The sequence below is a fragment of the Ammodytes marinus genome (genome assembly GCF_949987685.1).
Source record: "Ammodytes marinus genome assembly, chromosome: 7".
Taxonomy (NCBI): Eukaryota; Metazoa; Chordata; class Actinopteri; order Uranoscopiformes; family Ammodytidae; genus Ammodytes; species Ammodytes marinus.
The window spans coordinates 26,471,754-26,540,370 of NC_137211.1; the positions used below are offsets into that span (position 1 = coordinate 26,471,754).

Consider the following 68,617-nt stretch of genomic DNA (forward strand, 5'->3'; position numbering starts at 1 on the left):
TGAAATACAGTTAGGTCCTGACTCCTGACTTTGTTACAATATTGATAAGAAGTATAGCTTCAGATGTATCAAGTGAGGAAAACCTTCAGGGGGGCTTCTGGACAAGGACGGATTAACATGACCACGGGCCCTGGACACAAACCTGCCATGGACCCCTACCAACACGCAAATACACGCACTAGCACACCGTGCAATCCACAATCACACACATTATAATGCAGCGCGCAGCCGAGAGAGAGAGAGAGAGAGAGAGAGAGAGAGAGAGAGAGAGAGAGAGAGAGAGAGAGAGAGAGAGAGAGAGAGAGAGAGAGAGAGAGAGAGAGAGAGAGAGAGAGAGAGAGAGAGAGAGAGAGAGAGAAATACAATTCTATAAAAGCTCTCTGGTGCTGCGCAAGAGAAAGAGACTCTTTGCGCCTGAGCCTACTAGACAGTTAGATTAGGGCAGAGACACCGAAGATGCGAGCGCGCGCTAAGCGCGCGAGCAGAATTTTTTGCCATTGTAAGATCTCTGCGCCTGCTTTTTGGCCCACCCTTGCCCCCCTCGGAGCCTACACTCAATGTCTGAGCGAAGCAGCGCGTCACCCGGTGAAACGCTGTGTTGGTGTCGTTCACAGTGAGACCGTGCCAGTGTGAGCCGCCGTGCAGACACACTGTGGTTTAAGACTAATTGATCACAGGGTATTCCTGCACGTTAACGGGTGTCGAGGGGACAGGCGGGTGACAGGCTCCGCGATCCGATTGCATGTCCCGAGCCTGGATACCCCAATCCCCAATCTCACTGCCGACTAACTGTAAAGTGACACAGCCGACACAGTTAATATAATCACCACCTAACCATGGACATCGGTTAAAAAAAGCGATCTCATTCTTATTGTCCTAAGGGCTTTGATGCAATCTATAAAATCTGAACATTACGGAAGCAGTGTTGGTGCGTAAAAGCACGGCGCACTTGGCAAACTCTCCTCACTACAACTGCCACAGCAGAAAAGCCACTGTAGGTCGATCGCTGTGCCGATTCGTGCCCCTGACACGTTGACTCGCACCATAATGAGTCGAGGCTTTGATTTCAGTGCGGGGATGTGGAGCTCTTTGGCCATTTCCCGTGCCTTTTTTTCTCTAGACACATCATTCTCTCTCCAAGCGCGCACACGCTTGTCCCGGCCGAATATAAGACCCCGAATATAAGGGCGCACTCACACTAGTGCCGTTTGCCTGTTCCGTGCTCAGCACGATTCAGCACGATTCCCCCCCTCCCCCTCCCCACTCCCCCCGCAGGCCCGTGCTCACACTGCTCGTCAAATGTTTTTAATTACAAAAAAAAAAATCAAGGGCCCCCCTATTGGCCAGGGCCCTGGACATGTGCCCACTTTGCCCATGCGGTAATCCGTCATTGCTTCTGGAATAATGTTTACTGATTTAAAAACAATCATTGTTCCTACGTATTAACCAAGGAGAATGTGGAATGTTCCTTTGTTTGACCATATCCTTAATGGGATGGGGACAATCGGACACACATCCGGCTATGAGGGATAGATAACAAACTGTACTCTACATAACATGTGGAGCTACCTTATCACCTGAAAACTCTTATCTAATGTGACACTGTATGTGTTTGTCCAGGTTTATGAACCATCATGTCTTCGAAGGATCATATCACTTTTTAAATGCATGGCACTGTTTCTGGATCTCCAGATGGACTTACCCACAGTTCCAGGTCACCATTATAGATACAAGTCAGGTCTGGACAGATTTGTATTAATGTATTTCTAGATATAGATATAAAAACATTAATACATTGAAAGCAAAGTGTTCTTAGCTGCATGACCTATACTTACGGGTCTAATAAAATGTAAACCCTCGGTATGTGGCCTATTAAAACCATTTGACGTGAGTGCAGATGTATATAAAGTGTTCTTTCCATAACAAATTTGACAGCAAACACATATACATTCAAATCAATGTTACGAGACTTTGATGACAGCATCCTGATGATCCAATTCTTTTTTTTATCTCTATTGACGACAGTAGAATGAGATGCAAGGCTGTCCAGGTGTGACATGGCCTGATCTCACAGTGACTAAAGACAGTGAGGAAATGCTTGACAGTATGCATTGCTCACTGAACCGATCCTGTAGCATGTCTCAATTACATTTCATCAAAGTAGATGCCGTCTCGCCGATATGTCAAGGTTTGCAGGCATGAGGGTGTTGAGCAACCGATGACTTAGATCTGATGAGTCCTATGTGGCTGGCTAAAGAGAAATATTTGTTAATGCAGCTTCATTTTGCTGGACATAATTGGGATTGGGAGTTACTTCTCATAGAAATAAATGTAGTCTATGTTTAAGGCAATGGTGAAAGTTTGGGAAGGTCTCATTTTTCATTGCTACCCATTCACCCATATACAATATATCTTGTAAAGAACTTCATAAATGTTACATATTGGACGTTTATATCTATTGGGGAGTTGAAATAAAATGATAGAATATACTTATTGGATGAATACTGTTCTACCAGTATGGGCCAAGTATTATTTAGTATCAATCATGTATAAAAACTATGAACAGAACTCCAAGTTACTGAGTTCCATCCAGTCCTCAGAATGTACATCCAACTCAACTTGGGAGGTTCTGTGAAGGACAAAGGCACGCTGTGACGGCTGAGAGCAGTTCCTGCGGTTTAGGCCTCTGTGGAAAAGAGGGCGGTGACTCTTTTGGGTTGTAGGGGGGAGTGTTCTTTGGGAGGCGGACCTGAGGGCCCACAAGGTTTATATAGTTACACAGCTTCCCCTCTCCTCCTGCCTTCTGTCTGTGTGAGCTCTACCAATTCCTTGCCTGCCTGCCCAGCCTGTGCCTCTCTCTCTCTCTCACTCTCGTCTCTCTGAGTTATCACACTCCACCAGCAACAATGCACACCTCTAGGCAATCTTCGTACTCGGTGCGCTCCTCCACTAGTGGCAGGTCTCCAGCTATGTCCGTCACCCGGACCTCTGCTGCCCCCATCTACGGCAGGGCCCCGACCATCCACGGTGGGGCCGGTGGGAGCCGCATCAGCGTCTCTTCCGGCAGCAGACTGGGATCAGGCATGGGGATGGGGATGGGTATGGGGTCTGGATCTGGGGGCTTCTCCAGCAGCAGCAGTGTCCAGGTGAGCGGGAACAGCGCCGACATCATGGGCAACGAGAAGTTCGCCATGCAGGGCCTCAACGACCGTCTGGCCAACTACCTGGAGACAGTGAGGAACCTGGAGACAGCCAACCACACTCTGGAGATCAAGATCAAGGAGGCCCTGGAGAAGAGCGGACCCGACTTCAGAGACTACAGCAAGTACCAGGTCATCCTTGACGACCTGAGGAAGAAGGTGAGCGGGGGTTGATATGGGAAGTAATGGTTGGTTAGAGCGGGCCTGGGAAAATGTGCACGAGATGATTTGTTAAGTTTTTAGCAGTGGCATGTGAGTGGGGGAGTTGGATGGAGCTAAAGGGAGGGTGGGAATGTGGATGGATGAATTGAAAGATGAAGCCCAGGGTGAGTTATGGAGATGCTAAATGTATAGATAAGATGCTGTACAGTAAGTGTGACTTAAAGGTACAGTGTGTAGACTTTATTGGCATTCCGTCAGAACAGAAGTGGTAGAAATAGAATCTAATTTAGTATGTTTTAATTAGTGTATAATCACTTGAAAATGAAAGTTATTGTTTATTTATGGACCCTAGAATGAGGCTTTTAATATCTACATAGTAGATTGGTATTGCCAATATGGCTGCCTTGGCTGAGGCTTCCATGTTGCACCACCATATTTCAACAGTAAGACAGAATGGACAAACCTAACAGCTTTACACATTTCAATGTATTGGGCGTCCTGGAAAAATGCACCAAGAAGACGAATAAGAAGTACTATAGAATAAATAAATAACTATCTTCTCATTGTGGAAGTATTGTGAAAGACCTGAGGCAGTGGTGGATGATACCATTTTTAGTAACAAGCTGCTTGTCCTTGAAGGCAACTGTAGCTTTTGTAATTATTCAAAAGGGAGGGGTTAGCAAGGGAGCATTGACAAGCTCACCCCTAAATGCCATTAACTATTCCAATTACTGCACCAACAAAGACAACGGTATCTTGAAGGTATTTACACTGCAAATGGGTTGAAAGCAATTTATTTTGTACCTAAATGTAACTCCATCACTACTTAGGGTTACTGCTCCACTGTAGTTTTTATAACAGAGGGGGTTGATTGGGGGCTTCATAGGCACATAGGGGCCAGGGGCTGAGGGCTTAACCGGAAACAGTTTGGCTGAGGAATGTTGGAACATCAGTGGTCAGAGAGACAGGAAAGCAGAGAGACACAACAAAACAACAGGAACCTAACAGACCATTAAGGGTCAGCCTGCAGGGCCCACACATCACAGGCCCTTAACTACCTTTTCCCGCTGTGTTTAGTGTAACACAAACAGTGTGATGTTTGCTGCACAATGGGACTGAACATTGCGTACAGTCACTGCTACTGTGTATACATTACACATAGGCTGATAAGGTAGGGAAGGGGAAATAAGGAGAAAGTCAACTCACCTAATGGGATTCGGATCCCTTTTTGTAAGGTGGAGCATGTTAGTTTTGTATTTTATAAGTAATTAATCTGATAACCAACAAATATTTCACACTTACCTGGTACGCCCCACACAAGTACAAACAGTTCATTTATGGTTCAGAAACATTTAACAATTGAAAGTAAGTGAAGACATGACACAACCAGGAACATTTATAAATCGTTCATTCCAGCTTTCCCCCCTTTGAATGAGAATTGGTTAGTGTTACTGAGTAACCCACATCCTGCTGCAAATGTAAAACTATATTTAGTAGCAGTTTCCAAATGGAACATTCCAGTCGGGCCCAACTGGAGACACAAATACTGTGTGTTCAGCATTTTAAAACTGTACGTTTTTGCATTGCCACAAAGGGAAGGCCTTTTTTGAATCTTGAATTTTTTTCTCATGGGAGCAGCACAGAGAGCAGCCTCAGTGTCACGACATGAGGTTTTGTTTATTCTAGCCAAAGGCCTCAGTTTGTCCAAACAGCCCATGGTCAAAACAGCCTACTTTTTCTTTTGCTGTGATGCAAACTTTACTCAGATGGTGCCTTCCTCCTCCACCCCTGTCTTAGGAAAGACAGCCTCCCATGCCAACATTCACACATCCCTTTCCAGTACCTAGCCCACGCACAGTCAACCATCCATTTAAACACACACACACACACACACACACACACACACACACACAGACACACACACACACACACACACACACACACACACACACACACACACACATACATGCATTCACATGACCAAGCTTGCACAAACGCACAACCACCATCACCACCACCTTCCTCATGCAAATCACCTGAGATCCTGTTGCTCAGCAGCTACAGGACAGACGTTGCCTGGCAGCCTCTGATTGGCTCATGGACTTTGTCACCTTGATACCTGTCCTGCCATCCATCCCAGCTCTTATCTACCCAACCACGACTGCTAAAGCAAATAGTGTAACCATCTGTTTTACTGAAGGGGCCTGCTGGCTCTGAACTCACTTCACACATAGACAAGGCACTTCTTCTCTCAACACTAAACCTATTACTATTTACCTCCATCAAATTACATCCATGTGTTTGGTACACATTGATAAATAAATACCCCCAAAATTTGGCAATTAACCAGGACTACATTTTACGATTTTGTTCTTAAATGGCAAAAAGTCTTTATTACATTTTACAAAATGTCAAACAACAAAGATAATAAAACTAAAAAACCTCTTTGTCAGCTCTGTACATTCACCCAATTTTTGGTCGTATGTGAGTCCTCAGTTTGACATTTAAATAACTCTCTTTCTTTTCCAAACCTTTTCTAGGTGTTTGATGCCACCACTGATAATGCCCGCCTGGTTCTCAACATTGACAACGCTCGCCTGGCGGCCGATGACTTCAGAGTGAAGTAAGTCTTAGACAGCTGGTCCACTGCTGAAAGGAGTGTAGGATATATACACAGTGTCATGGTGTATGGAGATAGTTATTTGTCTTTTAGTCATCACCTTTGCATCATCGCTGATGAGAAAGACAGTTTACTGGGTTCAAACAATAAATGTCATAGCAAACAGAGTGGGCAAATAAATGGAAGAATAGGTCATGCTAACCAAATAAGGTTTAGGGTTCAACATTAGACTTGTAGTGCAAAATCAAAAAGATTCTAGTATAAAACATAGAACATATTTCAAGTTTTGTTTTTGTGTTTTTGACATCATAAAATGAAATGACCAACAACAACCAACCAATAAGGACCATGTATATTAAAACTTGTCATAAAAAATAGTGTTAGTGGCTATGTGAACAGTATGTCCATTCAGTATCATCAGTCAGTCAGTGAGTTGTTTAGTTAGTATAGGTTCTGATAAGTAGATTATTCACAAAGTTGGTATTTGAGCAGCTGTAGCCGTAGCTTTGAAGTTGTCCTCACCGCCCTGCTCTGTGTGCTGTGTAGATTTGAGTCAGAGCTTGCCATCCGCCAGTCGGTGGAGGCCGACATCGTGGGTCTGAGGAAGCTGATCGACGACACCAACCTGAGCCGCATGAACCTGGAGAGCGAGATCGAAACCCTGAAGGAGGAGCTCATTCACCTCAGGAAGAACCATGAAAATGTGAGTATGATGACATTCGTTAAGCACCAAAACACCAAGACAATTTACCTTAATGTAAAGTATTTCTCTATGATAAATATTCATGTCTAAATGAGTCATCTCCAAAGTTAAAGTTTGAAGCGGGAAAAATCATCTTGAGGCATATATTAATAGGATAACATGCTTAACTCTAATTTACAAAAACGCAGAATTCTCTCATCTGTAATAACCGCAACGGTTATAACAATAGTAGGATATTGTTTGTTGATGTAGGGCCCAATCACGTGTTGCAATTAGATGTTTTAGAAAAAAACGGATCTCAGGGCCTCACATTAGCTTGTAAATTTAGTTGATGAAAGGCAAAGTTTGGTCAAAGATTGTGTTAGCAGTGTTGACTTAAGTGCTCCTTTCAACAAAGTGTAATGAATTCCAAACAAAGGACACCTTTAAAAGAGCTGTGGATATTATTTTAGCGAACATGTTTACCTTCACAAGACCTGTATGAATATGTGCTTACCATTAGGTCTCAATAACGCCCTTTCAACATCATCACCACGTGTGGTTAAGCTACACAAATCACACTACGCCACGACTGCAGCCGTGCGTTCTTAAATTCAAGCTTGAGAAAATGAAATATCTGTATGTGAATTATGTGGGAAGTCTTGTCGTAAAAAATGGTTTACATCCATATTTGGAAAAAACACCAAAGAATTTAAATTACTATAATTGAAGTGGACGAGTCAAAACAGAACCATGTGTTTGCTGAAGGACTTGGGTGTTTACGAGAAGAAAGAGACAAGGAGTCAATGCTTGGTCACACAGCTCAATACAATCAAGTCTTTAGAAGTAGAACCAGTAACATCTTAGCTTTGCTCTATATGGTTGAAATCATTGAAATATTTCACATGGACCTTTTAAAATAAAAGTTTGTGATTCTGTCTATTCATTTCTCCATCCATTCTTATTATTTTAGGATGTTATGGAGCTTCGTAGCCAGATTTCCCAGTCGGGTGTCCACGTGGATGTTGACTCTCATAAAGGGCATGACCTGGCTGCGCTCATGGCAGAATTAAGGGCCAAGTACGAGAAGATGGCACAGCAGAACCAGGACGAACTCAAGACATGGCACGAATCCCAGGTAAACAGTTGATAACAAGAAACTATCTTTTGGAAACATGGACGTTCCTTTCACACACAAAAGTTCCTTGAATAATCTTTTACTTATTGTTTACTGTCAATCCCTGTTTCAGATCACAGAAGTGCAGACGCAGGTCAGCATGAACACAGAGGCCCTGAAGGGCGCCCAGACAGAGGTGAACGACCTGCGAAGACAACTGCAGACCCTGGAGATCGAACTGGAGTCACAGAGGAGCTTGGTGAGAAGAAAGCACACAGTCAGCAGACACACTTCATTTTGCCCAACACACACTTATCTTTACTCCCTGCAAATGCCTAACTCAGCACTCTCACTTCAAGTCTCTCACGTTTACTTTGTTGACACAGGCTTTACACTCTGGCAACCCCGTCTCTATGGAGCGGTAATCACGGCCTGGGCTTACTGTAAAATTTTTAACCCTAGATCTTCTCTTTCTCTTTGCTCACAGAAAGGCTCTCTGGAGGGCACACTGAGGGACACAGATATGCGCTACAACATGGAGATCGAGTCGCTTAACACAATCCTTCTGGGTCTGGAGGCGGAACTCACACAGCTGCGTAACAACATTGGCCAGCAGACGCAGGAGTACGAGGCCCTGCTCAACATGAAGATGAAGCTGGAGGCCGAGATCGCGACATACAGACGGCTGCTGGATGGAGAGGACTTCCTGTGAGTAGAGTATTCATTCTATGGTGACTAGAGTTGTCTAGAGAAAATTACAATTAAAGTAACTCAGAGGAACTTTTAAATATTTCTGAAACGGTTGAATCTTTCCTCTGATGTAACAGCAAACGAGAACATCACTGCAAATAATGCAATTTTTATATATATTTTGAATAACTTTGCCCGTGTACGCTCACCCAGGAACAACAGCTGGCGTAATGAAAACACTACCGCTTTTGTCCAAAGGGGTGCTAGAATGAACACAAACAGAAAGTTCCTCATAGCCACTTTTAATTTTAAAACATTTCATTCTTGAACCTACAGAGGCAAAGTTCGCCATGCTTTGTCAGTAGAAACTAGCTTACAATTCATTTATTTTTGATTTTTTTCCATTCAGGCTCCAGGATGCTCTGGAAGACAAGAAAACAATCAAGACCAAAGTGATGACCGTCACACAGACCCTGGTGGACGGCAAGGTGGTGTCCTCCAGCACAGAAACCAAGAACGTTTGAATGCCAGAAGCAACCGGCTGATCCTTCCCAACAAAGCACAGCATTATAACACTAACATACGATTGGCCATTAATTCTAACTCAATCTCCAATGGGTTCCATGTTCTTCTTTAGTGACACAGCACTAACTTTTAAGCGTCTCAGCCGACGCTGCGAATAGATTGACTTCCTGGGTATTACAGCTCTTCCATAGGCTGATAAAATAAAACTGGACAAGAGGAAAACAAAATCATCTTTTATTTATTTCATCATGATTTATTTATGTGTTTGTCTGTCGACCTGCAGATGTTTTTTTTAAAGAAAATCGGAATTGGAAAATTGTGAGATTTTTTGGAGAAAAATTAATATACTAAAGACAATGAATATTCAAAGTATTAAAGCAGTTTAATTAAACGCAAACCAATTTTTATAGTTCATCATCTTTGTGTTTTCTTTCTGTCCAGTTAAGTCTGCCTGTTGCCCTGTGTTGTTCAGACATTTAAATAAAGTCTATTCGAGAAATGTATCCTGGTGTGATCATTGTTTTGTTTGAATCTATAAAATGATCGTGTCAGATATTCCAGATTGTATTATTATGCCATGACAATGGAGGAATAAAATTAATGAATAAATAAATCAAGCAAAAGGACATATTATGAGAGAGTAAATTGACAGAGGAGTATATACTGCTTGCTTATGGAAATGCATGAATTATTTAAATAATAAACACACTTAGCTTAGCAATTAGCTTTGGGGAACTTTCAGTTTTTGTGGATTCTAGCGCCCCCTTTGGACAAAAGCATTAGTGTTTTTGTTTGATGAGGTCATGTATTTTGCTGTGTTCCATTCTCATTGGAAGTCGTAGGTCGGAACTCGGAGTGACGTCACATATCATGCTGCATTCCAGAAAAGTCGGATGTGGTAAATTGTCCAGTTGTGATTTCCGATTTCCGACCTCAAAGCTTCAGCTGTACGACGTTAAACCCTACATGTGACGACAGAAATCTGATTTTCAGTGAGGGCGGTGTAGATGGATTTGCTCCGAGTTCGCAAGTAACTACAACTTTAAGTGGTGTTCCAGCCGTATTTTTGTTAGGTCAGAAAAATTACGACTTCCCAGCTGTCTGGAACGCACCAGCATCGGTTGACCGCGTTCCAGTAGTACTAGCAGGACATCACATGATAGCATGAACGTTCGCCTTTAAGAATTACCTCGAGTTGGCCATAGTTAGCAATACCAATTGAAAACACCGCTCTATGTTTAAATTGTACATACAAATATCTTAGCAACATATCTACAGATAGGAAATGAGCAGTACCATGTGTACAGCTGATTAAATGTGACAGATATAATACATCATGAGATAAAATTGTATTTTATCAAAGTGTTCACTGCTGTCCATGCCATGAGCAGCCTCAATGTTGAATTAGGGGTTGGACAGGTTTCTCCGAGTTTCCAACTAGGAATTCTGACCTCAAGAGGCGTTTCCAGTTTAAATTTCCGACTGGAAACTAGAAAACTCCCACTTCCCAGTTAAACTGGAACACAGTATTTATATGTGACTATGACAGATTAATAATGGTTATATTACGATGGTAAAGCAAATTATTCTTTGATTTAGTACTGTTCAGGAAACACAGGATGTTCCAGTCTGCTTGTCGTAAATGGTTTGGTCTGAGTTGGCGGGGATTCAGACCAGAGCAAAGGCATTGATAATAACTATATAAAAAAGCCTTCTTTTCACTGATGGTCTTGTTTGCTGTTAAGGGCCATTTATGATAATCAGGGCAAAAATTAGACTGTTTCAGAAACATTTGAAAGTTCCTTGTGGGAGGTTTAACCCTGTTAATGAATTAGGACTAAGATATATGATGAATATTAGAACCTTTATTAAACTTAAATTGGCAACTTTAGCTTGCAGTCTCCTCTCCACTTTTGAAGGAGCACTGCTACCTTTACAATCACTGTACACTCTCAATAACTACTACAAAAATCTGAATAAAATCTGCCCTCTTTTTTATCTTAGTCAAACCACTGCTTTGTGGTCCAATGCGGGATCACTGTATAAATCAAATAATTTAATACAGGTCCTGAGGTCCACATTCCTGGTAGATTGTTTTGATATCTGCTGCTTACCTTGCAATCGTGGAGATGAAAGATAAAATGATTGTTGCCATGATTTTCCAAATCTTGCCTTATTGTATAATAAACTACATTGCAGTGCTTTGGCGACTAGTACTTCCTGAAACTGTGTGTGGTTCTGAGCCCCAAGGCTGTGGCAACAACACTTACATATTAAATAATGTCTAACTTCTTCACTTTAATTTTCAAATCGGGCTTATTTTTTTCCAAAAGAGCTGGGAACTATAGGTATTAGTAAACTTTATTTAAACATTAGTAAATAGTGTATTTGTTGGGGGCTATATTAAGCAACAGATGAGACGTGTGGTGCTCCGCTGATTAATAATTAAAGCCATGAATGTATTGAATAAAAATTGCAAAAGAAAAGAGTGCAGAATGTAAATAGGATCAGTCCTTTGTGGATGTTAGTCTTTTTTTTACGATTCTTATTTTGGCATTTTTTCTTTTTTAGACAGATTTGGAGAGACAGAGTTGAAATGGGGCAAAGAGGGAAAGACATGTAGAGAACTGTCCGCTATGAGGTCTGAGCCTCTAGGCAGACACTCTCACCACTGTGCCGCGAGCGCCCCCCCCCCTGATGTTAATCTTTTCACCAATGTATAGAACATAATCCTTTGAACTGTTGTTGATATCAGGGTAACCATAGATACAGCTCACACTATCAATTTGGAAATATCAGCATTATTGCCTTTGACGGATGGTATGCAGTGGGTGTGATGGGGACAAAGTCGAAGCAATAAGGCTAGGCTAAAGGTAAAAGTGTAATATAGATAAGAGAGGAGTGGCAGGAAGGAACCTTACCTTTCATAGGTGTATATATAAGACCCTGGGACTCTCCTGCGTCCTCCACTCTCAACTGCCAAACCCCTCTGTGCCAGCAACTCACCAGTTCTTCCTCTGATTGATCATCAGCAATACATTCCACAATGGAGCACATGATGAGACGCCAGAGTTCTCAGACTTTTCGGTCAGGAGACGGTCCCAGGACTCTGCAGATGGAGAACCCCTCCTATGCCTACAGCGTCAGCGGAGGAGCAGGTGGCTATGGGACCAGGATCTCAACCGCCACCTATGGCACACGGGTCGGCAGCAGCTTTGGGGGTGGCTATGACTTCCAATCCTCTGGGTCCGCTGGAGGCGTCTCCATCGGGAACGAGAAGGCCACCATGCAGCGCCTGAACGACCGCCTGGCCACCTACCTGGAGACGGTGAAGAATCTAGAGATGGCCAACGGCAAGCTGGAGATCAAAATCAGGGAGTTCCTGGAGAACCGAGGCCCCTCGGAGGGAAAGGACCACAGCAAGTTCCATGCCATTATCACGGACCTCAGGGCCAAGGTGAGTCAATGAGTCACCCCCTAATTATGATGTGTCTCGTTTATTCAAGTTACTTACTGGAAAAAAATAAAGTCTGAGCAGAAAATTGTGTTTATAGTATATATTTTACAACATAATGCAAAAGGAGCACATTATGGAAGATTGGATAGGGATACATCTGGGTCTCCTTTAGTGCATTAGCTCAAGTTAAAATATATGATCATAAAGCATGAAGGCTATTAATGTGTTTAAACGGTTTAATGTTCAAGTTTTTTCTACCATTGCATTGGGTGAAGTAGATAATTTCTCATGTCTGTTATAATGATTATCATAATCATTATATCCCATTTTTTCCCAACTCTTCATGCCTTCACTGCCTTTTTTGACCAAGATCACAATACTCTGTCCATTTTTCTTACAAAGTAACTGTGCCATCATGTTGGGGCAATAGTAATTCCAGGCAGAATCAATCATTTGTTTTATGATCATGACGTGCCTCCTGCACTCTTGGTATCTTTCTAACCCGTGGACCTTTATCTCCATGTCGAGCAATGACAGTATCAGGAAGATAACCTGTTTTGTTCTTTTATGACTTAAAGAGTTGTCAAAGGCGTGTTCTTTCAATTGCACAATTCATCAAAGTGAAATTGAGATTTTGGAATGACCACAGATTGACTTTGGGAGAATTTAAAATGAACACCAAGTCAAACTAAGTTCACAAGTTTTTTTTACCTCACACAATGTAGATAATAAAAATGTTTTTTCATTCTTTTCAGATATTCAATAGTATAAGAGACAACGCACATCTTGCTATCTCTGTTGACAACGCATCCCTTGCAGCAGATGACTTCAGAGTCAAGTGAGTGCTTAACTTTGTATAGAAAATGAAACAAGCTCTCCATCCTTCAGTGTGAACATGCGTATTAAACAGACTGTTTCCTTAGGATGGAGTACGAGTTGAATATGCGTCAGACAGTGGAGGCCGATGTGGCCAGACTGAGGAAGCTTCTGGATGACACCAACGTTGTCCGCCTGCATCTGGAGAGCGACATCGAGTCTCTGAAGGAAGAATTGATCAACCTAAAGAGGAACCATGCCACAGTAAGATAGTTTAGTCAGAAATGTAGTGTTTGAAGACAACTGTGTTCTTCTTGATCCAACTAAACGATGGAATAGTTATTAGAATAGAAAGACCTATTCAATAATCCAAATCTTTGGGGTGTAAATCGCCAGTTTCATCACAATACAATATAAGATCAATTCATTGGACAACCATATGATATTTGCCGATATCACAAAGTCTGCAGCAATGCGAACTTCGATCGGGGGCCTGCGATCGATATGAGACGATATCGTTAGCCCATTTAACCCAACATTGTACATTTATGTAAACTCACAAAAAGCTAACCAACTAAAATATAATTTTTAACTTTTTATTTCTGAGTTCCTCCGGATACTTAAATGAAACACAATCCATTATTTCAGTGGAAATAGTGTCCCACACAGATGGGCAGATATTTGGTCAAAATAAAAGCGCAACATTAAAGACGGAGTTATGTATCGATGTTTGGGCGTTGCTTCGATGCGATTCGATATTTCGCCAATTATTCGATATTTTAAACTACATAGACGTATCAGTACACCCCTGCCAAATACTAGTATAAATAGGACAAAAGTACATCATAATGGCAATCTGTTTGTTCCTTTAGCTCTTTGCACAGGATAACCCTACTCACCTTGTTCAGGAAGTCACTGCCTTACTCTTTCCGCCCTCCACAGGATGTTGCTGATTTGCGTGCCCAGATCACCCAAGTCGGTGTGCAAGTGGATGTTGATGCTCCTAAAGGACAGGACCTGGCCAGGATCATGGAGGAGATGAGGGCCAAGTATGAGAAGATAGCCCTGAAGAACCAGGAGGAGCTCAAAACATGGCATGAATCTCAGGTAATTCACTAATGCATATTGGTCACTTACATTTTGGGTTGATCTGCTGTGTTTGGTCAAGTCGAAACACAACAGAAGATATCCAATGACACATTTAGATCATCCTTTTTAATATACAGAGCCATTTTTTTTTTTTTTATCTTGTCTCCAGATCACAGAGGTGCAGGTCGAAGTGACTCATACCTCAACAGCACTGAAGGAATCCGCAAGTATTATGAGTGAAACCAGGAGGAGGTATCAGGCACTGGACATTGAGATGCAGGCTGCGCTAAGTATGGTAAGAACAGGCGGCAGTCACATTTAAATGTCTACGAAATGTTCTATTTTACTATTATATTATACTTTTTATTCAACTTCAATTATGAAATTAAGCGTTTTTCTTCCCCACAGAAAGCATCCCTGGAGGCCACCCTGCGTGACATTGACATGCGTTACAACATGGAAATGGAGAAGTACAATGTGGTCATCCTGAGGCTGCAGGAGGAGCTCACTCAGATCCGCAACAACATCCAGCAGAACACAAGGGAGTACGAGAACCTGCTTAACATCAAGGAGAAACTGGAGGCCGAGATCGCCGAGTACAGGAGGCTGCTGGACGGAGACTTTAAGTGAGTGTGAGGAGAGGAGGCAAAACGTCTAGGGTCGAAAATGGTAAAAACTGCTCATAAAAATGCAGTTCATACCTTTGCAGATATCCAAATATATAATGATCTGCAATGGGGTTAGGGAAGCTTTTTTGCAAATTTGATTTAAATGAGCTTCATGCAAACATGAATGTTAATTGATATGGAAAGTAAAGGCAATTCATCTACGTCAATACAATGCCCTTCCTATCCCTTGCATTTCAGCAGGTGGGAAGGAGATAATAGGTACTTGTGTGTTTGAACTATGAGTGTGTTTCGTTTTTTGGCAAAACAAAGATCTCCCTTGTACTGATCCTATATTTGTGTTCATTTTCTACAGACTACATGATGCAATCGATTCAAAGTTGGTCCAGACCAAAGTGGTGACAGTCACTCAAACTCTGGTGGATGGCAAAGTGGTGTCGGAGAGCAAGGATGTCCAGTCCAGTCAAAAGAGTGTTGAACAATAAAAACTAAGAAGAAAAACCCTCTGTAACTGAAATAAAATGAGTAAACAAAATGTGTACCATCATGCCTATGGGAGTTTTTTATATACCTTAGCTGATGCTGACACATATTGTCCCTGTGTTAAATCATGTATGAGATACCATTAATCAAAGTGAAGTGCTGATAATTCATGAAGCACAACATGAATGTATTTATGGATGTTCATTTATGATGAGTCATGTACCATTACCCAATATGTTTCCAACTGTTCCTTAAAGTCAAATATTAATGACAGAGTCAAACCCAAAAACTTCAATTTGCACGAACAGTTCCCCATCTCCATTGTTAGACCCTGGTGACTGTCTGGCCTCCCGCCATCATCCTCCCACACAACCAAGTCTGCTGTGAGAGCAGGAAATTCTTTCTGCTTCTGAGAAATTCACATTCTGACCCACAGTTCTTTAGCCTTGTCCCATATTAGGCAGACAGACCCTTATTCCCATGCCATGTCCAAGCAGTCCTGTGTCTCTGACTTCTGTTTATTTACATTCACATCAGTCACTCTAATTCCTTTGGGCTCTTTGATACAAACTGACAACGTTTGGCCTTACTTGAATCACTGTATAACTTAATGTTAATAGGCTGTTAACAGAGACGTGTGGAGAAACATGTTTTGGTAATTGGCTTGGACATTTTTTGGACATTTGGTGATGATTATACAGCTTGAACTCAACCTTACCAAATCGTTCCACTTTTGGAATTGTTCAATTGCAACATCCACAGGCAGCTCCATGATTTATTCTCTGACAGAGTCAAATCAAGACCGGTTTCCCAACTGCATCTTAAAGTAATTGTTTCCTAATTTGTGCCAGTTTCCAATAGAGATTTGTATTCCCTCCAGCTGTGAGTGTGTAAAAGTGTGTTGGACGGTGTGTGTGTGTGTCTGCTGTGGGTGTCTCTTCGTCACAGTCTCACTAGAATAATTTTAACTTTATTTATTTTTCAATGATACCTTTCTCTTTGCATGGAAATAAACAGCCCTCTGGGGATTCACTTCAATTAATCATAATTCATTAGGAAGAAGTAAAAAAAAAAGCAGAGGGGAAATGAAATAATATAGCTTTGTAAACCATTACCAAAGAAATGTAAGCTTTCTTACTTTTTACAAATACTAAGACACTAGCTCCATAGGCCAGGTCACACAAGAGAGTGCGACGGGGATTCTGGAAGTAACAAGAAGTTCTCACAGTGTATCCCAATTTGTTTCCAAAGACAATTTTTTTTATTGACATCTGTTTTATAACTATCCGCAAACCAGGCCTTCAACAGATGCCTCCGTTTATACTCTGACAGAGGAGCGTTTAACTAGCATCAGCTATTAAGATACAAAAGCTTTATCCACTTTGCTGCTCTCACATACTTTTCATATGTCAAAGTTTACCAATGTTGAACTCCATAGAAAATCCACTGTGCTCTTTTGTGCAGTCAGAGACTTATCAAGTGGATATCAAAATGCCATCTTTGGAAACTAAAACAGGGAATTGCACACTGAAATGACTAGCTTTGTAAGAAACTGATTTGATTTTGCTAACACAACCGCTTCAGGCTGTTAGCTACAGCTACACTTCACAATGTATATTTCCACAGAAGGATGAATGTATTTTGACCACCGTTGCCTACAGTTTAGTCATGTCAGCAATGGTACAAGGTTCAGAGCCACAATAGACAAATGAATGGCCACAGCAACCATAAGCATTTGAATGTTTGACATGTGACCAATTTATTTGGACAGACTTGAGCCTGTCCTTTAAATGTGATTAAAACTAAATATGTAACTGAGAAACATTTTCCCTGCAGCTAAGAAAGAAAACGGAAAAAAAAACACCAACATTATCATTCCAAGGTCTCGCCAGAAGACAAACAAAAAATAGAATATGAAATCAAACTGATTCAATAAAAAAAGGACTTTAATCTTATCATCTCTACAGTGACATTGGATTCTTAATGAACAGTTTTTGGCCCCAGTCTGCAGCCCAAATCTCAGATGAATGTTGCCATCACAAAGAAATGTGAATACATTTTTACATGTTAAAGAGGCAATCCACATACCAAGTGTTGCAAGCGCATTGCATCACCCGGTGTTTAGAAATTCACAAACTGCCTCCTTTTTTTTCATTTGGCAGGAATGAAGAACCCTTTATTGAATTATCCAATGTTATAAAACAGGCTTGTTAAGGGTTATCAGCAGCTATCATGGGTTAGGACAAACAGTTTAACTCTCCATTCTGACTGACAGGTCAGCACCCTGCGGTGGAAACCAACGCTGTTTCATCTCTCTCTCTCTCACTCTCTCTCTTTTTCCTTGTAAAAAAACAGTTAACATAGATAAACCATGAATCATCTTTCTTTTTCCCTGTCACACACACACACACACACACACGCCCACACACACACACACACACACACACACACACACACACACACACACACACACACACACACACACACACACACACACACACACACACACACGCACACACACATAATAAACACACATTCCTTATGTTTCCCTCTGCCCCACACATCTGGTGGGTGTGTAGAGCATAGCGTGAGTCAGTCAGACATCCAGGGCTCCAAGCTCTCTGGAGGGGGGCCGGTGGTGGGTGTGGAAGGGTGTGGTGTGTGTGTGTGTGTGTGTATTTGCGGGTGTAGGATAAGTATGGGACACATGAGGACAGCAGGACTGAATAAAGGCATGGGAAAAGCAAAGAGAAAGCAACTTGGGAAACATAAAAGCATTGATGGAAGAAAGGAAATACAACAGTGTATCAGTATCACAATTAAATAACTGACTAAATAGGCTCTGTAATCGGCCGAATAAACAATATATGCAAGTTACATATAACAGACTCCTCACTAGAATCAAAATAGCCTCTCACAATCGCACAGACATGCATTGTGAATTGTCACAGTTGCTGAAGGTCTTCCAATAGTTGGGGCTTTGAAGGTTAAAGGGATAGTTTGGTATTTTTATGAGGTACTTCTGCATAGTTTGTGTATTACCTTATCGAGATGGCGATAAGCATTGTCACTATAAGGCGTTCTGGGCAGACGTTGATGAAGAAGGAGTAAGAAAATAAGTATCCATTAAATTGGAAGCCAATTTTAGGATTTTCTCAACGCTTTAGTTTTCCACCAGACAGCCGTTTATTTTTGTACTTTTCTTCAAGCTCATTTCGGCCATGTATTACTTTGCCATTTCCTGTAGCTCTGAGTCATACAGCTGATTGGCGGAGTGATACGCTGCAAGGCACTAGCGTGAGTTGGCGTAGTAATAAATGGCCAGACAACACTTGAAAACAAAGTACAAAAATGAATGGCTCTCTGGCGGCAAACTAAAGCAGTGAAAGCAACCTACATTTAGCGTACAATTGACGGATATTTTTTTAAGTAAGCATATGATGGTGAAAAAAACTTTTTCGACTGGACATTTCTGCAACAGTACAACGCTGACTTCTGCTACAGCCACGTCTCCGCCCAAACTCCTTATAGCGACTGCACTGACAGCCGTCTCCATAATGTAACACACTTACTATGCCTATGTATGAACCCTATAAAATCACACTTCAAAAATATTGAACTATCCCTTTAATGGCCAGTGGTGAGTAGGCAGACAAAAGGTGCTAGGGACGGTGAGGGCAAGTGAAAGTGAGGGAGTTCAGGAAGAAAATTTAAAAAAGAAAGATGGATGAAAGAAGTGCGTAAAGAGTGTGTGAGTGTGGGAGAGCAGAGACGTGGAGGAGGCAGAAGAGGCCAGATTAAGTAAGAACAGAACCTGGCACAGTTTCACCATTCAGCCACCGTTTTTCTCTCCCCCTTTTTCATTTTCCAGTCCAGATGGGTGGGGGAAGAGAGAGAGAGAGAGAGAGAGAGAGAGAGAGAGAGAGAGAGAGAGAGAGAGAGAGAGAGAGAGAGAGAGAGAGAGAGGGAAAGAGAGAGAGAAAGTGCTGGAAATCCAAGCTTGGCCAACCGAACCGAAGAGCTGAATTGGCCGAACGTGTTGCGAGTGACTCATTGCGTCTGCTTTCCGTGGAAACTAAACCAAAAAGAACTTTGTGACCAAAAAGTTGGAAGATGTACACCCAGAGGAGTAGGATGATTACCGCCTGCGCTCGGCTAAAAATACAATGGTGTGCAGCTCTCTGCTGTGGCTGAATCCAGTCTAGAACAAGCTACAGTGGCAGAGCAGAGTTCAACAAGTTAAAAGCATCCAGCTTTGGCCCATGATAAAGCAAATGAGTTCCCCCCCCCCCCCCCCTCAGATATGTGACCTTCTTTGATTCACTATCACTATCTGAAGCAGTTTCATTAACCTTGGCGTGGTTTGAATGTGTAACTTAATCACATTCCAGAGCAAAGGCTAAAAGATTACAACTGAAAGTGGGACTGTGCTGCTCTGTTTTCTGGGACAAACATGTAGAAGATACACTACAATGAAAGCCTTCTGTTCACCTGCTGTCTCACATGAGCCTGTACCTCCAGTCCATCAATGATACCGTGAAGATGAGGTGAACTACAATTACACGTAACTGTGTACAAGACACAAACTGGCAAAAATAACGTATAAACTGTACTAAACTATATAATTTATTTAAAAAAAATCTCTTTATTGTATTTGAATTATGTGAACGCCTAAAGTATTTTGACCAAAGAAAGAATAGGCAAAAACTAGAGATTCTTACAAGTGGAAGGTGTTAATTCATCTTAACTGTAGTTTTTTGCAGTACTTAGTGGTCAGTTAGAACTCTAAACTTGTCCCCACAAAGGCCACAGACCCAGCTCCACCCTAACGTTTATCTCCAACCTTGTCCACACACCCTCCCTCCCTTCCACAAGCTCCAGAACGGCCCACACTTTGTAGAGTGTAAGTAATATAAATCTACCATAAATCCATTATACATTTGAATAACAACATGCTTAAGAAAAGCTAAGCTATTAGTTAACTCAGACTCTTCTTTGTAAATTAACATTTTGTCTTCAAACGCGTTATATATAGTAGGCTATATATACCCTTAAAGAGGACCTATTATACTTGTTCGACTTGTATGACGTATGAACAATGTTATAATGATTTATAGTCATGTTTAACCATACTAGCCTATCAAATAATGACGTGCATTTAGACGTACTCCCTGCTGACCCTCTGGGGTGGCTGTGCAGAGCACTAAACACTAGGGCAGCCGGTCGAGAATTCACTTGTTCAAATCGGTTAAAATTTCCTGCATTCGTGTCGTCACAAATACGGATTTTTCAATGTATGGAAATGCTGCAACTTGCTGAGGAGCGCTCCGGCCATGCCCCCGCCTTCCTGCTCAAATCTGCCCCCGTGCTGCTGAAAGTGTTCCGGAGTAGGGTTGGCAGTAGGGGGGGAGGGATGGCCGAAGCGCAGTGTTGACAGAGCATGCTGAATCGCCCAGATGAGAGGAAGCGTTTCCCGAAAATCTACATAGTTTTTTGTGATGTGATTCGTGTCAGGTTGCTCTATAGCAGTTTTTAAAGGCCTACTTCACCGGTTTGAATATGAAGGTGTATTGAATTCTGAGATCCTATGTAGTATAAATGTGCAAAAAAAATTGAAATTGGTTCATCCTAGCCTGAGAAAAGGCAGAAAGAGTGTTTTTTTTAACCCTATATTAATCTTACTGTGACATCACAGTAAGATAAATATAGGGTTAAAAAAAAACCTTACTTTGTAAATATTACTGTGATTTCTCCTACTGTGACATCACAGTAATATTTACAAAGTAATTTTTTTTTTAACCCTATATTTATCTTACTGTGATGTCACAGTAAGATTAATATAGGGTTAAAAAAAAACTCTTTCTGCCTTTTCTCAGGCTAGGATGAACCAATTTAAAAAAAATTTGCACATTTATACTACATAGGATCTCAGAATTCAATACACCTTCATATTCAAACCGGTGAAGTAGGCCTTTAACAAGAAATTAAGACCAGAAAAGTAGTATAATAGGAGATATTTAAGTATAATGGTATCACATTAAGTTTATTTATAGCATACTAACACAGTTATCACAAGCATGGGAACACTGGCCCTAAACATATGTGCACCGTGGAAAAAGCTGACCAAGGGTCTAGCTCAGAGATTCCAGCTAAAAAGTTGGGGAAAAGTGAATGAATGTTGGTGAATTGTATGCATAAGGGCAAACCCAAGTCACAATTTGACTTATTAATTGTCTTTATCCAACCCCACATAATCCACTCATGCTCTAATTATACGGAGTGTCTGGGAGAATCTTTTTTTGATGAGAGGAATTCCATCACAGGAAAGGGAGTGGATCTCTGAAGGTTGGAATGACCCTCTCTGTCATAACAGTGTGCTCAGGAAATGGCCTCACATCAACTCATACACGCAAACATACCCTGATTTCAAAAACACACACACGAACACAGCTTATGCACGCTACATTTCACTTGCACTTTGATGGCTATGAGCTCATCTTGACAACGTTTTGGCTTGTTTCCCCATGTCTAATCTAAATGGATGTAAATACAACAGACAAGGGGTGTGACTGTGGGAAGTAAACAACCAAACCTCTCTCTGGTGGTTAGTAGTACACACTGGGGGGATTTGATAGAGGAATGAGTTGAAAAACACCAGCATGAGATTCAGAATGAGTCATTGGGTTATATATAGTGGTTTCCTACATAATAAATATTTGTTATATTTAGTTTATTTACTAAACCAGCAGGCTGAATGGAAAAATGTTCAGGTTTAACCAGACAGAGTACACGGCACCAGCAGCACTTTGAACTAAATGTTAACGTCAATATACATTACCATAATGACAATATGACAATAACCATAAAGTTGTATTCAAATATTTTTGACCTCTTCTCCTGAAATGACTGTGATAATGTGATTTAGTCCTGATAGATAAAGTTTATATCTTCTCAAAACTTTATTGATCAATGTCTACAAACATAACACAGTGATAATTGTGAAAACTGTGTATTTTAAACAATATTGGGGCAAGCAAGCCATGGCATCTTCTACACCGCTTCTGCTTCAAGAAATGATCTGCACAACAGCTGACCTATGTGGTCATGCGTTGTCGTTTTGCAGCCTAAAGCTGTTTTTCCTCCATAATGAATACCGGCCCATATACCATCACTGAGACCCCACCTGCTTGAGTGGTTTCCTGGATGCAGTCATCACAGAGGTTCTCACCACTTAACCCCTGCACCCTTTTTTAATCTATACGGTTAAGGATATAGCTTCTCTCATCCATAAAGATAACATGGCGCCAGTGCTCAAGCTGCAATGCTTCTCGTTGGTTCTCGTTTTGCAGATATTTGGTCACAAAGTATTATGTGTATCATAAACGCGATCATAAATGCAGGCACGTAGATGTGAACATATATGAATATCTCTATGCTACTATATCTGTTTGAGACTGTTGCTAAGGTTGGGGTCTCTGTTTGTTGAACCTCAGTCTTCACCTAAAGCTCTTGCCCTGCACCTGGCGTAAACACAGGACGGATATGTGCACAGCTACCCAAAACACAAATAAGTCAGTTCCCATGACAGTGTGACAAAGCACACAGATAGGCCTCAGCACAGCAACATTATGGGGCTTTGCTGCTGCTGCTGTTGTGGGTTGAGATGGATCAGTGGGTATATTTGGGCCTCTTAACATGAAAAGCTCGTGGTTTCTTGTTCTTTTGTGAAAGTCCTTAGCATTCCTCTCATGACGAAGTGCTTCCCTTCAAAACGTTATTTGCTTGTGTATTTTTCATTTTGGAAAAGACAAAAAGGCCTTTCGGATGCTCACATGACATCATTGTTTACCCAAGGTGCTTTGGTTGGGGGGGGGGTTAGATGTCTACCGGGTGTGGACAAGTTCAAAGACACACCAATGGAGCAGCACTTCGTCATACTTGCTCGTGGTGTTAGGCTACAGATGAGGGGTCGAAGTTCATTAAGGGATCCTGTTGCATTGTGGTTGCTCTGTGTTTTCTCGGTTGCCGTGGTAACACACACAGTGACATGGGGGGGAAAAGGTCATATTGCATGATTAACCGTGCAGCAAATAATGACTTTTTGGGGGGGTTGTTTTGTTTTTGCGGAAAGACAAATGATGTGCCTGACATCTGGACAGCAGTATGGTAAGTGATAGTGGATTGATAGCAATGCTTTTAGAATTATGCAATGTCTTTCTTTGTTGTTTTTTCAAGACATCTTATCCAAAATGCATCCTATTGAAGTGCATGTGTGTGTCCTATCTTGTCCTTTTCTGTCACTATTTGCCTTTAATTGTGCATGACAGCCCCATCTACAGTGCTAACAGAGGCCAGCTAGTGTCTGTCATCACATGCGACAACCCCCAGTAACCTCACACAGTGTGGGGGGAGTGACAAAAGGCGTCACAGTGCTCTGCAAACGAGTCATGCAGGAGAGCTTCTTAACTCCTAGAAGTACACACACACACACACACACACACACACGCAGAGTCATGTTTTCATCACTTCCGAGGACATTACATAGATATACATTCACTTCCTGGAGACTTGCCCTAACCATAACCACTACTTGCATATCCCTTACCCTAACCTTAACCTAATCTTTTTTTTTTTTTTTAAGATTTTTTTTTGGCATTTTTATGCTTTATTGATAGTGTAGAGACAGAGTTGAAATGGGGCAGAGAGGGGAGTGACATGCAGAGAACGACCGCAGGCTGGAATCGAACCCGGGTCCGCTGCTGACCGAGGCCCATGGGGGGGACGCCTTACCGACTGAGCTAAAGGCGCCCCCAACCTTAACCTAATCTTAAGTCTACCCTTAAAGCAAGTCTTCACCCCAAAATGTAATTATTTATTTTATGGGGACTTCCATTTTGTCCCCAAAAGGAAGGCAAGTCCCCACAATATCACAGTGTAAAACATGTCCCCACAATACGAGTAATACACCCCCCACAAACACACACACACACACACAAACAACAGAGGACTGTCATTTCCATCTGTTCACACTGCTGTTAGGCATTAGTTCAAACACATTCTAAGATAGTTTCAAGAGATATACTGTATGTGAAAGCTTGATGTGGCATTCTTCTTTAAGTTTGTGAGTTCGACGTTGGACTACCTCAGCTGGGGCCAATATTAACATCTAAAACAGCATCTTGTGGTAAACGCCCACCCCCTTTCCTCTATTCTTTAACATCCTCTCCATTGGAAGTGTCCTTCCCAAGGGAGCCACTTTTAGCAAGGACTTACAGGAAGGGCCCCAGTCTGTTCATTCCTTATACAGGATGTGCTGCTGTATTTTTCAACAAGTGCTTAGCGGGCAGCACACCCTTCTCTGACAGGACTTTCGTTCTGGAGACGTATGATGGACGTCAAATAAGTGAATGATAAGATTCCTTGGTCAAAGGCCAGCTTTTATCATTTGCAAATATTAGCGCTTCACTCCCCCCTTGTGTCTGTGTATATTTCGCCGACAGAACCACAAAAGGTCTGATCATATCTACACTGGGAGAAATGCCTCTTCAAAAAGAAGTACAACTATGCCAATGGAACAAGTGAAAACTCTGTAAGTTATTTGAACATAAGATGCAATATTAAAGCCTTTCAAAATAGAAAGGACCTTGAAATCAGCTGGGAAAGCTTATTTTAAAGTATAGTTTACTAGTATTAGGAAGTGTTATCATAATAAGCCTGTAATGCTCAAAAGCAGTACATTTCTCTGTATAATTTATTGCAAGTTATACATTAGTGGCACTTTTCTAGATTCAAGACAGTCACCTACTTGAAATAGGACTATTTGGTGATATCTTAGCATTTTATTATTAGTTATATCTTGAAATTAGCTAGAGAAAACTCAAATTGAGCATTAATTACTAGTTTTAGGAAGAGCTTTTGTGTCATATTAAACCAGTCTTGTAATCCTCTTTTCAAGTCCCTATATCTCACTGACATGTTGCTTGTTAGGTCATTGTGTCTCTTATTATTATATTAAATGTCATAAGATATGTTAACTAGAAATTCGACCGATATAACTGTCAAGATTTTTAGTCTTTGCAGTTTATTTCTTTAGTATCTGCCAAACATGTTACACAAGACACAAGAAAGCAAACAACATTCTTGCAATGTCATGCCCTGGGGTGGGGGGTGGGGGGGGTCCACTGTTTAATAAATCCTAATTTAAATCAGCAGGATCAAAACTATTTCCTTGATCCAAATCTCCAACACAGCCTTTTTTTTACTCAGACAGAGAGAGTGCATGCCTATGATTTTTTGGCCAGTGCGCTAGGTCAAGCAGCAATAATACAGCTCAGTGCTGAATCTACAGAGTTCTTCCCTGCGGCTGGCTTATTTGGCCTCCCATTACGGAGATATGACCAAAAAAGGCTTTTCATTTTACTGCGTGCTGCAACTGGGAATCCTGCCTTTATCTATCACTAACACGGAGCTGGACTGTTTCACAATGCTACTGGAGGCCGACACAGGAGCTCTGGAAAAAGGAGGGTGACGAATGGGAGATGACGGGTCGGTTCGAAACAAAGCTGACGAAAGAGGTCCCATTTAAAGCTGGGGTGAATGTTTCGTAAAACAAAATCACTTTTTGTGAAAATCAGTGAATATCTCTTCACAATCTGCTTCCTGACTGTACTTTGAGTGCGCTGGAAAAAAAATCTATTGTTAATACACAGATTAGGCTCTATACACGGGCATGTGTACATGCCATGGTGGGCCCCCTTTGTTTACATTCCCTTTGTTTACATACCAGTTTACAGAGCCTAGGCTGTGTATTGACACCAGATTTTATTTTTCAGCGCACTCAAAGTACGGACAGGAAGAGGAGATATTCACGGATTTGACAAAAGAGTGATTTTGACAGCAGCAGACATTCTCCAGAATCGCCTACCCCACTTCTAAGGGCAAGGGACCTTTGAACGCAGGTATACGATTATGTCAATGATGAGACCTTGCTTGCAGACCACTTTAACACAGGTCCTGTAATTATTAACTGTTCCTCCTGATACATGCCAGGTATGTGGGAACAGAAAACACTGTTAATGACTTATTTTATCTGACCAGGTAAACATTTACAGCCCTGAAGATTATCTTCGACATGACAGCTTTACAGTAAATACAGCGGGGGACACATAAAGAGTTATGGGGTTGAAAGGTGCAGTCAAGGTTTCTGGGTATAATGCTCGTCGTCAAAACCACTTTAGTTTTGGTTTGTTAATACACAGCCCATAGGCTCTGTAAACTGGCATGTTGCTCCCTTTGTCTTTGTTCACATACCGGTTTACATAGCCACACCAGAATTGTTCTTCAGCACATGCACAGTACGGACAGGTAGCGGATGGCGAGGAGATATAAACGCATTTTGACAAAAAAGTGATTTTAACAACAAGCGTTCTCCATATTCACTGACTCCATCTTTAAATGAGGTCATAACAAAACCAAGCACTGATGTTATCCTGTGGTTACTGACCTCTCTAATCATGCTTTGCGAACAAGACTTATCCTGAATATAATGAGGGATGGGACAACCTCGAAAGAATGTGCACGGCTGATACAGAGTGGAGGGAAATGAATTGAAATTACAGCTTGATCACATCCTCTTTAGACATTTTTTTTTCAGACTTGGCCCGAATGTTGTATTCGTACGTAAGCAGGATAAACTGCGCTAGTGTCTTCGGGGGGCTAACTTTGGGCTTGTAGACAAGGGAAAAGGACAGAGGCTATGTAAGGGAGACTCCTGCAGTGATCTCATTAGAATGGCATGTTGGTCAAAAGCTCACTGAGTTGAACCAGTCAATGTTTTTTGTCATGACTTCACCTAATCTGGAACTACGCCTGTGAGGGAGTTGGTTCACCTCTGTGCACACACACACACACACACACAAACACACACACACACACACACACACACACACACACACACACACACACACACACACACACAAACACACACACACACACACACACACACACACACACTGCTCATCACATTCTCCCCTGTGTTCACTCCACAGGCTTCCTGACAACAAGCCTTCCTTATAAGAGCAGAGGGGAGAGCGCGGCGGCCTCCCACTGGGTTAATGGTGAAAGGAATCACCTGGTATTTAGTCGGCTACTGACGGCAAAATGTGACTCCAAATGGTGAAAGAGATATGACAGCATAAACATGTCAACATCTCAGCAACAGACGATCCCAGGCCTCAGAAACCCAAAACCAGAACTAGAAAGAAGCAGTTGACAAAAAATATATATTAATATATCGTGATGATGCCTTAGTCTGTTGGTCTACCTCTTTGGCCCTGACGGAAATATCTCAATAACTGTTAACATGACCAATTAGGGGGAAATTCATGGTCCCCAGAGGATGAATCCTGATTGTTCTTCACCTTTCATCTAGCGCCATCATGAGGTTGATTTAGTTTTAAGTGAAACACTTTATCTCCACAGTTGAAGACATTTACAGTGTTTAATAGTGATTAGCCAATGTTGGCATGCTAAGCTAAGATGGCCTTGGATGGTAAAGCTTTCTTTCATTAAATCGGTATATAAATATTGTCATTGTGAGCATGTTAGCATGCTGACTTTCGTTTATGTGCTCTTAGCGCCATTGTGCTAAAACCTTCAGTAGGCTCATTGATATTTGGCTTTCATTTCCTTGTTAAAGGTGAAGTCAACTATTATTGTTGTCAAAATCACTTCCAGGAAACATAGACACATAGTCTTGTGCAATCCTGACAAATGTACACTATACTATGATCTACAATCCTGAGAGAAATATCTGACTTAGGTATAAATTGTGAATTACCTTGCAGAGTTGAATTGTTTCGTTCAGTCCAGTGTAGCCCTGTGTGCTTAAACAGCAATGAAGACCTAGTTAAACCCTGTCTGGCTTCTTGCCACGGCATGTATTCTCTGTTGTTGGTTACATTAAAGGTAGCCTATTATCAACACGTCTAGCTTTTTTTCTCATTCATCTTCCTTACTCGGCATTTCATTCAAACCAGTCACTCCCACATGGAGGCCCCTTAAAATCCCAAAATTGTCAGTTGCAGTTTTTTCCCTGCTCTAATGAATTGTGGAGACAAAGGGACATGTGTCTGCTCCTAAAACAAACACAGTCTTATGGGACCTCACCCACCCAGTGTCAGAATAATCTAGAGTGGAAGACTGGGAGCTGGATAATGCCGACCCAACCTTAAAACTGAGATCACTTTCTGCTGTGTCCATGAAGAAGAAGGCTTAACCAAACCAAAGCCCGGGCATGTCAGACCACAACAAACAACATGTCAGATAACCCAGGAATATCAAACTAAATCAATAAGGCCTACTACTGTGTCTCGTGACAGCAACGTTAGGAAAGAAAACATGTATTATCTTGAGGGGTTTGATTATGTTTATCCAGTTAATAAATAAAAATGTCAAGTTTCAAATAGTTAGCTGGCTAAATTTAGGTATTTCTTTCACTGCTGATTTGCATACTGATACGCTACACAGCACTGTCAGAGAGCCATTTATTTTTGCACTTTTCTAAGCGTATTTTGACCATGTATTATTATGCCAACCTGTGCCGCTGCAGTGCAGATAATCCTACATATAATATACAATTGAACAGATATTTATTTAGAAGGTTAGCATTTATATATTTGCTGAAAAACAGTTTTTCTGCTGGCCCCCTCTGCAACAGTAAAATGCTGACTTCTGCTATAGCAACGTCTATTCCAAACTCCTTAAAATGACTGCACTGAACCCCATCTCCATAAGGTGTCAGACTAAGTACCAAATACACGCCCTATTCAGAAATGCTTAACTATCCCTTTAATCACATAATAGCAAGAATGTTTTGAAAACTTTCCAATATGATGATGATGATGTCAATTCATATTACTCAACACCCTCCTCCTTATGACATCACTGTATGATGATATAATCCCACAGGCTTTTCTTGTACTGAAAGGTTTGCACAGTGTGTGTGTGTGTGTGTGTGTGTGTGTGTGTGTGTGTGTGTGTGTGTGTGTGTGCGTGCGTGCGTGCGTGCATGCGTGTGTGTGTGTATGTCCACAGGTGATGTAATCCATAAACATGGTATTATTGAAATATCAGAAACCTTGGTATTAGTGTTAAATCAAGGATAACTAAATACGTGATAGGCCATGAATGGGAAATTTAATTCCCTCTTTCACTTCAAGCAGAAAATGAACCAAACTGACATTTCTCTGAGCCGGACTCTGGAAAACCTCATGAGATCTGTCCGCTTGCCAAGTTTACAGGGAAAAAAATCTCAGAGAAAGAGGTTGGGAGTGGTGAGACATAGAGGAGAGGAGGTGGGGGAAGAATGGAGTGAGAAAATGACAAAGTGTTGAGATAAGGGAAGATATCATTAAGTAGGTATAGCTTGTTAATTAAAAAGGGCTTAAGAGTGGCATTGTAAGCCTTTTTCACTAGGAAAAGTTTTAGTCAGATGGTGCTTAATGAAAAGGCCAAACAGGTTGTGTCTATGCAGGGAATCATTGTCAAACTAGTAAGCCACGTGGAAATGTTACGAGAGCATGTGAAAGTTCACTTCCTCTTGTCTGAGTTAACTAAGTCTTCGTCTTAATTCAAACACGATGAAATTACAGTATATAAGTGTGGGAACCTTTTCTTTCTCCAGGTGCAACAACTTCCAGCAATCTTGTTATTACTACCATTGCGTTTTTGCCATGGTTCTGGCATGTACCATTGTTTTGTAACATATTCAACATGTCAATTTGCTGACCTTTTAGAAGTGCCTTGAAGCACATTGAGCCTGGGGTGAGCCAGGCTGTCAAACAAACTTAGTGGGTCATCTGCCTGTCCCATTAAAAGACAAGAGAGCCATTCAATAGCATCCTCGCTCAAGTTTAACAATTGAGAGCAGATTAGCATTTTCCCCCAAAAGTCCAACTATTTATTTTAAAGGTGTACTATGTAACTTTGTGTGTGTCAGAGAAGTGAGCAGTTTCTAAGGTTTATTCTCAAGCCATAATAAACTAAATTCCCTCAAAAGAAAATTGGATCGCTGGAACACTGTTTGAAGTTAGAAAGCTATACCTGAAAAGTTACTGTTTCAACTGTGTTGTTAACAGCTGCAGGGTCCACAGTTTTTTTCTACAAACATATTGTAGTCCAACGTTTGGTTCCAGGTGCCTCAAAATAATTTTTTTCGATGTAATGATTATGTAAGTATTCAATACTAAAAATGTAATGTCGCTAAACTATGTTTTGTAAACTAACTGCAGGCTCTGCAAACTTTTTAAAAAATCCCCCTCTCCAAAAACTGCATAATGCACCTTTAATGAGAACTGATTAAAGGTGCACAAGTGAGATCACAAGTGAGATCGTCTCTTGCTCATTGTGCAGTAGCGAAGTCATTACACCTTAATCATTTTGTCAGAGCGCAGTGCCTCACATTCTGGCATTTATAGGCCTACACTTTACGACTTTTAAATGACTGTCATTTGAAAGCAGTGATAAATCAGCTGGGTTTGTTTACCCGTCCTGTACCCACTCACAACTCTTCTCTGACATGGGAACCTTCTATGGGGCCTCACCAGATGATGCTGGGGTTAATAAGGAATGTGGGACTCCTGCATGTAAAAACGTATTAATGTACACACACACACACACACACACAGACACACACACACACACACACACACACACACACACACACACACACACACACACACACACACACACACACACACACACACACACACACACACACACACACACACACACACACACACACACACACACACACACACACACACACACATAAAGTCATGTTTTCATCACTTCAGAGGACATTACATAGCAACATTAATTTCCTGGAGACTTGCCCTAAACATAACCATTACTTGCCTCACCCTTACCCTAGCCCTAACTTAAACCTAAATCTACCTTTACCTCAATGCAAGACTTCACCCTAAAATGTAATTATTTACATTATGGGGACGTCCATTTTGTCCCCAAAAGGAAGGCCCGTCCCCACAACATGAGTAATACACACACACACTCCTATGAATGCTACCATCCAACATGAAGGTGTCTCAGTGATTTACAAGCATGTCATAATGAGCCTTCTGGGGGCAAAATTAATAGTGTTTGCTTCAGTTTGACTCCCAAGAATCAAACAGCACAAAGCTCATACTGTTTTCTTCCAACCAAACTAGATATTCAACAAAACCATTTGAAACTATCTTTGCTGATTCATTTGATGTGAATGCACTGTACAATGTGGTTCTTTCACCGCTTGGCCACAGTGCAGCCCGGCTTGCCTAAAGGCGGTAATGCGGTTGGGTGAATATGAATTTCTAGAAAGCCATTCAGTTCAAAATCAGTGAGGAGTCTCTCTGAGCGTCTCTGTGCCGAAGAACCTAGGAGTGGATTCTTGTGCCAGGAACCACACGGCGATTTGACTCAAACCTTGAGGGATAATCGCATCGCCATCTGCAGCCACTACTGGGTGTATGGGGCAAAGATTATGAAAAGAAAATAGTATTGATGAGTAAGTAAGTAATTATATGCAAACATGAACTATGCAAAAAGGTACAGTTTGTAGAATTCATTGGCCGTCATTTATTCAGAACAGACTTTGTAGTAAAGGAATATGCTATTCATCAGTATGTTTTAATTAGTGTATATTCACTTAAAAATGAAAGTTGTTTCTAGGATGAGCCTTTTAAATCTACATAGGAGCTCGGCACTGAGGCCGTCGTGTTGCACTGTCGTGTTTCTACATTAGCACAGAATGGACAAACTTAACAGGCTTACGCGTTTTAGATATACAGGTGATACTCGTAATATTAGAATATAAAGGAAAATGAATTGGAATTGGGGCCCAAACCAAGTACATATGGATGATTATACTTTATAGAGGGCCGACATTTCTGTATTTAAAATCCCTTCTTTATTGATTTCATGTAATATTAAAATGTTCTGAGATTTTGAATTTGCTGTTAGCTATAATAACCAAAATAATAACAAATAAAGGCTTGAGATATCTCACTCTGCATGTAATTAGTCTATATATGTAATATATTATGTTCGCCTTTTAAGTTGAATTACTGAAATAAATGAACTTTTGCATGATATTCTAATTTTTCGAGTTTCACCTGTATAGTGGCCGTCCTGGGGAAATGCACAATTCTCGTGGAAGACGAAGAAAAAGCTCTTTAGAATAAATAACTAAATACATCTTACCTTCGGTTAAAGTTCAACTTTTTTGTTGACTGTGACCCCATTCTTCTCCTAACCTTAACCAGATGTGTAAGCTGCCTCTCCACACACATTAACCGTAGTTTACCAACTAGTGTTCTGGCCACCCTGCAAATGTAAATCCAATACCTTTTTCTAGTCACTAAGTCCTGTAGGAAAACACTTGTCTCTTGAGCTGCTAGATTTTCCACTATGTTCACCAGCTAGATTTGGCTAACTGTATTCGGTCGTTTAATGTCAGGCAGGTTGCACATCGTGGGTTTATCAGAACTATATTACTATAAACAGCTGGACACAGGGCTAACAAGAGTAAAGTAAAGTTGCGGGGCCTAATTGCCAAAACAATGAGCTGAAATTCACTCAAGCATTAAAAGGTGTGAACCACACAGACGGATGATAATTCTCTGTTGGTTTGACACTGGGTAGGGAGCCCTATCCTGTTGCCTGATCTAAAATAAAATGCAGATGGGTGCACCCTTTAAAAAAGAACTGCAACAACATAAGGTTCTGTATTAAACCATTGTGTTTACTAAGAGGACACATGACCACAGTGTGTGGGGACAGCAGGTGTTGCATTGACCCATAACATTGAACACATCAGCATATCTTTGTTTTATTATCATCACTAAGTATAATAGGTAGTGTAAGGGTCTAAATGCATACAAGCTGATGATAGAACCCTTCTATGTGAGCTGGCATTGAAAGTGTCAAAGTAGAATTTAATTAGGAGGTGATGACTGGAAGCATTGTCACCAACAGCACACCATTTATAAATCCTATATTACTCACTCAGAGAAGTGAGTTTATTCTAGGTTCATCTGAGTAAGGTTTCCGGGCCTGTGCGACTGACAGCCCTCTGCTGCAGTAAGTTCAGTTTGGGGGGAAAAAAAGAGCACAGGGGAAAAAATGACACAGGCACAACCACTCTGGGAAATGTTCCACCCATAAAGAGTACTGTAGACACATTGCCTTCATACACACACACACACACACACACACACACACACACACACACACACACACACACACACACACACACACACACACACACACACACACACACACACACACACACACACACACACACACACACACACACACACACACACACACACACACACACACAGTCTATTCATAGTACAATAATATATGTCCATCCATCTCCCTCCCAAGCCCCATGTGTGTTTAGTTAAACAGCTGGCAGATGAGAGATACAGTACATTTATTAAAATATTTAATAAACTCAATATAGTCCGGATCAAGAGCTATGCCATCAGCACAGTTATATAAGTATGTGTACATAGAGCTGAAATGCATTTGTCTCTTTAGTTTTGGTATAAAAGAAAATGGGCATCAACATCTGACCGTCATTTTAATTATTGCAGCGTTGAAAAAAAGTCTCTCTTTATTATTGGAGTTACTAACAGAGGCTTGTGACACGTTAGTCATCCAGAAGTGGTCATAGAAATTGGAGCAAATCAAGCGAAGACATATTTTCTGTATGTCTTCATTCACGGAAATGTCAAACCCAGGAATGAGGAGCCTATTTCCTGTCTGGAACTGGCACAAGTAATTCTGACGTGTGATTTGATTCAGCGTTGCCATGATGATAGAAAAAAAAAGAATGGGAAGCGTTGTATAAGAAACACATCAGATAACTGGGTGAACAAAAGATTTCTTTTTTCGTGAATGGAGTTACAATTTTTCGGCCAGCGTTAAAAAACCTTCCCCTTGGCCCGGGTTTGTTCTCTGCATGTAATTTTCCCTCCTCTGCCCCATTTCATCTCTGTCTCTCCCAAACGGTCTAATAAAAAAGCAAAAAATAGACCTACCAAAATAAATACTTAAAATAACCTTCCCTTGTTTGTCTTTTTTTTTGGGGGGGGGGGGGGGGGGTTGCTGGCCAATGTCACGGTGTATGACGAGCCAACTGTCCTATCCAGGAGTGACTATCAAACAAAGGCAGCTAAATGTTAAGCAACAAATTCAGCAAAATCATTAATGAAAACCTAAATGTCAGACAGACCAGTCAACAGTAGTCCAGGCCCAACGGCTACTGTTGGAATGTGTGGGGGAGCCACTGTTGTCAAAACAATGATTGAACTGTTTGGGAGTTACTAAGACTTTTTTGATGACCGGCAGGGAAAAATCTGTCAGCCTTAGCGGGTGTTCTTTTTCTTCTTCTCTCTCTCCCTCTCTCCTTCTTTCGCCGCCTCTTTCAGGTTTTTTCCCGCATTTTGAAAAAGAGATTTCGGGCCCCTATAAACACAACTATGGAGACTTCCCCTTTCAGGCAGGGATCATTTACAGGAGCACACACACGCACACATACACACACACTGGGGCACAATGTCTTTACATGTAAACATGACAGAATCTGTTGCACCAAGAGATAGGGTCAGGTTTTGGTCAAAACAAAGCCAAAGGCATTGAAGCGGTTGTATGTCGGGCAATGGATGAAAGACAGAGCGACAGGTGAAATAGTGGCGTGATGGATCCATCCAGTAAGTGAAGACAACCTGAATTTTTTTTGACACATTGACTGAACAGCTGGTATAATAATAATCTTTATTTATTTATTTGTATAGCGCCCTTCATACATAAAATGCAGCTCAGAGTGCTTTACATGCACAAAATAAAGAAAATATAAAACAAAACACATTCATCACAGGCAATAAACCAAAGAGCAGAAGACAAAATGCAATAATTTTTTTTTTTTAAATGAATAAAATGCTAGAGTCAGACCTTACATTATTGGAAATGTGCAATGCATAAAACGAAAGATAAAAGAAATAAATATATGGTGGAATTAATTAAAAGCAGCAGCATAAAGATGTGTTTTGAGCTGCTTCTTAAAACTAACAACGGACGTTGCTGTTCTTATATGCAGGGGCAGTTTGTTCCAGGCCGTTGGTGCATAAAAACTAAATGCTGCTTCCCCATACTGTTTCCCTTTAATCTGTGGTATATTAAGCAGGCCGGCTCCAGGGCTCCAGAGGACCTGAGAGGTCGAGTTGGGACATATTCAGACAAGCAGTCAGATAAATACAAGGGTGCTAAACTCTTGAACAGCTGGTATCACCTCAGTTCAGTGAGCTACAAAGTTACAGCACATTAAAACCAAAATAAGTTCCTTTTACCATACTTGCATACAAACAAACACATAAAGCATGATGTTATATTCAAAATAAAGATGACGTATTACAATAGAATATATGTGTGCCAATATAATGGTAAAAAAAGTAACTTTTAAAAAATCCAAGCTGAGGACAAACTATATGGCTCCTGTGGCCATGGTGGCTAAGGAGTGCACAGAATACATTGCATGGATCCCTGCTGTTGTGTTTGCCTGCACTGCTCTCTAGTGGCCATTGAGTTACAATGTTTGACATTATAGTTTCATTAGAATGTTGATGGATTTTTTATTGAGATCAACCACATGATGCCACTGGGTAACACTATAGACATCCAGTACATTTGAATGAGGATGTGTATCGTGTCACATGGTACGTGTGGCACACCTGGTACAGATTATGTCATTTATGATGTTATAATAACTGTTAGATAGATAGATAGATAGATAGATAGATAGACAGATAGATAGATAGATAGATAGATAGATAGATAGATAGATAGATAGATAGATAGATAGATAGATAGATAGATAGATAGATAGATAGATAGATAGATAGATAGATAGATAGATAGATAGATAGATAGATAGATAGATAGATAGATAGATAGATAGATAGATAGATAGATAGATAGATAGATAGATAGATAGATAGATAGATAGATAGATAGATAGATAGATAGATAGATAGATAGATAGATAGATAGATAGATAGATGGATGGATGGATGGATGGATGGATGGAACATCAAGCAGGCATGATGATAAACACTAAACTCTGTGAGTATCTGACCAAGGTGACGAAACAGAGAACGAGTAGGAGAATTGGTCTTTGACAAGGTTTAGGCACAAACGATTTTCTTCTGTAAAGTCTGTAGCGCTTTTTAAATGGCTGGTAAATGTGTTACACCATATGACATTACAATAGTTTAAATGGGTCTCAAATAATGTTTGGTATAAAGTAATAATACAAAATTAACTAAAATAAATACAAGTAAGAGAGCACAAGAACATTATCTAGTCCTACTTCTCAGACATGCATCCCCTTATAGACAAACTGTGTTTAGTCTGAATAAATAATACTGTATTTCAGGTGGGAATTGTTACATGACATGAAAGCTAATCTAACCGAAGCACATCTTCCAATCACAGTCCTTTTGGGAGTCACTGCTCTGTGCCTGATCATTTGCTATGGGCCTTTACATCACATACAAACTGTACTTGTGCAGAGTATAACCGTTCATTTGAATAACTGCCACATAGGTGACTATACACATAGCAAATACTGACTATATCAATGTACTACTGCTGTATTGTGTTTTGTTCTTTCTATCAGATGTCTGTGAACCCTGGACCCAAACACAGCACACAGAAAGATGTTGGAGCGAAACAGACGGGTGACATATGTGGAGGAGCAACAGCCTTATAAGTTTCGCCCAGAGAGATTTGATCATTTCAAACAGCTTCTGTGATGGTTTGACTGGTCGCTGTTACTGGGAAGTAGGAGGGAGTGTGGGAGGCTTTAACATAGCGATGAGTTGACTGAAACAACACTGTTTACTGCAGATTCACAGAACGCCTCAGATGCACCTATCACATGTGTCAGGTGTTACAGTGCTGCTTCGCTACTCATTGATACTATGGCTTGGTTTGGAACTATTTTGGTGTGTTTCTTTTACAATAGCGAAATATTCTATTATAGAAAAGGATTCCAGCACAAAGCACAGTTAATTTCACTCAGTTCGTCAAAAATAAAGGCGCCCTTAGCTCAGTTGGTAAGGCGTCCCCCCCATGGGCCTCGGCCAGCAGCGGACCCGGGTTCGATTCCAGCCCGCGGTCGTTCTCTGCATGTCACTCCCCTCTCTGCCCCATTTCAACTCTGTCTCTACACTATCAATAAAGCATAAAAATGCAAAAAGAAAAAAAAGAAAAAGAAAAACGTAAACCTAAGGATACAGGAAGGAAAAAGGAAACAAGAGACCACCGGAATATGATGGAGGCTCCAGCTCTACGTTTGACACTGATGCCCGATCCGATGTATGAGTTAGTGAGTGACCACGATCCATTTGTCAAGAAATAAGAAACTTTGCAGCATCATGGGGCATTAAAGTCACTCATTCCAGCCCAGGTTATGCACAGTCCAATGTATTACTAGCTGAAATAACTGTAGAAACAGTGAAACATGTGCTACAAAAAGCACAACAAACAAACACAGACCTTCGTCTCGCCCTGCTCATCCTGAGAAACACACATGTGACAGGTATGTGCTCAGAAGCCCCCTACCAAGCTCCAGTTCAGTGCTTCAGTCTGCTGTGCCCAAAGGAGAACACTCAACTCTGCATCCAGTCACTCTACAAAACAGCAACAGAAAAGTTAAAGAATAACCATAAGCATACAAGTGATAAATGTATTGGTATGTTTACAAGTTAACAGAGTTGGTAATGAAACAGCGTCCAGTTCATGTATTACAGCAACTGTGAAGTGTAACTTTAACTGTAAGAAAGGGGGATGTAGTATAGTGCCGCGCATGTATACTGTTGTAATGTGATTAATGATGTGGAGGCGGAGCGATATCAGTGTGAGGAGTCCCATTGTATACAGCGTGCATGTAAGCTGATGGTCCGTCAAGTAATTCAAGTCTATAATAAAGTTAAAGTCAAGTCTCTGGGAGTCTACTTACTCTCCAAGTCATCCGGTCAGTCAATGCTACATTCGCTTTTACACCTGTTATAATACCACGCAGATTCAAACTCTATGACATAAGAAGGACCTTAAATCAAGACCTCTGGCATGGGGAGAAAAAGGTATGTCTTTTCACTTATTTACTTTCATAGAATAACCTATAGGAAGTGGCCTTCAATGCCGATAACAAATTCACTGCACATACAGACAGATGGTCCTTATTCACATCTAGTTTGGCATCATAGTTATTTAAGTTTCACCTGCCGTGAGTAGTTCGCCTGAAACAAACTCAGGTGCACTTCCGCCTTCGGTTCGCATCTTTCAGGCAGGTGTGAATACAGCAATCGCACTGCGGGGGGCAAACACGCGCACAGAGAACCAGCTGAAGAGGTGGTCTCGGCGCTTCCAAACGCACTCTGCTGCAGTCCGTTTGTGGTTAGAATCTGGCCGGACTCGATCCGACCCAAATGGAAGCACCGTGTTGGAAAAGTGTCGTTGTCGCCGTTGTTGAGAAAATTAGGTGTGGTTTGACTGGGAACCCGAGCCAATAGGCCATAGGCCTATCACATTTGATAGACAGGATGCGTAAAAACACTAGCCTCGTTTGAGTAGAAGCCGTCTGGCTCAGACCTGCGCAATTATGACGCGCGTCTTGCTGAACGCACAGCATTTTTGCTGTGCGCTCAGCAAGACGTGCGAGGTATGAGGCACTTTTATTGTACAGTGCTCAGTGTACTGTTGCATCCTTACACTAAAATCATTGAAATATTGTTTTCCCCTCATCAGTCTTTAATGAAAAGGCAAAAGGATATTTTTGAAATGTTCGCATTTTGTACATAGAAAAAGGCACACACCTCTCTATAAGAGGTCTCATACAGGTGCCATGCAGCATATTAGAGCAAAGTCAAAGATATTTGTTAAGGGCAGTGCAAGGCTTGCTAACTTTACACAAATTGACTGATTGCGAGCAGCTCAGTAAAAATAAGTGTGCCGCTTAATTTACTTAAGAGGAACAGTTTGTCAATATGAATAATCATAGAAAACAGATCCGAAAACAAAATTGTTGCTGCAAATAAGGAGACAGTGGAATGATGTCAGAAACTGTTTGAAATTGACTCATTTATTTAACCGATTGTTCTCTCAGTGCATAACATGACATTGTAAAGCAATCAAACATTAAACTACTAGACTCAGTGGATCAAAACACTACACCATTGGGCGTAATTGGGTCCATGATTTCCAAAGGAGTATTCTATTTGCTTAAAGGGTATCGCTTTAAGAGCCAACTTTAATTTAAAACTCTGAACAAAACCTGGTCGGAGCAGGTGTGCCATTTTTTTAAAAACATTGGTTCCGACTTTAAGGTGTGAAAACGCTCTAAGTCAGCCCATTCTATCCTCTCTCTTTATAGTGTATGAGCTTACCTAAGATATTGATTTATTCATTAGTTCAGTTTTTTTATATATTCCGTTTTAATGTTTAAACCGCTCTTACTCCTGTCATTCCAAGCTGACTACAGCTGTCATCTGCTGCAAAGAAGCAAGAAACGTCTACAGGTCAGTGTACATGTTTTGGTTAAAGTCCCCAAGCTGAAGTATAACTAACACATTTATAAACAGTTTAGTACTACAAAACATCATTGTCTATTGATAAATGTTAATCTCCCTGATATTAATGCACCCTAATTATACATTTTTTTTAAGTTTGCTTTTTCAAAGATGTAATGGTATTTCAGGAAGGAGACCATGGCAACACCCATAGACCTGCTGGATACGTTGGAGAATTTAGCAGATGAAGAGTTCAAAAAGTTCAAATGGTACCTGCAGCAGGCTGGTGTCTTGGAAGGGGCCCCAGCAATCCCAAAGAGCCAATTAGAAAATGCTGGCAGGACGGACACAGTGGACAAGATTACAGAGACCTACAACGAAAATGCAGTGGAGGTGACCATAATTGTTTTAAAGAAAATCAAAAGGAATGATTTGGCACAGAGTTTATCAAACATCAACCCAGCATCAAAAGGTAAGAAGGGGATAAAACATAATTGTATGTGTAAATGCGGTGTTATAACACTGGGTTATCATCTTTGACCATGTTAACAGTATTAAGAAGTGTTCTACTATGTCTTTACTGGTCAGTTCTGACACATTTCTACCATGTTTTATACAGGATCTATCTCCTATTGTTGGAAAACCAACCCTTATTGAAATCATACACAGTTAAATCAGTATTTTGTTTTTCAAGGTCCAAACATTATTTGTTAGGGAAGTCCCTTTTTTCAAATTCATACAGTACCACTACTTGCAAGCCCTTATTTGTACCTCAGACCAAAATCCAGGCAATTTCCCCAGTACTGAAGCTGCTACATATTTCAGGTGTATAGAACCTTTATCTCATTCAGACTTTAGATCGTAGAGTAGGCTACGATCACTGTTCCATCTTGAAGTGTTGACAAATGTATCCAGCGATCCTCGCATCGACTGAATCCAATCACACATCTGCCAAGCTCTGATGATTAATCATTACAGACAGTGGGCGAACCTACTTCAACCCCAAACTGTAGTAAATGTATGAGGCAAAGTCACTTACCGAGTCACTTAATCCAAATATACAATATGCCATTCAACTGAAAATCCATTGCTACAAACAAAATTCGACCTGCATATCTGTCAAAGATTGACAGCTCAATACATAGATTCAGATACATCTGTAAACATCATATTAACTTCAAAGAAAATACAGGTGAAACTCAAAAATAGAATATCATGCAAAAGTTCATTCAACTTAAAAGGTGAAAATAATATATTATATAGACTAATTACATGCAAAGTGAGATATCTCAAGCCTTTATTTGTTATAATTTTGATTATTATAGCTAACAGCTTATGAAAACCCCAAATTCTAAATCTCAAAAAATTTGAATATTACATGAAATCAATAAAGAAGGGATTTTAAATACAGATGTCAGCCCTCTATAAAGTATAATCCTCCATATGTACTCAGTACTTGGTTTGGGCCCCTTTTGAATGAATTCTTGCCTCAATTCCAATTCATTTTCCATGATATTCTAATAATACGAGTATCACCTGTACATGACAGAGTTGTGTTTAAAGCCCAACTCCCCTTTGCCCAAGTTGCCAAAGAAATCTGTTATTTAGGGATTGAATTGGTTGAATAAACTTATGTTTTTCAGAAAGAACAGTGTTACAACATTACAAAACAAGGATATAGAAATGTGTGTGCATTTGTTTGGCAATTCCGCCACTTATGATCTCTTGATTATTCTTTCAGAGACTCTCAATGATTGCCAGCGTGAAGTCAAATCCAACCTGAGGAAGAAGTTTAAGCATTTGTTTGGGGAAGCCACAGCATCTGGGGAGCAAATGCTGATGAATGAGATCTACACTGAGCCTCACATCACGGAGGAAAAGTCTGGAGAGGTCAGCGTTAAACAGAAGATTGGACAAACTGCAACAGCAACAAACAAACCACCTAATTTGGAAAACAAGTTCAATATAGAAGACTTCTTTCAAACCTTGCCTGCTCAAGATGTATTGGTTAGAACATTAATGACAAAAGGAGAGTCCGGTATGGGGAAAACAGTCCTGACTCAGAAGTTTGCCCTGGATTGGGCTGAAGACAAAGTCGACAACAATATACAGTTCATATTTCCATTCACTTTCCGAGAGTTGAATTTGCTGAAGGAGAAAAGATACAGCTGGGTGGAACTTCTTAATCACTTTTTTGCTGGAACCAAAGAGTCAGAAATAAGCAGTTTTGATAAACTCAATATTCTGTTTATTCTCGATGGTTTAGATGAAAGTCAACTTTCTTTGGACTTCCACAAGAACGAAACCCTATATGATGTTACTGATTCAGCTTCAGTAGACGTGCTGCTAACAAACCTCTTGATGGGAAAACTGTTCCCTTCTGCCTGCATCTGGATAACCACAACATCCGAGGCAGCCAGTCAGATTCCCCCTCGGTTCATTCACACGATGACAGAGCTAAGAGGGTTCACTGATCCCAAGAAGGTGGAGTACTTCAGGAAGAGAGTCAGAAATAAAGAGCTGGCTAGAAGAATCATCAACCACATCAAGGCATCACGAAGCCTCTGGATAATGTGCCACAGTCCAGTCTTCTGCTGGATCACTGCAGCAGTTCTAGAGGATTTGTTGAAAACCAGTGACACGGGGAACCTGCCTAAGACCTGGACAGAGATGTATATCAATTTTCTTATAGATCAGTCCAAAGTGGCAAATGTCAAATATCACAGAAGAGCTGAGACGGATCCAATCTGGAACACAGAGAACAGTAAGCTGATTCTGTCTTTGGGAAAACTGGCTTTTGAGCATCTTCAGAAAGGCAACCTGATCTTCCATGAATCAGATCTTATCGAGTGCGGCATTGATATTAGTGCTGCTTCTATCTACCCAGGAATGTTCTCACAGATCTTTCAAAAGGACGTTCGGCTGAATCAGGAAAAGCTTTTCTGCTTTGCCCATTTTAGCTTTCAGGGGTTTCTGGCTGCTGTTCATGTCACTGTGTCATTCATCAACTTTGGTGTGAACCTCTTGTCTGAAGAACAATCAACCACTCAGCTGTCTGTTCACACCACAGAGGAATCTGCATTGACCCATCTCTTCCAGAGTGCAGTCCAAAAGACTTTACAGAGTCAAAATGGACATCTGGGCATGTTCCTCCGCTTCCTCCTGGGCTTCTCACTGCAGACGAATAAGGCACTTCTTCAGAACCTATTAAAACAATCAGGAAGCAGTTTTCAGAGCAACCAGGACACAGCCCAATTCACAGCCCAATTCATCAAAAAGAAGATCAGGGAAAATATCTCTCCAGAACAATGCATCAACCTGTTTCACTGTCTGAATGAGCTGAATGATCATTCTCTAGTGGAGGACATCCAACAGTGCCTCAGTTCAGGGAGTCTTTCCACAAACAAACTTACTCCTGCTCAGTGGTCAGCTCTGGTCTTCATCTTACTGTCATCAGAGAAAGAGTTGGATGTGTTTGACCTCAAGAAATTCTCTGCTTCAGAGGAATGTCTTCTGGGTATGCTACCATTGGTTGAAGCATCCAGGCTTTCTCGGTGGGTGTACAACCTATTAAACATATTGAATAATGTAAATGTTATTTTGAGGTTAATATTCATTATTTCTGTGCCGATGACATCTTCAGGCTGAGTGGCTGTAAGCTGTCTGGGAGAAGCTATGAAGCTCTTGCCTCAATTCTCAGCTCCCCGGCTTCTAATCTGAGAGAGCTGGACCTGAGTTACAACGATTTCAGTAGTGGTTGCCAGGAGCTCACAGTTGGCTTGAAGAATCCACTGTGTGGACTGGAAACTCTCAGGTGTGCTTGCTTAATTTATGTATTTTTCTTTTTAAATCTTGTTTTTTTATGTTTTAATTTTTGGTCTCTACATTTAAACTAGATTTGTCTTGCCTGAAGCACTGAAAATCCAACTCTAATTGAATGTGCTTGTTAAGGTGGCACTCTACTACTCATTGTTACACAGTGTACACTTTTTAGCCTGTGGTTTTAGGTAAAGTAATGATGTTTGTTCAGTTGACGTAATGACGTTTGTCAAGTTAAGTTTATCTTCATGATTTCTATTTCTTTTTTAGGATGACAGGCTGTAATCTGACCTGCGTGAGTTGTACAGATCTGTCCTCAGTTTTCAGTTGCCAGTCCTCCACTCTTAGAGTGCTGGAACTTTCTAACAGCCCGGTGGGCGCAGGAATGAATCTGCTCTCTGTGGGATTAAACAGTCCACACTGTCGACTTGAGACTCTCAGGTATGCTGGCACTTTGACTATCCACAACCAAATCTGACACATTAGATAGAAACCGAGCATTTGAAGTGCTGATTTCTCTGATGACCCATTCCTTTTCAGCTTGATTAGCTGTGGGCTGACGTGGAAAAGCTGTGATGATGTGGCCTTTCTTCTTAGCTCCAAGTCCTCCAGACTGACACTCCTGGACCTGAGTATGAACAAACTGCAGGATGGAGTACTGATTTTCATTGATGTACTGAAGAGTCCACACTGTAAACTGGAAACTCTCAGGTCAGTTGCTTTCTATAATGTTACAATAAATGTTACAATAAGGTTCAGGTAACAGCTTCAGGAAGTTAATAATTATTTCTTATTCTGCAGGTTAGGTACATGTGACCTCTCCAAAAAAAGTGTTGACGCTCTGGCCTCAGTTCTCAGCTGTCAAACCACCAGTTTGAGAGAACTGGACTTGAGTAACAACGACCTGCAGGATTCAGAGCTGAAGCTTCTTTCTGTTGGACTGGAGAGCCCACAATGTACACTGGAAACTCTCAGGTCAGTAGACCTCAGTGCGTTGTTATTAAGAACTTTATTGTACACTAAATAGTTTAAAGAACAACCAACAAAAGAAGCTTTCTTTTCATCATTAACAAATGTTATCCAGGTTGAGTAACTGCCAACTGTCCAAGAGAAGCTGTGAAGCTCTGGCCTCAGCTCTCAGTTCCCAGACCTCCAGTCTTAGAGAGCTGGACCTGAGTAACAACGACCTGCTGGATTCAGGAGTGGAGCTTCTTTCCACTGGACTTAGGAGTATTCAATGTAGATTGGAAACTCTCAGGTTAGAAGAGATTTGCATTAAACGTCTCTTGTCACATATACTTTTACACCATATGATAAGATTCTTAACCCTTTGATGCACAAACTATGAAAACCACTTCTAATACACAACATGGGGCAAAAATGACCCGCATTCATATGATATTTCATACATGGCTGAGTTTTATTTGCTATATCTCTGAAAGTGATTCTTTATTTAAAATTCCAAATTTTTATAAGAAATCTTCTTTTAACCACTGCAAATCATAATTTGAAATTCTAAAAGTAGGCACTAGGCATGACAGGAGCATCACCTCATTCACCTCTATTCATACCCTGATGCAACCATTGCTCTGGAAGAGGGTCAATCTGGACTAATCAGACCACACATCCCTTTTCCATTGCTCCAGAGTCCATACATCTTTATGCTCCATAGCAAATGGAAGCATTTCTTCCTGATAAGCTCCACTGATTCGTGCATTTATCAAGGCTACACAGCTGTATAGTTGATATCCCTTATGTTCTCTTTGCATTGTGCGTGTGGAAGTGTTTTTACATTCGTTATTAAACATAGCCGGGAATTTTTCTGTCGATATTTTACATTTTGATTCCACCAAATGTTTTAAGTGATCTCCAATCATCATCATTTAATTTTTTTTCCCGACCACATTTCCTGCCACTGGCTAAAAAAATAGCTCAGCCTGTTGGTCTGGACACGATCCTTTGGAGCTCATTAACTATGTCGGAAAATTCTGACTTAACAATCAAATTGTTCTATCTATAGGGCCAGAGAACAATGTATGGGGTTTTAGGGCGGACGTAACCGGATGACAACCATAGACATAGGTGTATGAAGCCCATGCTGGAGCCGCACGGTGAAAGTGCGTTTCTGTTTCGTGAGACGGGCGGGTAAAAAACTCTCAGTGTAGACTGAATGCAGCCTGTGTATTACAGCGAAAGCGAGTGCAAGCTCATGTTGCCCTTTGTGGCAAGCGTACATAGACAATTAATGGCGGCCATAACATTTACAAAGCTTTTGTTTTTAACTCACAGGGATAAGTATTGTAAAGGTCAAGCTTTCTGTGCTATTCTTTCACCCAGTACAACTCACACACTGCAGACATGTTGCTATTGACTGTTGTGCTGTTAGGCGAAGCCTCTTCATGTCTGTATCAATATAATTGTAAACTCACGTTACACTGTTTAAATTATTTTAATGTTAAGCTGCAGCTGTAGGAAATTACATTATAAATGTGCATTAGCAGTATACTACTTATCTGATCATACGCATTGCTTGTCCGTAGGCGTCCGGGAAAAAAATGTAATCAAATCATTGATGCTTGTCATGGCGGGGGGGAAATTAGGCATGGTGGGCCACCAATGCTAGAATACACTGGAGGAAACTCTGGAATGCAGGTCAGTTTTGACCCATGTTGTGTATTAAAGGGGTAGTCGTGCAAAAACGAATTGTAATCAAAAAGTAAAGAATAAGATTTGGAATGCTCAAAAACAAATTAATTGAGGAATTCCTGGCAAACTGGATCATAAAATTAATTTACCACAAGATATAAATCCAAGGCACTTTTAGACCCATGTTCTGTATCAAAGGGTTAACATGCATGTTACATGTTGCATTATACAGCAAATAATACGAAAATACATAACTTAACTTTGAGAACAACAATTAATTGACTATTAATGTTAACAGGCTGTCAGGTTGTCTGGTCACAGAGGAAGGCTGTGCTTTTCTGGCCTCTTCTTTGAGCTCCAACCACTCCCATCTGCGAGAGCTGGACCTGAGCTACAATCATCCAGGACACTCAGGAGTGAAGAAGCTTTCTTCTATACTGGATGATCCACAGTGGCGTCTGTCCACTCTTAAGTATGAATCATTACTTGACAGGAGCACAGGAATATAAAATGATTATACTGTTTATTACAACTTGGATCTTGGGCTTTTTGTTTAGAAAAAATTTTGGAAACCAGAGGACAGAGCTTTGAGAAGAAAACAAGGCAAATTGTTATTTCCCCAAAGTTGTCACAAATCAACACAGTACAATGTGACCATAAATGATAGAGATCCAAATTGTAATACTAAAGTTTATCATGATTTTAACTCGGGTTGTATATGAAGGATATTGCAACACAGGAAATTTTATGTTTTGAAATGTAATTTTGTTGTAAAGGTTTCCTTAAAAGAATAGTTTTTTTAGCTGGAGAGTGAGGCAAATCGTAAACATTTTTAAATGATAAACTATTCCTTTAAATGTCTGTCAATGCTGTGTTTCGCACCTCAGGACCAATGTTAACAATTTTAATGTTCATTATTTCAGCCTGGACCATGGCGGAGTTCAGAGGTTAAGGTCTGGTCTGTGCAAGTGTAAGTATTTTTCATAATTATTATTATTATTACTACTGAGAACAAAGCAGCTTTCATGTTGTGTGGACTTGTGTCACATGAAATGAGTGGCAGATCTGTTTATGGAATAACCTGCCCCTAGCATTCATGAATCTCTTGAATAACTTTTAACTTGCTCAAAACTTCTAAACTGTCATTTAATTCTTTAAATCCCAGTTGAATTATTTGAATTTGAATTTGAATTATTATTTATTACAAAAAAAACACAAAAAATGTATTATTTTCCATATAAATACTAGGGGGATGAGGCTTTGGTGGTGATTAGAGTATTGGATATTTAAAAGATTAGCCTCAAAAATGATTTGCACATTTTCCAATTACACATTTTCCAATGACAGTTCAGATCATTTGAGCTATACATCACATAAATACTGTAGATGCAGAGTAGCCTATTACCGTTGATTGGAATAACTTCTAAACTAAGTAGTTGGCACAACACATAGCAAATACTGAATAATTGTACTACTTCTTTATTGTGTTTTTTTCTTTCTATCAGATGCCTGTGAACTCACCCTGGACCCAAACACAGCACACAGAGAGCTTGTCCTGTCGAAGGAAAACAGACGGGTGGAATATGTTACGAAGCAACAGCCCTATAAATTTCATCCAGAGAGATTTGATCATTTCAAACAGCTTCTGTGTAGTAATGGTTTAACTGGTCGCTGTTACTGGGAAGTAGGAGGGAGAATGGGAAGATTTAACATAGCGATGAGTTACAGAGGAATCGGTAGGAGAGGAAGTGGCAGTGACTGCAAGTTTGGAGGGAATGACAAGTCCTGGAGTCTGTCCTCCGATAGCGGGTATCTTTTTCACAACAAAAGGCAAACATCGAAATGGAGCCGTATTAAGGGCCGCAAATTTGCAGTGTATCTTGACTGGCCTGCTGGCACTCTGTCCTTCTACACTGTTTCATGTCTCAGACTGACACATCTCTACACCGTTTACTCCAGATTCACAGAACCCCTCTATCCTGGGTTTAGCTCCGATAGTTCTGTGGGTGGCAGGTTGGGTCATGGTCCCTCATTGACTCTGAATCCTCGGGAGAAAGAGCTAACTGACAGTGAAGATGAGGCTTTTAACAAAAGAGCGTACGGGATTGTCCCTTTGATTGACAGTGATTGAACGGAAGGGCAACTTGAATCCAAAGCAGACCCAGCCACTAACAATGAAAACTAGTACAAACGGTGCAAAGAAAAAGAGTAAAATTGCAAATACTGTTACTTGTTTTTCTGCTTTCTTTTGTCTCGTTAATAGTTGTCTGATCTTTATTTAATTCAGAAGTAAAGACCAGACAAAAAAAAATGAAATAATGTTTATGTCTCCCTACTGCCTACTGCCAGCGTATTGTATGTATCGACTCCATGCAACTAATCAGATGTGTCAGCTGTAACAGTGCTGTGTGTTACGGTGTCTCCCACTCTTGCCAGTTTGAGCTTCCTGCCTATGCTGCTTTTCTGGCAGGTATTGGGAGGCTGGATTATTTGACCACATCTTCTTTAGGCCGGGCCTCAAAAAGGCATAAAGGGCCTGACAGCTGGCAGTTCACTCTCCCATCCAGGCCTGCAGGATGGGAGTGGAAGAGGCTGTAACAGTTGTCACTGATCCTTGATACTATGGCTTGGTTTGTAACTCTTTTTGTGTGTTTCTTTTAGGGGTGTAACAATACACGTATTTGTACCGAAACCGCACAATACAGGCTGTACTGTACCAAACTGCACCGTACCGCAATACGTAATTATGCCGTGAATGGCGTCAAGTTGGCGTAAATATGCCAAATGTACAGGCTTTTTTTTATTTGAGGAGAAGTATTTAATTTTTTGGAGAACTTGGCTGTTTGCAGCATTATTTTTTTTATGTTATTCTGAAAAAGACCTACAAGATGGAATTGCAGGTAATGCTGCCCGGATTTTTTTCTTGTTGCATTTTTCATCTTAACTGAGAACCGTACCGCAAAGAACCGAACCATGACTTCAAAACCGAGGTGCGTACCGAACCGTGACTTTTGTGTACCGCTACACCCCTAGTTTCTTTGGTTGAAATTTCTGCCCGATAGGTAAATGTAAAAGAAAATGTTGACTGGTACAAAAAAATAAAAAGATTGCTGTCTTTCAGTCTTTCGCTCACTCGCCCGAGGAAGATGATGGCTGTGGTTGGGTTTCCCTTTTACAAGTTCGGTTGAGGATAGGCTAGGTATAAGATATATAAGATAAGATAAGATCTGAACAAGAGCCTAGCTCTTGTAATATATAGGTTAAACATCTGTATTGTTGGAGCTGTGTCTCCTTGCTTGTAACTTGAGTCTGATGTCAACCTTTAATAAAGTAAACCTGTTAAGACCTGAACCCCTACTCTCCGCGTTTCCCTTGCCTGGTGACGTCTCTTTCTAGTATCAAATGTCGTGGAATCAAGGCCCACTCGGCCACGGTAATATCTCTATTCCACTTCAAAAGTTTAAAAAATTGCCTAATATGATCCTACCAAAAACGTCCTTTCTGCTAGATATGCCAAATGATTTACTTTTTCATAAAAGAATGAAACTTGGTACACTTGTACAGTTTGGGGCCCTGAACATTTACAGATATTGAGCGAATCATGGCAGCCATTTTACTGTCCTCCATAACCTAATTAGCCTACTATGTTTGCATGGTCAGTTATTACAATGATACCACGTCCACAAACAAGATCCGAAACTGTTAAAGTGAATAGTCTAGGGTGCATTCAATGATGTTGCTAACATGAAATCATAGTATCTTAGAACCTCGATGGACTTTATCATTTTTGAGTTTTATAAACTTAATCATTTTGTTCATTAAACCAGACATACGCTAAAGTGTCTGTTACATAGTACGACAATATTCTCTAACCTTAGCAATTTAGCATAAAAGAACCTGTCAAACAATAAGAGTAATTTAAAATATATTTCAGAGATGCATGGTTGTTTCATTGCACTCGCGTGAGTTGGCGTAGGAATACAATGGCTGAACTATGCTTGAAGAAAAGGGCAAAAATAAACAGCAGCCTAGCAGCAAACTAAAGCAGTGAAAAAGAGCATCAATCTAGTGTGCATTGAATGGATATTTTAGGTAAGCATTTATGTATGTGGGTCATCTGACCCCCAGTGCAACAGTACAAGGCTGACTTTTGCTACAGCGACCTCTCCAAACTCCTTCAAATGACTGCACTGAAAGCCATCTCCATAATGTAACAGACTAATGCACCTCATACATCCTAACTTCCAAAATGCTGAAGTATCCCTTTAATAATTAATCAGTATTAAAAGCCAATTCATTTCCTAGATGGACCTGTTGCAGAGAAAAACATATGCAATATCAGCATTCTACCACATGGTGGTGCTCTATCCATACAGAACAGCTCTATGATGGAGGAAGAATGCCATAAGTATTAACTGGCTTACTTCAATTTTATTTCCAAATAGGAGTTTAAAGGATTGGGCAGCACCAACAGAATGAAAACGCAAAATAAGAAATAAATGAATGAGACTAGATGTTTAGTGAACAGTGTTGACAGCGCTGGCATTTCACCATCTGCTGCACCATCATTGGTCACTCTGAAATCAGTTGGTATTTATGGAGGATGAAACCTGACTTAAGTATTAAATAAATAATAAAATAAAATGTATGAACAAATGTGTAAATAAATTAGAGGAATAACGTTAATAAGAAAAGAAAATAACAAATGAATTCTGTATTAAATGTGGAAATAAATTTGGGGGGCGCCCTTAGCTCAGTTGGTAGGGCGTCCCCCCCATGGGCCTCGGCCAGCAGCGGACCCGGGTTCGATTCCAGCCCGCGGTCGTACTCTGCATGTCACTCCCCTCTCTGCCCCATTTCACCTCTCAATAAATAAAGCATAAAAATGCCCAAATACAAAAAAAATACAAAAATTGGAAATAAATGATTAAATACATGAATAAATATTTTAAACGTAACCTATTAAAATGGACACAAAAAATAATATTTAGGGACTTAAGCATTTCGAATAAGATCCCAGCTGAACTGAAAGTTATACAGGTTTTCTTTTTAACAAGGCAGTAACCTCCTCACGTCATGTAGCCGTGACCATTAACATGTTTTATTTATATTTTTTACTTGGCCTGTTACATTCTCTGAGCCTGTTGATTTCTATAGCAGAGACAACAGAATGCAGTAATGGACACTATTTTCTTTCCGTAGGAAGTTAGAACATCTAAATGTTTCGTATAAGAGTGCAGCCAAGCTTAACTTTCATTGTTCTGTTTGCTGCCTTTATCTTCCATGGAGATTTTTTCCTCCAATTCTTATGGAGGCTGTTTTTTTTTTGTTCTTTCCTTTTCATGAGTGTGTGGTTGTCTTTGTAGTCACTGTGCCACAGAGGCAAACACAGGTGTGAAATGTCCATCCTGTCTAACTTCCCATAACTACTTTTTATATTTCCAGTCAATCCTGTGCTGATTTTTAGACTCCTATGGCCATGTAAATCCAGGTCAGGATTTTGCACATAACCCCCCAAAAAACATGGCCGATTATTAAATTCCATTGAAAATGATTTTTTCCCATTAGGAGGCATACCAACTCTAGAACAGTGAGCAGTATCTGGATGTGACATTGCAATAGTCCGTCCTGTCCTTTCAATCATAAAGTTGTTTATACTTTGATAAGGAGATTGCCTGGATGTCCTCGGTCAGTGGCCTATCAGCTAGTTACTGCTGTGACAATTTAAACACTAAACACTGAAGTCATGGACTGTAGTTAAAGACTGACTCATGAAAACAATTTCTCGGACACAGCAAAGGGGCCAAAAAGATATTGTGAGAGCGGGCTGTTCAGCATGATAGGATGTTGATGTTTTTTTTTTGGTTACTGTGGGAAAGTGCCACTGGAGATGATGGAAGTCATCAACTTAAAGTAGCTATGTGGAACTTTTAAACATTTCTGAAACAGTCTAATTTCTCCTCTGAGGATCATAAATTACACGTAACAGCAAACAAGACCATCACTGCAAAGAATGCTATTTTCATATTTAATTTTTCTTAATGCCTTTGTCCTGTGTAAACGCTCACCCAGGAACAACAGCTGGCGTGGTAAGAACACTACCGCTTTCGTCCAAAGGGGGTCGCTAGAATTGACACAAACTGAAATGTCCCAATAGCCACTTTAAAATGTGAAAATGAATGTTCAGTCACAAGAGGCTCTGAAAGGGAACCAGGGCTTGGGGGTGGTGTCATCTCTGACATCATCTCAACCGTGGCTATTTCTGTGCTCCTTTGTTTTTCTTCAGGCATTGGTCATTTCTTTTAGATAACAATCCCTCTGTCTCTTTCTCTCCTCTTTCTCCATATTTGGACTTGCTTTATCTTGTCTCCCTCGGCTCTTCTCCCACAAGTTGTCCTCTCTCTCTCCCTTCTTCTTCGTTTTTTCTCCTCATCCAATAACTCCATCTGCTGGAAATCTGTCATTAATCTGCACTGATCCACAGACTGAGAAACATTACTGCCAAGGCTCCTATAACAACAGCCAAGTATGCTGCGATGGATGGATGGTAGGCCACGTCTTGCCAAAATACACTCGGTATTAAAGATCGGAATTGTGCTTTCAGTAGCATTGTTTTATAATCAGATTCAGTGTTGTGTTTAAAGTTATAGTGTGTTACTTTTTCATATGAATAAATGTCTGTTACATTCAAGCCGTCACACAAAGTTGATAATGCCTATCAGCTCCACAAAACTCTCTCTGTATTTCTCAGTATGGCAGCGTTAACAAAATGGTGTAGCCCCCCTGACACTGGCGCAGGAGATCAGAAAAATTCCAAGAAGCGTCCAAGAAATAAACGTGCAGGAGAAGGTATGAAATCCATGCGTGATCACCGAATGCTTACCTCATGTAGATGCGCCGCCAGTGTTGTTGTTATTATTCAGATTCAAACTTCCATTATCAATAACTCTAGCAAAACACAAACTGTGCATATTTTTACAGAAAAAATTAAAATTTCCTAAAATCCACTAACATCTGCACTGCACTGTATCAGAGTGAAGCTATTGAATATTTTCCCCTATAGTGTTTCCCTTTGTAGATGATGGTCCCTGTGCTCACGTCTCACAGCCCGCTGCACATAGAGAGCAATGTTATTAGCATAGCTTAGAGTACATCTGGTTTCAGTCAAAAAAAGATTCTAGCCCATTGGCTGCCTTATGACAAATTCAAAGATGCATGTATTTTGGGTTTTAATAGCGTTTGACTTATGAGTCATTTTCATTTTCCTTTATTTAACCTCGAAAGATCAATTGAGGGGTGACCCTCTTTTACAATGACGTCGAGTTTGTACATATACACAATATACAATGAGAATACATAACAAGTTTACACACACACACACACACACACAGACAACAACAATTTAAAACATTCAGATCAATTGAATGAGAGACATAATAGCCTAATTAAAACAGTTACAAGTGTAGAGGGGCTGATTCAAAATAATAATTTTAAATTGGTTAACAGTTATGAGTGTATTTATTTTAATTGTATGTTGTAGGCTGTTCCAGGAGTCAGGGGCACTATGGCTAAAAGCGGTTTTACCAAGCTCAGACCGGGCATAGGGGACATATAACATGAGCATGTCAGTTGAGCGGGTTTGATAAAGCCCATCTGAAATAAGCAGCATTTCTGTCAAATATAGTGGTAGCTTTCCAGTCAGAGCTTTATATATAAAAATATGCCAATGTGCATCACGTCTCTCCTTAAGGGAGGACCACCCAACCTTTTCATATAAAACACAATGGTGTGTATCATAAGCATCTCCTGTAATGAATCTCAAAGCAGAGTGAAATACAGAGTCTAGGAGTTTAAGGCATGAACGAGATGCATGCCGATAAACCACATCACCGTAATCAAGGACAGACATAAAAACTGCCTCAATAATCCTTTTCCTACTGAACAACGGGAAGGTGGCTTTATTCCTATAAAAATAGCCAATCTTTTGTCGGAGACGACAGACAAGATTTTTTATGTGAAATGTAAAAGAGAGTTTTTCATCTATCCAGATGCCAAGATATTTATATTCAGTGACTCTTTCAATATGAGATCCATTATTTGTGTGAATAATAAGATCATTAAAATGTGTAATTCTTGCTCTGGAAAAGCACATATATTTTGTTTTTTCTATATTAAGGACAAGCCTGAGATCCACTAGACAGTTCTGCAGGGTGTTAAAAGAGCTCTGTAGGTTCTGAACAGATTGTTGCACTGAATCAGAAATGCAATACAGTACAGTGTCGTCAGCATACAAATGGGCATGGCAGTTTTGTAGTGATGAAACAATGTTATTGATGTAAATTGTGAATAGGACTGGACCTAAAATTGAGCCCTGCGGAACACCATTTGTAACTGTTAAAAACTCAGTTTGGTAGCTTCCCAGCTTAACTGACTGCTGTCTATCAGAGAGATAGTCCCTAAACCAGCTACATGTAGAATAATCAAAACCAATTTCATGCAGCCTCTCTAAAAGCAAATGGTGATCTAAAGTATCAAAAGCTTTTGACAGATCAACAAAAAGTGCTGCACAGTGCATTTTTTTATCGATAGCTGTAACAATGTTGTCTAAGACCAAAGTGACAGCAGATATAGTACTGTGGCCTGCCCTAAAACCAGATTGAAATGGACTCAAAATGGAAGCACTGGATAAAAAGGATTTCAACTGAGTATTAATGACTGATTCTAGAATTTTTGCCAGGCATGGGAGTTTGGAAATTGGCCTGTAATTGTTAAGATCACTTTTGTCACCCCCTTTATGTAATGGAATGACGTGAGCTTTTTTCCAGACTTTAGGAACAATACCAGAAGAGATGGAAAGATTAAAAATATGGGTTATTTGTTTTGATATGATAAGTGCAGAGAGATTTATTGAAAATGGTAATCGATCCCGTAAGTTTTGAATCTGTCAACATTACCGTCAAGGTTATTCTCAACATTGTATTTCATCTTTAATCTCGAGGCGCATAATGAAAAAAAAATAACTCTCCCTCCTAATTTTTCTTCTTTCTTTCCCGTGGCCCTAATATTCTTTTATAGTCTGCTCACTCACTCCTGTCTTCCTGCATATTTTCCAGACGCAAATCTAGGGTTTCTGGCAGGACGTGAGCTGATTAGAAGGAGTTAATTTCATGGCATGTAAAACCAGGAGGGGGGCTTGTTGTGAAAAAAAAAACTCTGTCTGCAGCCTGAGCTCATGTCTGAGAGCGTGCCTGATAGACATGTTCATAGAGGGGAGGGGTCGACTGGGAGGGGGAGGGGAGGGGGGGCTAAGTGAACCAGGACTGGAGCCATGGATGGTAGGGGAAAGGAAAGGGGGAAAAGGAGGACACCTGGACGGCCAATTCTGGGGCAAAATGCCTGCAACAACAAGCCTGCTTACGATTCAAGATTCAAGATGGTTTATTTGTCCAATGATCCATAATTACAGCAACAGCCACTGGCAATGCAAGTCTTAAGTCCCAGAGGAAATGTATAATAGAAACACACAAGTGAAGAGAGCAACATAAATAAACACAGGAGTAGTGCAAGGACACCGTGCAGAGAAGAAAAAAAGTGTAGAGATAAGGTGCACCGTATAAATATATAGTAGAATGCAAAATAAAGTTAAATTATATATAAAATAGGATACTGTACATTTAATAAATAACGTTAAATATAATTTAGAAAATGCAATATATTGTGTGGTTAACATTATAAATGACCGGCGGCTTCTGGCTGGAAAGAGAGAGAGAGAAAAGAAAGTAAGAGGGAGACACAAGAAGAAAAAGAAAGAAAAGAAAGTGGGAATGCAGAGAGCAAATACAAATGCGGTTTGGAGGCGCATCAAGAATTTGCCTTTTAAGGGGTATACGGTCTCTCTGGGTCCAAGCCCTGTGTGAGCCCTGGTGTAGCAGCCAGAACACTCTAGGGAGAAGAAATAAACAGCAGCTAAGAGACTGTAAAAGTAAAAGAAACACGAGCAATGATAATATTTATCCCACTTGCTTGCGGCGAGACGCTGCAGGTGAACAGGGTCGAATGTTTAACTGAAAGATGTTAACTTGAATCTTTGCCACTTTTATCACAGACATTAAAGCTGGGGTATGTGATTTCTGATTGGTCAAAATTAACATGAGCGGTACACTTTGACCAATCAGAGCGAGGCTCAGATTAAAAAAATAAATAAAAAATCTGTTCTTATTGGCTGTGGGGACTGTCCATTCACTTTGGCACCAACGTTGTTGGTGTAGAGCGTGTCAAGGAAGGACCATAGGGGAGGGACCAAAGAGAACAAGTGGATTCAAATCTCTATCCCAATTGCTATTTTCTCCCCAAATTATCCACCCCAGCTTTAAAGCAATTCTTTTTTGTATTGCGATTGTTTATTAAATATGCACATTTGGCGATATTTAGCTAATTGTGTCAATGTGCATTTCTTTAGAAACATCAAATCTAGATGTAGTATAAAGCCAGGGTCTCTAATCTTTATTTCATTTTCACAACATAAATCCTTAGTTTTTAGATTAGGACTAATAGAACAGATTTTGGATACAGCCTGTTTGCATTTTGTAAATCAGAAAATACGATGTACAGGTCTTCAACATTCTTTTTCGGCATGTCATTAAAAAGATGAAAATATATCATAAATCATACAATTAACGGCATATTAGCAAATCCTCCGATAATAACCTGTGTAATAGTGCTGAAAATGATTATGCCAAGTTTAGTTAATACAAGTGCTTTAGAAGTTTAGATCTTTGGTCTATTTTGGAGTATAAAATATATGATATTGAGATATTGGCCGTTTAAGACGGTTGTATGTGAAGAATATACACACACAAACAGACAAGACTTAATCAAATGAACACCTAAATGTACATTTTCGACCTTTGATTTAAACTTGTTTGAAAGATGACATGTCATTGGAGCATAAGAGCCAAATAAAACCCCAAATTGACAAGTGCTTGAAAAAGAAAATGTGCCTGTAGTCTCTCCCCTTGACCTATATCAAAGACACAGAGGGTTTTTTTTGTGCTTCTACTTTACTTTTTCGTTATCTAGGCATGCAATCGTGAAAACAATAGCAAGGATGCATCTGACATCCTCATCCATCCATTGTTACGTTAGGCATGGCTCTCGATGGTGAAAGAGAGACCTTGTTCCATGATATGCAACAAACAGGCTATTGCATAGTAAAGCAACAAGGGAAGGCTCAGTCACTGCTCTGAATGACTGGTCCACGCACACAGCCTTCCCGACCAACTTCTTGGTTGTTGATTTTTTTTCTAGACAATAGCAGCAGCCAATGTGTTGTGCCTGAGCTCAGGAGAGACTGCCTGGGCTCTGGGAGCAGGATGGAGGGGGGTAGGGAGGGGGGTTAGAACAGAGAGGGAATTGTATATGTAAGAGTGAGGCAAGCTTAGTAGAGAGGTAGAAGTGGGGAACGAAGGAAGGTGGGTGAGAGAGAGAGTGAGAGAGGGATATTCGTAGGATGGGAGGATCGGGAAAGGAGAGAAAGAGGTGAAGAAAGGAAGGAAAAGCTTGACAGGATGGGAAGATGAATTGTTGGGCCGTGCCATAGGAGAGTCAGGGGGTCATACAGCACGTGTGAGTCCAGGGAACAGGGGGCTGTTGAGTGAGTTGTCATCGAGTGGACCACGCAAAGGAAAACAAAGAAGAAGAAGAAGTCAAGTATGGCACCTAAACCTGCCTAAAAGAGAGAGAGAGAAAGTGTGTGTGTGTGTGTGTGTGTGTGTGTGTGTGTGCGTGCGTGTGTGTGTGTGTAAGCGTGTGTGAAACAAAGAGAGGGGGTGGAGAAGGGAGTAAAACAGGGAGTCTACATGTGACTGAGTCAGAGAGAGAGAGAGGTGTTTTTAAAGTGTGTATACCAAGGGGTGTGTGTGTGTGTGTGTGTGTGTGTGTGTGTGTGTGTGGGGCAGAGAGCGGAGCATGCAGAGTGTATCCTTCCCCTGAACCACGGCCAAGAAAAGGGGAAGGGCCTCTCTCTCTCCCTCTCTCTCTCCCTCCCTCTCTCTCTCCTGCTCTCCAGCTGACAAACACATCTGCCCAGGGTCCCGGGGCTGGAGCCAGGCAGCACACAGAGTGGATAGAGACTGAGCGCTTCACACAGCAGTGGATAGAGAGGGAGCGTGTGTGGAGGAAGGAGGGGAGGACAGACAGGCATCCCACCAGTCCCTGAGTCTTAGGACTTGTCCATCTATTATATGGGTTGCGTCCTGACTTCAGACTGGTGTGGGGAGGAAGAGGTGCTACCAGTGGCCGTGGTGAGCAGGAACTCGTCGGTGAAGAGAAGGACCCTGGAACGCAGTGAGAGCTACAGGATGAGGCTGACAAAGGTGAGTGTGTTGGTGCATGCAAGTGTGTTCAAGTGAGTGTGTGTGTGTGTGTGTGTGTGTGAGTGTGTGTGTGTGTGTGTGTGTTTGTTCAAGTGTGTGTGTGTGTGTGTGTGTGTGTGTGGGGGGGGGGGGGGGGGGAGGTGAAATGGGAGGTGAATATGTTGTTTTCAAATTTGGCCATATGCTGATACGAGGGCTGATATACAATGACCCAGGGCCTGTGTTTTTGTGTTGAACATCTTGGACAAGGACGATTGATGGGGTCACTTTGGCACTTGTATGGCTGAGTGAGTTGTTAAATCTCTTTGAAAACATGAAGCCGTCTCTAAATTGTTGTGCATAGAACCTGAATGTGTTTTTATTTGAGTCACACTCTCTTGAGTTTTGCAAAAGTTGTCACCTCTTAACTGTGAGGTCGACATTATTATCTGTGTTCATTCTCAATGTTTGTTTAGCTGTTTCTAGTGCAGCAGTGAGGTCATAGTTTTTTTCTCATCCTAATTGCCGTACTTAAAAACTGCTGCTGCTTTTGATCCTGTGATCATCTTGTCAGTCACACATTTCTGTGGAAATGTTTTGGATGTAATGTTTGAGCCGGTCATGTGATGTGACACAACTAGATGAGGGTCATGGGTCACCACCACAATCAAAACACATCTCTGGAAGGCCAGTGGAGCAGTTATATAGACTTTACTTACTTTCTTCAAGTGAGTTATTATTTCATTGAATGTATATTTGTATATATAAATGTAAAATGAACATTTAGATTTTATAATATAAACTTCTGACAACATTTCTACCAAATTATTAACAATAAAAATATTGGCATTTAGAGCATTTTCAATAAGTAATGCTGAGATGAAGATTGAAGAAAAATCCAGACTGGTCTCTTAATTTTAGGCTATATATAGGTTGCAAATGATTTATTTGCTGATCTTCTTATCGAAAGTGCAATGTGCGATGACTATTCTTATAAATTCACTCTATGTTTGAGTCCGCAAGTACAAGTTTAAAACTGAAAACAATCTGGAGCTGTGGACCTCTGACCTCTACTCTTTTCTGTCTGAGGCTAGTGAGGGACTCTATGCTAAATGACATGCCTAATTTAATAATTAGTATACACTAGTCATGTATACCCTCCTAATCCAATTTTGCTAATTGGTTTATTAGAGTCAGCCCAATGGAATATAATAGTAATTTTTGTTGCAGGAAAAAAAAACATTTTCCTGATAACTTTATTTTAATTATTACTTGAAGGTCATCATACAGGAATACATGTTTCTGATGTCCATAGTATATGCATTTTGAATTCCACAACTGCATAGCTTTATTTGTGTTGCCTTCCCCCCACAAGGTGTGCTGTCCTGTTCCCAAGAGGGGTCAAAGAGAGCAGTCTTGATCGATAGCAGATGAGCATGTATGAGAGAAGTCCCATTCTTCTCTAATTTGAGCTAATGTTCATGTCATGCCAACCGGCCTCCAAAGCCCTTGCAGTGCACTCGATCTGAAATTCAAAGATTTGTTTATACTGGATTGTATTTACAAGGAGTGTGTTTGTGTGTATGTCTTGAGTTAAAAGATGATGGGGGATGACGATTGCATCTCCGAGCTGAAGTCACATCTGTGTAGATACAATGGCTCTGATGTAATGGCCTCAGCGCTGCTAAGGGGGAATGACCATAGAGTAAACAGGCAGGCTAGCTGGCTGGCTGGCTGGCTGGCTGGCTGGAGTTATATCTGCAAAGTGCTTTACAAGAGGACCACTGAGAATGTTGACCTCTGTCCACAAGTTTACATCACTTTGGATTACATACAGACTGGAGTATGTGTTGGGTTTTTTATCCAGATGTGTGAGATATTTTGTTAGTTTGTTTGTGTGCATGCTTGACTCCATCTGGGCTTGTTTTACGTGTGTATGTTGCAGTGTGTGTGTGTGTGTGTGTGTGTGTGTGTGTGTGTGTGTGTGTGTGTGTGTGTGTGTGTGTGTGCGCTAATGCTTGGCTGCACCACAGTCCCAGTGGCTCCGTATCACATGCTAAGCAGCGTGGGAATGGTGAGCCCTCTGCACCACGTCATCCACCCAGAGACCGACCCCCCCCCCCCCCCCCCCCCTCACCCCCCACCACCACCCTGGGCTGTGGGAACCAGTTAGATCCCACTGATTATTATTAGAAGAGGAGATGCTGTCTCATCTATTTATGGTCATTTTTCATCACTGGTTTCGCATTGTTTTTGTCATTCTTTCTTGGAGGTTTTTTCATCAATCTGCAGACAATCACAAGTGTGAATAGAAGCAACAGTTAGTGAGATGAACCTGCCTCAGAATGTCACTTGGCATTCATTTCTTTATAGTCTGGCAACAAACACCATGCTCATACATACCCAGTCACTATGATGCCAAGTACTTACTGGAAACATTGGCAACAGAAAGTGATGTTCCACATGCTTCTCTCAGCGTGATCACATAATTAGCTGAACATGGTTTATAGTTTTTTTTATGTATCATTAACTACTTTCATTGATGAAATGCAAAAAGTTATAAATTGTAATTTCAAGACCATTTGAAAGGAATGTTATGCAATAGCTGCAGAAAGAGTTTGTTGACTTGCTGCACTGGAGAGCTGTAGTGCTGGGTGGGGTTCAAACACATCCTTCCGTAGGCTGAGTGTCTGATTCTGTGTCAATAATGGTTTTGGTGAGCATTGGTATTATTTTCAATGGTTCATTATAAACTTGTAGCTGATTGGCTGAGATTTTCTATAGCCTTTTGTGATTTCACATTTATCGTGATATTAGCCAAATAACTCAGATTGAGATTCAAAAAATCATCTGAGACGTGTCTCAAACATAGAGTGCAAAACAAACTCGGACAATCAACATATGACAGGTGTTCCTAAAAGCAGAATAAAATAGCTCATAAGAAATCATTTACACAGGATAGTAAGTGAAAATATGTCTTTGATAATTGCTTATGATGCACCTCATTGCCTTTCTGTGCAATGATAATTGGACAGTTATTGATGGAGAACAGCTGGAGCACTGACAAACAACATTGGATTCATGAAATAAACTCTGGTGGGGAGAGATAATAAAAAAAAAATTCTCTTTAAAACAATAAAGAGAATGAATTGTGTGATCCTCAGACAGAAGTAATGAAGCCGCCACCTTGAGGTTACAGTACATTTAAATGTTAGCTAATGTCAAATGGCCTCAATATCTGTCCAGAAAGTTAGAAACATGTATATAATGTACAGCCAAGGGTTTATGTAGCCAAGAGTCATTATTGGAATCACTTGACAGATTCATTTATTATTAAACTTATTCTCTCACAGCCTCCATTGCCATTTTTATGCATTCTATCAGCACAGATTTAGAGATAGAAACATCATTCTGTTTGTTTGTCCGACACTTCAGTCCAGACTCAAATATCCACGATTGGATGGAAAAATGGGTGAATCCCAATGATATTGACCCCCTTCATTTTCCTCTGGTATAACCAAGAGGTTGATATTTGTGGGTTTCACTGATGAAACATCACCTTATCATGGCGAGAAGTTTTTTTATGTCTCTGCAAAGGTTAGGGCTAAATGGTCTGGAGCATTAGCCTGGCTCCACCCGCCCGCCTACTTCCGGCCAAATTTTATTTTCCCTTCAGTAGTCAGTCTGGGTGTACAGCCCATTTCCCAGTTTTGCCGGAGATTCGACAGCCGGTCCAATCAGCGAACAGAGCGAGTGGCTGAGAACGATGACGTCGAAGTCGCGCTCCAATTTCAGTTGCCAGAAGCCGGCTCATGACACACGTGACGACCAAACGTTATGCGATTGGTTGGCTAATCCAGAGTGGCACTGGGCAGATCCAATAGTTTTAAACTTTAACAGACACCCGCCTCCATGAGTGAACGTTTGCCAATTACAGCACTGCCAGACCTTCTGTACAAATGAAATGAAGTACGATGGTCTGGTAGCACCAGGCTACTGGAGCATAGTGCTCCCATGGAAAATTTGTCTCAGACGAGTTGGCCGGACAAAGACAAGATTCAGTAAGACGTCATGGTTAATCAAGGCATTAGAGTAACAGTAAGGATGGGACGCTGTTGACCTCAACTGAGGAGGTAATCTGCCAGTGGAAGGAGCACTTTGAGCAACTCATGAATCCTACTGAATCTGACTTACCATGGTAGAGGCAGAGCTGGAGGCTGATGGGAGATCACCGGAGATCCATCCAGAAATTCCGAAAACTCTGGGTGTGGAGGGGATGTCCTGGATGACACATCTCTTTAACATTGCATGGAAGTCTGGGACAGTGCCGAAAGAAGTGGCAGACCGGTGTGGTAGTTCCCTTGTTCAAAAATCGGAACCAGAGAGTGTGTGTCAACTACAGGGGTATCATACTGCTAAACCTCCCTGGTAAAGTCTACTCCAAGGTGCTGCAAAGGAGTTCCTACCCCCACCTATGGTCATGAAAGCTGGGTCACGACCAAGCAGCCACAATTGGTTTTCTCAGGAGGGTGGCTGGCGTCTCCATTATAGATAGTATGAGAATCTAAGAGCTTGTGCTTTGGGTTTAGTACTAATAGCGACTGTAACCTATAGCTAACACACTACACTAAGATGGTGAACCTGATGTTATACCTGTTCAGCCCATGAGCAATGTCATTGTGAGCGTGTTACCATGCTACATTAGCATCTGCAGTGATTGAGAAATTTGAGTTCATTCTACTCTGTCAATACTTGTTTGTTTCACCTGTCAAAAAGCGTATTTTAAAAATTTCTAATCTTCTCCTTTAGTGTGTGTTGTTGAACATAGAAATACATAGAGAACTCGCATCGTGACAATGTTTATTTTTATATGTATTTGTCTAGAGTCCCTTCATAATTTCACATGAGCAACCAAGTTTAGATTGCCCGTGACCAATAACTGAGGCATTGAGCCACAGGCATTCACTACAAACACACACCCAACACAGGAAGGAACATGGGTTAAATATAATCCTCCCCCCCCCCCCCCCCTAAAAAGAAAATCCAGAATAGAATAGCAAAATGAACTCTCACACTCCTACACGATGGGGAGGTAATGTGAATTCCTTGGGTAGACGTCAGACTCAGAGGGTGGCTGTCGCAGAGCAGATTCTTGCGGCCCCAATCCGTCCCCAAAACTCCGAGCATTGACTTGAGGAATGCTTGTTGTTGTTGTTGTGCGTAGCGGGAGCAGGCTGATCCAAAGGGGAAAGGGAAAGACATAAAAAAACATTTCCGCTCTCGGTAAGTCTTCATAAAACCCCAACAAATCCAAAAGCCAGCACCCGCCCTTCGAAAAGAGAAAAAACACCTCACAGCAAACCATGCATGAAATATTTTGCCTTTTCTTACACTCCAAAAAAATGTGGAGCTTGACGTTTGCTCATGTTTTGGAAAAGAAAAAAAAATGTTTTGTGCACTGAGCTGCTTTGGCTGACTGAATGGAGCCATTAGTGAACCCATCAACACAGTACATGTGAACATTTGCTCATTTTAGTCATCAGCGTGCGTGTGTGTGTTTCACCCGCTCTTCCCACTGCTTTCCCACTCTTTTTTGCTCCTTCCACAGCTGTGTCCTATCAGTCCCTGGCGTAGCGCTGTCTTACACAATCCTTCGTCAAAACTACACGGCCCCCTTTTCTAGCCTCCTCTTCCTCCTCCCCTCATTTCCTCTTGGCCCGGGTTCCCTCTCTCCCTCTCTCCCTCTCTCCCTCTCTCCCTCTCTCTCCACCTCTTACTCATTTACATCCAAGCGTGATCCAAGTCATTCCACTTCATCAAGACTCTTTAATTCTCCGTATGATGCAGACTTGACAAAAACCAAACAGGGTTCAGTGTCTGCCAATATCAAGCACCTTGCACTATGGTGTTGCAATGCAGTCATTCAGAGTTGGTCTGTAAGTGCAGAGAGAGCTTCATTCAAAAGCCTTCGTGTGTCTGCTAAGAGCCCAATTTTCCCCTCAAATGAACACCCCAAAATCTTTCCTCTCTCTTCCATCCCCCTCTTTTCTACATCTCCATCTTTCTTCCAACATGACCCTTCCCCCCACGTTTTTACCCACCGACTCAACCCCTCATTCCAATCCCAAGCACGGGCTTCCTGTCTCTCATGGTCCCCTTGGTATGTTGTTGTATGTTATAGTCTCATACACACATGTGCCCCCCCCCCTCCCCTCGACCCTCCTATTACCTTTTTCACCTTGCTACTTTGTTCTCTGAACCTTAATCCATCTCTCTTGCCACCATCCAAAAAAAAAGAAAGGCTGCCGTTAAAAAATTCCACAAACAATTATCGAGCTGCCCTCGACCTCCCATTCATCACTCCTCCTTTCCCTTTATTATCGTGAGCTGGAAATTCTTGGATCCTGAGCAAAAAGGAAAAGCATGTGTTGTTTTTGGTGGGGGATTACTGCACACTATATGCCATGACTCACAGTCACGTTGCACAGGCACTGATTGCTAGGGATATACTGTACAGCCCTTCGTCTACCTGCACGTCAATGCAACACATATGGAAGTGACTTAAGAGATTGGGGCGGCAGACAGAAATAATGCAGTGTGCATTAAGGAGTTTGAGACTGGGCTATACCATGGGCTAACAGTTTAAGACATGGCAACTCAAAAGGGAACAGGCCAGTATGCATTCGTGGGCCATTCATAGGCTATAATCATAACCATAAGCAAGCACAGACTGTCTGGCAAGAACTCAAAGATTTGTATCAACATAATATAAAGTAAGGAATGTTTTCTCTTGATTTAAAGGTGGAGTCAGCAATTTTGGAGAACACGTGGTATCGAAAATCCCTTTTTTTCAAAATCAGTAGATATCTCCTTACGATCCATTACCTGTATTTACTTTGTGTGTGCTGATAAAAAACAGTGTTAATTCACAGCCTGGGCTCTGTAAACTGGTATGTAAACAAAGGGGGTCCAAGGTGCATGCCTGTTCACAGAGCCTAGGCTGTGTACTAACCATAGAGTTGCTTGTAGGTGAGAAGGAATGAAGGCATTTTACTGGGCGGATTGATATCATGTACTTGTCTCCATGGTGCATTTGTCATGTTTCACCACTAGGTGATGCTACTGACACACTGATCACTACTCAGCAGCAGCTTCAATGCATATGTTAACCTCGGCATGTGTGTGTCTGTTGGCCCGTGTATCGCTGACCACATAATGCCCAATATAAGGATGATGAAGACTATCCAAACAAAGGTAGTTGTACCCAAGTATGGACCTTTGCATTTACTGTGTAGATAAGGTTAGGTTTATTTAAAAGAAGTTAACATCATGAGTTGAGATGGTCATCAGTGACAATATGTTTTGTAATGATAATCCATACTTGTGTAGCTGCAATAGAACTACAAGACAATCTATGGATAATATTAAATGTTTGAAAACATCAGGCCTCGGCCACTTCAAGTGGAAGCAAATATTCAAAACTTGACTGAGTCCATACTGAGAACAAGAAAATAGGAGAAAAAACATTGATAAAACTGTAATATCCACATTTTCATACTTAATAGTATTATTAATAGTATATACAGACACCCAGTGTCTGAACTAGAATCCTCTCTGTGCCCACTGCATTCATTTTGCTCTCCATCCCTGTGTTGACACAAACATGTGTTAGACATGTCATGATGTTGTAATGAGGAAGAGAGGCTCGGAGCCACACATGGGGCCCATAATTAAAACGCCCCAATATTTGTGTGTGTGTGTGTGTGTGTGTGTGTGTGTGTGTGTGTGTGTGTGTGTGTGTGTGTGCGCGCGCGCGTGTGTGTGTGAGCTTCATAGCAACATGTTTGTTTACATGTTCAGATTTCAAATGCCTCTTACAGGCTATTTGGAGCACACTACATATGTCACTTATGACTTATTTACTGTGGTAGTTTCACACTTGGATCCACTTACCAAACCATCATTCTGTAGTTAGGCTATAGTTTAAAATACATCTATCAATCATTTTACACTATAACATTGATTAGCACAAGCACATTCTAAATCAATCCAAAAATATTACCGTCCAGTATCAAAAGTGTTAAAAAAATAAATATGAATGGAGATGATCATGTCAAAGCCCATTTTGGAACCATCTCCTCAATCACAGCAAACTTATTTTCTAATCACATTACCCAGTGTTAAATATCAGCCAATCCAGACCGAGTATTACCTCCGCGCCCCCTCGGCAGACGGGCCAATAAGAGAGCTGTATTCCAGCAGTGGTTACTCCCCCTATGCGTGCATCTACCGTGTGTTGCTCCTCCTCGCAGCCCCAGCACTGGACTGGTGTGTGGACCGGGGGCAAAGAAAACAAGTTATCTCAGACTTGACTGAGGCAGGCAGGCAAGCTGTGTTGTTGATGGCCCTTTACTGAGAATGAGGGGCAGCGTCTAAAACCAGTGGATATGATTAGCGGGAAAAGCAACAAGGTAAGAGATCCAGAAAAAAGTTTCAAAAGTATGGAGAGAAAGTTGATAGGGTCTGGATGTGCGCTTTATCATTTTACATTGCTCTCATGCGCTTGAACTGTTTACGGTCCTTATGGAAAGATTGTAGATGAATGTATGATGATGCTGAGATTTCATGCGCGTGTTTTTGGCTGTACAATTTGCGGACTTTGAGAATGTTTCGCATCCTGTAGGGCTATAGACTCCATAAATTAGAAGTAATCTGAAGTTGTTATAGCTATTTATTTATTTTAATTTTCTCTCTCCAGGCTGGTGCTCTTTAAGAAAAAAATGAAGTCTGTTGTAGCCTGGCTGTCTGTGCTGTGCTCTTGGGAGGAGATTTTTCTCTATAATACTGTAATGTGCTGGGTTCAGTGTACAGGAGCTGTGAGAAACCCAGAGACACGGCGTCGCACTTGATTAAAGTGACATCCCAATGTTCTGAATGGGGTCATATGATGCGTTAAGCTGCTCCCCACAATCCGCCCCGCTGTTCTAGGCTACTGCGTCAGCGCCACTCACTACAGGTTCATGTCACAAAGTCATGTTTGAGAAAAAAAAAAGTTTCTCACGAGCGTGCATGCAAGGTTTTAACCTAGACGATAATTATTATTACAAATAAAGCTAGTTTGAAATGTGGAGGCAATTTGAAATCAGAAAAATCCCACTGTATGCATTAGATACAAGCAGTCAATCTTGCATACTTAATGAGAAAAACATTTTTACCTGTTAAGCATGAATCAGTAAGGATTGAATATGCCACTTGTTGGTCTATTTTAGCCTACACCATTAGGCTATATACCGACAGTTTTGTTGAAAGATAAAGACCCAAAGTTTATGTTTTCCTATATGATTACATAACATGTGCAATGTGGTTCACTTCACTACATAGTTTAAGAATTTAATTAAAAAGTTATGGCAATATGTTGCTTCCAGCCTGGTCACATCCTGATGAAAAGCTATGTGTGTGTGTGTGTGTGTGTGTGTGTGTGTGTGTGTGTGTGTGTGTGTGTGTGTGTGTGTGTGTGTGTGTGTGTGTGTGTGTGTGTGTGTCAGTGTGTGTATGCGCGTGCGTGCATGTCGTTGTATTTTTTCCCAAGGTTACATTTATAGTACAACTGTCTAAACTAAAAGGATGCTGTGAACCAAACCCATGTCCTGTCATGTGTGTGCGTGATGACAAATGTGTGCTTGCTGTATGTAATTGTCCG

General features: G+C 40.9%; 3 protein-coding genes across 7 annotated transcripts in view; all 3 read left to right on the forward strand.

Annotated features, from left to right (window-relative positions):
* Nucleotides 1-2,786: 2,786 nt before the first annotated feature.
* On the forward strand, nucleotides 2,787-15,469 carry krt18a.1 (keratin 18a, tandem duplicate 1; the record flags this gene model as incomplete). The annotated part of the gene is made up of 15 exons (XM_080030770.1): nucleotides 2,787-3,359; nucleotides 5,903-5,985; nucleotides 6,529-6,685; nucleotides 7,638-7,802; nucleotides 7,915-8,040; nucleotides 8,269-8,489; nucleotides 8,881-8,989; nucleotides 9,438-9,441; nucleotides 12,029-12,453; nucleotides 13,209-13,291; nucleotides 13,377-13,533; nucleotides 14,212-14,376; nucleotides 14,528-14,653; nucleotides 14,767-14,984; nucleotides 15,340-15,469. Exons 1-15 carry the CDS (start codon nucleotides 2,907-2,909, stop codon nucleotides 15,467-15,469), a joined length of 2,622 nt encoding a protein of 873 aa, XP_079886896.1. The 5' UTR covers nucleotides 2,787-2,906.
* A 22,993-nt stretch (nucleotides 15,470-38,462) lies between these two features.
* Nucleotides 38,463-49,703, forward strand: LOC307253496 (NACHT, LRR and PYD domains-containing protein 3-like). Of its 2 annotated transcripts, none has more exons than XM_080031596.1 (12): nucleotides 38,463-38,674; nucleotides 40,062-40,108; nucleotides 40,256-40,571; nucleotides 41,841-43,653; nucleotides 43,743-43,913; nucleotides 44,189-44,359; nucleotides 44,459-44,629; nucleotides 44,720-44,893; nucleotides 45,003-45,176; nucleotides 46,863-47,036; nucleotides 47,488-47,534; nucleotides 48,070-49,703. In XM_080031596.1, exons 3-12 carry the CDS (start codon nucleotides 40,298-40,300, stop codon nucleotides 48,693-48,695), a joined length of 3,795 nt encoding a protein of 1,264 aa, XP_079887722.1. In that variant the 5' UTR covers nucleotides 38,463-38,674; nucleotides 40,062-40,108; nucleotides 40,256-40,297; the 3' UTR covers nucleotides 48,696-49,703. The 2 variants fall into 2 exon arrangements, with proteins under 2 accessions (XP_079887722.1, XP_079887721.1); XM_080031595.1 differs by having other exon boundaries at nucleotides 40,288-40,571.
* An 8,994-nt stretch (nucleotides 49,704-58,697) lies between these two features.
* tns2a (tensin 2a) overlaps nucleotides 58,698-68,617 on the forward strand; it is a 60,111-nt gene continuing 50,191 nt past the window's right edge. For 3 of the 4 annotated variants that reach the window (XM_080031346.1, XM_080031348.1, XM_080031347.1), the window contains exon 1: nucleotides 58,698-58,938. In XM_080031346.1, the coding sequence (XP_079887472.1) occupies nucleotides 58,807-58,938 (132 nt within the window). In that variant the 5' untranslated portion in view covers nucleotides 58,698-58,806. Of the gene's footprint in view, nucleotides 58,939-67,310; nucleotides 67,389-68,617 lie in introns of those variants that run through there. The other variant, XM_080031349.1, reaches the window with a different exon arrangement.

What these genes read in the sequence shown, in the direction of transcription:
- LOC307253496 (XM_080031596.1), top strand. Translation starts at nt 40,298, where the DNA reads ATGGCAACACCCATAGACCTGCTGGATACGTTGGAGAATTTAGCAGAT. An exon ending in GAAGCATCCAGGCTTTCTCG is followed by an intron (nt 43,654 to 43,742) that starts GTGGGTGTACAA and finishes TGACATCTTCAG; the next exon opens with GCTGAGTGGCTGTAAGCTGT. An exon ending in TGTAGATTGGAAACTCTCAG is followed by an intron (nt 45,177 to 46,862) that starts GTTAGAAGAGAT and finishes TAATGTTAACAG; the next exon opens with GCTGTCAGGTTGTCTGGTCA.